A 72,089-nucleotide genomic window follows, 5' to 3' on the forward strand; every position below is an offset into this window, starting at 1 on the left:
TATTCCTTACTGTAAATTAATCAGAAGCACACAGCCCCTGTTAAGCAGGAAGCCAAGGAGGCAGAGGAGTAGTGTACTCCTGTTCAACAGGATGAGAAAATCCTTTAAAGGTGTGGTCCTCTACTATGACAACCTTTTCTTGATCAAAATGTCTGGCCCTGATAAAATAATAACGCTGTCGGCAGTCGCTCTCCCCGGGATCTCAAGCGGTGTTGTGGCACGTGACCCCGGTGCCCAATCAGTGCTGGCATCACTATCCCCATCTTTTGAACAAATCGATCATGAAGAAGTCCAGGCTGCAGGTGATCCCGGAATTCCTCTTCATGATCGATTTGTCGAAGGTGAGGACAGTGACGGAGATGCTGATTGGGCTCTGGGGTCATTTGTCACAATACCGCAGAAGAGCCCTGGGGAGAGTGACTGTCGACACCGTGGGAATGGCGCAAGCATGGGAGGTGAGTATAGGCTTTATTATTTTTTGGGGGCCAAGCAAGGGATGTGAGAAGTTGTCCAACTAGTGGACAACTTCTTTAAGTATAGCCACATAATTAGCCTAAACTATGTTCCTTTTATCATTACACAAATAATTTTAGTAATTTTTAAGTAAACCATGAATGCAAAATGACACAAATTGTATCCAGCACAATTTGCAGAGATAATCTTTCAGGTGAAAAAGTTGAATTGATGAATACATCTGATATGTGATAGTTCACCGTGCAATCCTGGCAGTGGTCAGACAGTTGTGGTAGACTTAACCTTAGAGGATAATACTTGCTTAAAACGTCTTTTCAGGTCTTGCATGTTTGGAGACCTTGGGCGCACAAGTTGGAGTCCTCTTCGTTTTTCTCCATTACAACTGAAAATCATCTTACCAACCTCTTGGCAAAGCTGGTAAAATGCTCCATATACCCCTTCATAATTTTCTCTGGCAGATACTTCAGCATATGTGCCAGTCAGTTCATTGGCTAGTTGGACCCCTTCATCAGATTCTACCTGCCGGGCCCTTAAGAGATCAGCTTTATTTCCTACTAAAAGCAGAGGAATTTTGGTGTTTGGGTGGATTTTCCGTAAATGCTGATATAAGGGTCTAATCACTCGGTAGCTATTGTAGTCTGTGATTGAAAACACAAAAACAAAGCCATCTGCCCAGTAAATGGATCGGTTGATCTGCTCCTGGCAACAAATACTGTCTGCATCTTCCTGTGAAAACAAAAGGGAAACACATTTAGCAAGCGAAGAAATGGGGCCCTATCCTCCATATACAATGTGTGGTTTGCTACTGGTCCCTGCACACTAGCTTTGCTGGCCCTGGGGCCTCTTTAGGTGACTGCCGTGCTTTTTCAATTTTCTCAACGTAAGTAATTTTTTCCATCCCATTTCCATATATAATGGGTTTTTTTGTCTTGAAGGACACAGTATTTTCCTGAAGCCACAGGGGTAATCTGCAGATAAATACTGTCTTGACCACTTCCAAACATGGCGATTTTCCGTTTTTGAACGTTTGTTTTTTCCTTCCCTTTTTCCAAAAGCCATAATTTTTTTTCTCTGCCCACATAGAGCACTTGTTTTTTTTCTGGGACCAGATGAAGTTTTTATTTACACCATTCATTTTATCATTCAATGTATTGTAAAACAGGAAAAAAAGGAAAAAATTGTGGTGAAATTGTGCAAAAAAAGCAATTTCTCAATAGTTTTTTGGGGCTTTGTTTTTACAGCCTTTTTTTAATTAATTTTAGATTTTGATACAGTAGATCGGACTTTTATAGTTTTATGGACGCAGTGATACCTAATGTTTTAGTATTATTTCTTTATTTTTAATAGGGGAAAAGAGAAGTGATTGAATTTTTTTACATGTATTTATTTTTTTTCTATATTTTTAAAACCTTTTTTCTTCTCTACCTTTAACCTCCCTTCGCAACCCAAGTGCCCTCCACTATCACATCATGGTGGGGGCAACTGCATGCACCACGGTTTGCTCAAATGCATGCGCCATGGTTCGCGCACATTAAATATCACTGTCAGAGTAGAAAAAATATATCTTTGTGCCGTGTTAGCCAGTAGAGTGAAAAATATTAAAATTTGAGAGTCCTCAGTGGTTGATACCTTTTATTGGCTAACTGGAAAGATGGTAACAAATATCAAGCTTTTGAGACTACTCAGGTCTCTGTTGAAGTCTCAAAAGCTTGCTATACCAAAATGTACAGTTTTTCTTTTCAAGTGTTAACAAAAATGTGAAATTTTTTTTTTGCTTTAGTCGCCATTTTCTGAAACCCAGAACATTTTCATTTTTCCAAAATTAGAGCTGCTTGTGATCTTATGTTTTGTGCCCTGAGGTAGTGTATTTATTGATACTATTTTGGGGTAGACACAGTGTTTTGACCGCCTGTTAATGCAATGTTGTGTGTTGATTTTGTTTTCGTTATGCCTATTACTGATCAGATTTATTTATTTTATAACTTTATAGATCTGACATTTCTAAATGCAGTGATACCAAATACGTGTATTGCTTTTTAAATTGTTTTATTTTCAACGTGTCAAAATGGGGGTAATTTGAACTTTTGTGTTTTTTTTAAATTTTTTCATATTTTTAAAAACTTGTTTACTTTTCACTGGATTTAATAGTCCACTAAGGGGCCTTGAAGCTTCAATCGTTTGATCACTTGCCATGAGTTGGCGTTCACAGGAGTATCATAATGACAGGCACGGGAATCATCCGCATATCCCTGACTGTCATAACAACCCACCCCCAATCAAGTCACAGGAGCGCCAATGTGACCATGGAAAGATGCACTCCTTGTCCGCATGTAATGTAATTCCACATGTAATGTAATTCAATCAGGAAAACCCACACATAAAACTCAGCGTACCTGCAAGAGTAAAAAAAGAAGAACAGTGGGCATGAAAGGTCTATAAATCCCATACACTTTGCTTGTATACCAGGACAGCAGTAAAGCACAGCCATAGGATCAGCTATCATTCTTCTGTCCAGCTGCATCTGCTCCTGTTTAAATAATGTGCAATTAATATAGATGAGGTTTTGAGTAATACATTGATGGATGAGCTTGCACCATGTCCCAAGTCTGTTTGACGGTTTCCTTTTATCAGGAGTGAGCCTCAGGAAGATGGGAAACTCCATGTTTGGATTGAAGATTACATTTTAAACCTCAGATCCAGTAGAAAAAGGCCTGAAGCCCTGTTTAAGCAACATAAATGAAGTAGTGATATATGAGCTTGGACGTTATGACTCAGTGTTTGTTAGCCAAGTCAAGTCTTGGAAGCAGATCATGTGAATTAAAATGGTTATATCATGTAATGCAGAGTCATCAGGGGGATTTGTAATTGTTCCTTTAGTGTTTATACACAGTCATACACTCGCAATCCTCCAACATTAGCCTGCATAACTACTGACCTAATATTTGCATCTGATATAGCTGGATACACATACGAGGATATCAACACAATAGAATTTAAGTACAAGGCCGGCTTCACACATTTGTGGAACACAGACTATGCAAAGATCAGAAAAGCCGGCCAAACTGCTGGGTTTCCCAACCTGAGCTAGCTGCTTCATACAGTACCAGTGACATGTTGGGACATATTGTAAATTCATACTGATGGCAGGAAAACCACAAACACATATGAAAACAAGGAGAAAAGACATAGGTGTGAGACCAGCCAAGGTGTGTTTAATCTTATATTCCTCATAGTTCCCTTCTTTAACAGTGATGAAAGTTTTACGCCCCCTATGCATTCTCTAAACCAGCACTGTCACATAGTCACCTAGAATGGCTTTCAGTCTTGAAGGAGTTTCCAGAAGTGCTAAACACTTTTTGGCTTCTTTGTCTTCACTTTGCGGTTCAATACACCTCAAAATCTCAATTATTTTGAGTGATTGTGGAGACCATGTTATCTGATGAAGAACTTTGTTCTTGTCACTCTTGGTCACTTTCCTTCTTGGTCACATGCCTTTATACAGCCTTGAGGTGATTTTGAGTCATTGTTGTGTTGCAACACAAACAATGGTTTGGTAACTGGATGGGTGGTGGACCCACTGTGCCGTGGCCCAAGGAAAGCCCAGAGAGAGCGCAACTAGGTGCCTCACCAAGTCCGACCTCGGATACACAGCGACTAACGATACCGCAATCCGAGGAGAGACAAAGGAGTGCTACAACACAACTGACCTCGAGTGGATGGCAGCTGACTCCCAAGGGACTGGAGGCAGAGATGGCAGACTGGGCAAGTACTGACAGGCATGGCTGGTACAGCAGCTGGCACGACAGACACACAGGCTGGTACTGGTAGGCAAGTGCAGGCAGCCATGACTGACAGACAGGCAGGTGGCTACGGCTGACAGACAGGCAGGCAAGCACGGCTGATAGGCAGGAGGGGCAGTAGTAGAGGAATGGTATACTGAATACGAGTACTGGGACTGGAGAACTAGCAAGCGTGTTAGATATACAGGTGCTCAGCCATCTCCATGCTGGAGGAGGTGCGTTAAATAGTAAGTGTCCTCCAGAACTTGGCTGTGGACACTTTAAGAGGATGCGCACAGCCTCAAAGAAAGGGAAAGCGCACATGCGCTGCAAGCACAACGCCCAGGGATCTTTGGGCAGAGCGCGCACTCCAGGCAGCTGCCAACTCAGAGGAAGGAGACAGTGCTGGATGGGGGCCATGGTGGTGAGAAAGCCGGTGTCTCTGCCTGGCGAGGGAAGTAGAAGGCAGAGACGCCAGCGCTACAGGTTCCACTAAGTGCAAACCAAATGGGATGGCATGACGTTGCAGAATGCTGTGGTAGCTAAGCTGTGTCTTTAAGTTGGAATAAATCACCAATAATGTCACCAGCAAAGCACCCCCATGCCATCACAACTTCCACCCCATGCTTCATAGTGGGCACCACACATGGAGAAACCATCCACTAACCTTTTCTGAGTTTCACAAAGACAATGCAGTTAGTACCACAAACTTTTACTAATTAGGCCACAGTACAGATTTTCACTGATCTAATGTCTAGTCCTTGTGACTCTTGAAACAAGAAAACCTCTTCTTCTTGTTTGTGGTCCTCAGAAGTGGCTTATTTGCAGCAATTTTGCTATAAAGGCCTCCTGCTTTCAGTCTCCTTTCAACAACCGATGTTGAGATGTGTCTCCTACTTGATATCTCTGCATCATTTATGATGGCTATTATGTGACATGCTGTAAATTTTCAATTTGTAAGGCTGGTAACTCTGATGACTGCAGCAGAGGAAACTGTTGTTCGTGCTTTCCTGGGTTGGCCTTCTCTTGAGAGCTTGTTTTATCATAGCGGTTTTTATGACTGCACTTGAGGATTACTTCAAGGCTCTTGCAACTTTCTGGATTTACTGAACTAAGTTTCTTAAAGTAATGATGGATTGTCATTTGTTTTGCTTAGTTGAGTGGTTCTTGCCAGATTCTGGCTTAGAACAGGTGTGTAAAATGGCTCAGCACCATATGAAGCTATGTTCCAAAACTGCCCCTGTGAAACACATCTGATGGTCTTGAACAGGTTCTGAAGGCCAGTGGTTCCACAAACCAATTCTTGATGAGGCATACCTGTTCATTGGGAGTCATTCTAGGTGATTACCTGATGAAGCTGCTTGAGAGAGTGCCAAGAGGATGTAAAGCTGTCATCAGAGTAAGGCGGGGGTACTTTGAGGAAACTAAGGTTTAACACATATTCTGCTTCTTTACTCCATGTCTCCATATGTGTGCGATTATGGTTTTATTGCCTTCAGTCTGAATGTATAATGTGCATATTCCAATAAGGACAAGGAAAATCACTGCATGAACAGGTGTGACCGAACTTTAAACCAGTACTGTATAGCTCTAGAAAGCAGCTGGCTTAAACCTCAAATCTCAGCAATTGGGTTAAGTTTTCTGATCTGAGAACAGTCTGTGTTTCATAGACGTGTGAAATCGGCCTAAACGTGCAATAAGAACATGGTGTCTTTAATAATTCAAGTCATCAGAATTTCAAATCTTATTTTGCAAGTTTAACATAAATGTATCCATTCACTGTGCTTCTTCAAGTAGATGAGGTTTGTGGTGTCTGGACTCATGGAGGCCTATGGGTCTCAGAGGAGTTGAAGGGACTCAAAGTTCTACCCAGTATCTCTGCCCTTTTGTTTTAGCGATTGGTAGGCAGTGGGAAAAAGTGTTATATTTTGATGGACATAAAAAAATAATTTTCAAAAACTGAAGCCACATCCCACTGTAAGTTTCTCTGTTAATCCATTTTATTTATTGTAACTGTATATACTGTATTGTTTTGTTGCTTTTGTAAATTCTTTTGTATATTTTTTTTATAAACACTGCCTATCGTTCTGGATTAAATAGAACATTTAATTCTGCTCCTTTTGTTCTGAAAAGGACACACTCCTGAAAGCCATACACTGCCAGAAACCAGGCGTCCGATCAGCCTGTAAAAAAAAAAATAATGGTGGCAGGGAGTTATCGTGGATTTAGAAGTGACCATAACGGGGTATATATATTCCATGCATTGGAATGGGAGGTGTATAAACCATGCACACACTGTTAGTTCTCCAATAACTGGCCTATTAGTGGTAACAGCCACATCCTGTTAATCTGTTGGCCAATCGTGTAATTGTCCTGAGGATAGGAGGTAGCAGAGAGCTGTTTGTGACAAAAAAGTAATAACGGGGTGGTTCAGCGCGATTCCTCTGGCTGTGATCCTTGACATACTACACTTAGGATATTGAGAAATTCAATAAAAAGATGCTTTGAAATGCATATGAAAATATGCTTATATTTTGTAAACCTATTTTGGTCTCTTTGATGCTAAAAAAACACACTAGGTGAAGGTGTTTAGTTTCTTTCAGAAGATACAAAACTGTGTGCATACGGGATCTAAGTTCCTTTGAATATAATTTGCAATCCATTTTCATTAACTTACACTTTTTGCACATTTGATGTGCTAATATGGAAAATCAATTTATTTTAACTACTTAAAAATGCCATTTCTTTTTCCGATCTGGAAATTTTAGTTCTTTCCATTGCTTGGAAAATACATGCCCATGTGACCACCCGCAATTAGAGGAATACAAGTTCCTTCAAAATAATGAGAAAAGCATATAAATCATAAAAAAAAACCATACTAAGAAGAATTATTTCACAACTTTTTTCCACCTTTTACTGTCAACCATAATTTGTACAAATTGATTGAGAAACAAACTGAAATCATTTCATGAAGAAAATAAGAATAACAGAACTAAAATAAAACGGTTGCATAACTCTAAATAACCTCTTATAATTGGGGATATGGTTGTGTTCAGAATTAGCCAATCACATTTAAACTTATGTTAAATAATAGTACCGAGCTGCCATAATTTACAGGGATTTTGCTTAACCCCATTTAAAGTTTCAATACGCTAGTAGGATTTTCTTAGTTGCTTTTTACAGCAAAAACCATGTGCACATGGACTTCAATGAGAGGTTTAACTTAGTCATAAAAGTGATATTATCTAGAACTGAGTGTCCCTCAAAACGAATGAAAAGAACAGAAGGAAATCGGTCCAAGAAGCTGCCAAGAGGAAACAGCAACATTAAAGGAGCTGCAGGAATTTACAACAAGTACTGTTTTTGTATGCAACATTTACCAATAATCTACCATTTTCATCATATGTCTGGCCAAGTGGGTTAGGGTGGCAAACTGGAAGGCTGTTATTAGAAAGAAAAATATTGAAGCATAGCTATGTTTGGCCAAAACCTTCATCTTGTCTGCCAAAAGCTAGGGTGAAAACGTGCTATAGTCTGATGAGAGGTTGAACCTTTTGGCCATTATTTCAAAAGGTATGTTTGATGCAAAGTTAATAATGCAGATCACCAAAAGAATGTCATACCCACAGAGAAGAATGGTGGAAGCAGCATTATGCTTTGGGGTTGCTTTTTAGTAGCTGAAACTGGGTCTTTAGTCAAGGTGGAGGGAATTATAAGCAGTTCCTAATTGTTAGGACTGGCGGAACGCACCAAGACAGATGGTATAGATGCGTTCGCAGTCCGGGGTCCACCGTGCAGGTGAAAACCTGCTGCTAGCAATTAGCAGACTATATGGCGGTACACTAGAGTATACACGCGTGGGTTAACCTCACCCAGCGTGAAAGAAGCAATCCTGTTAAGGCACAGGACCGCGGTACCGCACCTAAAGCGCGAGCAAGTAGTCAGCGAACTCAACCCCAACTGGGATTGAAGTCCGATTAGACCCTTGCTGGCGCAACACCGCAACTGGGTGTGAAATGAAACAGAAGAGCATGCAGTGCCGCACTGACGAACGCCACTAACCACCCAGGCTTGGGTAAGGAAAGCACAGAGGAAGTGCACGGCGCCGTACTGGCGGTCACAGCAACTGGACGCTATAATGTGTGACTAGTGCTGTAGGATAAGTCGGGCGCTAGGTAGCAGCCATACACCTTCCGCGAACAGTCATACTATAGGGTAGTGGTATCCAAGGACGACTTGCACTCACAACATACACACATTAGCAATTGTTTGACAATACTAGCGCATGGCCGTGCGGTCATGCGCAGTTTATATAGCAGCAGCACAGGAAGTGGCCACAGCACTTTTGCCCTTCTAGGACCTGCCAAGAGGACCAATGGAATGTGCTGCAGAACCTGAGCACATGACCCTCGATCTCCAACAGGAGACCTTACGCTGGGCATGCTCAGTACGTGCAGACAAGGACTTAGTCCCAGAGAAGTCCGCTCGCTGCTGACCAGCACAGACTTTAATAGCAGAGACTGGAGAAGCAGCAGTAACTCTCAGAACAGAGTGAGAATGAGCAAGACGCTGGGACCAACGTCCTTGCTGAGCAGACTCCACTGCGGCTGGACAAGAATGGGAGACCGCAGCAGAGGTGGCTCGAGATTCCCCCTGTGCAGAAGCGGGAACTCAAACCCTAACATTACCCCCCCTCCTAGGGCCCCCCCTCCTTGGGCCTCGCTACGTTCGAAGGCAGCAATGAGCTGCGGAGCCCGAATGTGCTCAACAGGCTCCCAGGACCTGTCCTCAGGGCCATAACGCTTCCAGTCCACCAAATAAAATTTTTTACCACGCACCACCTTGCACCCCAAAATAGCGTTCACCTCATAATCGTCCGAAGACGAACCCGATGTCCCAGCAGATGACTCGGAGAACCGGGACATATACACGGGTTTCAAGAGGGACACATGAAAGGTGTCGGTGATACCCAGGCGTGGCGGAAGGGCCAAACGATAGACCACAAGATTAACCTGCTCGAGGACCTTGAAAGGACCCAAGTAGCGAGGAGCAAATTTAGTGGACTCAACTCGCAGCCTGATGTTACGGGCGGAGAGCCACACCAAGTCGCCAGGAGCAAAGGTCGGAGCGGGGCGCCGATGAGCATCGGCGGAGGACCTCATTCTCTCCTTAGAGGCCCGAATGGCATCCTGAGTGCGGTCCCAAATATCCCGTGCCTCCACAGCCCAGTCTGCCACCCTGGAGTCGGCGGAAGACACGGGCATAGGCACAGGTACCCGTGGATGCTGACCATAGTTGAGGAGGAATGGGGTTTGTCCAGTGGAGTCGGCTACGGCGTTGTTCAGTGCAAACTCTGCCCATGATAGCAAGGATGCCCAGTCATCCTGCCTGGCTGAAACAAAATGTCGCAGGTATGTGACCAAGGTCTGGTTGGCCCTCTCTACCAACCCATTCGTCTCGGGATGATAAGCGGAAGAGATATTCAACTCAATACTGAGAAGACGACACAGCTCTCTCCAGAACCGAGACGCAAACTGGGGACCCCGTTCACTGACAATTTTGTCAGGCATACCATGTAGGCGGAAGATGTGCTTAATGAACAACGCAGCCAAGGCCCGTGCAGAAGGTAACCGTGGTAGCGGCACCAAATGCACCATTTTCGAGAAATGATCGGTGATGACCCAAATGATGGTACAGCCGCGAGACTTGGGCAAACCCACGACAAAGTCCATCCCGACCATCTCCCAGGGCCTATCTGCCACCGGCAAGGGATAGAGCAACCCAGCTGGCCTTTGACGCGGAGATTTATTTTTGGCGCAGGAGACACACGCCAGAATATAATCCCTGACATCCCGGACCATATGCGGCCACCAGTACGTCCTCGCCAGTGGCTCAGATGTCCTCTTTGTCCCAAAGTGTCCACCCACTATGGACGAATGAGCCCAAGAGAGAACCTCCGGTCGCAAATTAATGGGCACAAAAGTCTTGCCCGGAGGCACAGACTCAAGCGAAACCGGTGCTACGGTTCTCAGGCTCTCCGAGGGAACAATAAGCCGAGGCTCCTCTTCCTCCTCTTCAGTTGACATAAGGGAGCGAGAGAGAGCATCAGCACGAATATTCTTCTCCCCGGCGAGAAAATGAAGAGAAAAGTGGAACCGGGAAAAGAACAAGGACCATCTGGCTTGGCGAGAACTTAGCCGCTGGGCTGTCTGTAAGTAGACCAAATTTTTGTGGTCAGTGTAAACCTGGAAGGGAAACCGCGCACCTTCCAGAAGATGTCTCCACTCTGAAAAGGCCAACTTCATTGCTAGCAGCTCCCTATCCCCGATGGAGTAGTTTCTCTCTGCTGGCGAGAAAGTCTTAGAGAAGAAGAAGCATGGATGCTTCCGACCTTGAGCATCCTTCTGGTAGAGGACTGCTCCAGCACCAACGGACGAGGCATCCACCTCCATTAGGAATGGCTTATCCACATCGGGACGATGTAAGATGGGAGCGCTAGCAAAGTGGGACTTAATAGAAGTGAAGGCCTTGGAGACCTCTTCCGACCACAATTTAGGATTCGCTCCCTTCTTGGTGAGGGCTACCAAGGGAGCTACCAGAGTTGAGAAGTGGGGAATGAACTGGCGGTAATAGTTAATGAACCCCATAAAGCGCTGCACCACTTTAAGAGAATGGGGCTCTTGCCAGTCCATCACAGCCTGTAGTTTGGCAGGATCCATAGCCAATCCCTGGGCGGAGATGATATAGCCCAGGAACGGCAAAGACTCCTGCTCAAACATACACTTCTCCAACTTAGCGTAAAGAGAGTTTGCCCGTAGGAGGTCGAAGACTCTGCCAACATCTCTCCGGTGGGAGTCAATATCTGGAGAAAAGATGAGAATATCATCCAGATAGACTACAACTGAGGTGGAAAGCATATCCCGGAAGATGTCGTTGACAAAGTCTTGAAAAACGGCTGGGGCATTACAGAGCCCGAAGGGCATCACCAGATACTCATAGTGCCCATCTCTGGTGTTAAACGCCGTTTTCCATTCGTCCCCCTCACGGATGCGAATCAGGTTGTAAGCACCCTGCAGATCTAATTTAGTAAATACCCTTGCTCCCCGAAGCCTATCGAAGAGCTCAGATATCAAGGGCAAAGGATACTTGTTCTTAACGGTGATAGCGTTAAGACCCCTGTAGTCTATGCATGGACGTAGCTCCCCATTCTTCTTCTGCACGAAGAAGAACCCTGCCCCAGCAGGTGACACTGACTTCCTGATAAACCGTCTTGCCAGATTCTCTTGAATGTACTGAGACATGGCCTCCGTCTCCGGGAGAGATAATGGATAAACTCGACCCCGGGGAGGCTCCGCACCAGGCAAGAGATCGATAGGACAGTCATAGGGGCGATGGGGCGGAAGGGTCTCCGCCGCCTTCTTGGAGAACACGTCTGCGTAAGACCAATATTGCTTGGGGAGAGAGGATAGATCTGCGGGTACCTCAGTAATAGCAACCTGAACGCACTCTCGGTGACACCTACCCCCACATGATTCACCCCATCCCAGAATTCTGCCTGAGGACCACTCGATGTGAGGAGAGTGGTACCGTAGCCAAGGTATCCCCAACAGGACCTCATCAATACCCTCAGGAATGACGAGCAGAGAAATAATCTCCTGATGGGATGGCGACAGGGACAGAGTAACAGGGATGGTCTGATGTGTTATTTGTGCGGGGAGTGTCGACCCATTCACCACTCGTACCGTTACTGGTTGAGATAGCATAACCAGGGGTATTGCGTGACGTTGGGCGAAGGCAGAAGACATAAAATTGCCCTCCGCCCCAGAATCCACGCAGAGGTCTACCGAGTGGGAGGATGAGCCAAAGGTAATTGTCCCCTTAAAGGACAATTTGGAGGCAAACGTCGCAGTGTCTAGTGCACCTCCACCTACTACCACTAGACGCTGACGTTTCCTCGACCGCTGATGACATCTGGTGGCAAGATGTCCTGACTGTTGGCAAACATGGCAACCCTGGAGTGCACGAGCGGTCTGAGACTTAGATTCCACTCGTGACACCATCTTAGGTTCCTGGAACTCAGGAGCCTGGACTGGAGATTCCAAAGGTTTGGCGAAGGTGGGAGCCAGCCGAAATCTCTGCCTACACTGGGCTCGCTCTAACCTCCGCTCGTGAAAACGGAGGTCAATGCGAGTAGATACTGCTATTAACTCCTCCAGTGTGGCGGGAATCTCCCTAGTGGCCAGAGCATCCTTAACGTGGTCAGCCAGCCCCCTCCAAAATATAGGGATAAGGGCTTTATCCGACCACTCCAGCTCAGATGCCAGAGTGCGGAAATGGACGGCAAAAAGGCTGACCAAGGACGAGCCCTGAGTCAGTGCCAACAGTTGGAGCGCCGTGTCATGGGTGACACGAGGTCCTAGAAAGACCTGTTTCAGAGTGCTCAGGAATAACGGAGCACTCTGCACCACATGATCGCCACGCTCCCACAGCGACGTAGCCCACTGCAACGCCCTGTCCGACAATAAGGAAATTATAAAGCCCACCTTTGCCCGCTCTGTAGGGAAACGAGAGGCCAGAAGCTCGAGATGTATTGAGCACTGACTCACGAAACCCCTACAGGACTTACTGTCACCAGAAAATTTCTCTGGTAGCGGGAGGCGAGATAGCATCGGTACAGGAGCGGCAGTGGACAAGGTAGCTGCAGCCACACTTGCAGCCTGAACAGCGACAGCAGTAACATCCACAGCTGAGGTTGAACGCTCAAGAGCCGCCAACCTTCCCTCCAGCTGCTGGATGTACCGCTGTAAACGCTGGTCGTCCGCCATTTTACTAGCCAGACCCTGGCGCTAGTATTCTGTTAGGACTGGCGGAACGCACCAAGACAGATGGTATAGATGCGTTCGCAGTCCGGGGTCCACCGTGCAGGTGAAAACCTGCTGCTAGCAATTAGCAGACTATATGGCGGTACACTAGAGTATACACGCGTGGGTTAACCTCACCCAGCGTGAAAGAAGCAATCCTGTTAAGGCACAGGACCGCGGTACCGCACCTAAAGCGCGAGCAAGTAGTCAGTGAACTCAACCCCAACTGGGATTGAAGTCCGATTAGACCCTTGCTGGCGCAACACCGCAACTGGGTGTGAAATGAAACAGAAGAGCATGCAGTGCCGTACTGACGAACGCCACTAACCACCCAGGCTTGGGTAAGGAAAGCACAGAGGAAGTGCACGGCGCCGTACTGGCGGTCACAGCAACTGGACGCTATAATGTGTGACTAGTGCTGTAGGATAAGTCGGGCGCTAGGTAGCAGCCATACACCTTCCGCGAACAGTCATACTATAGGGTAGGGGTATCCAAGGACGACTTGCACTCACAACATACACACATTAGCAATTGTTTGACAATACTAGCACATGGCCGTGCGGTCATGCGCAGTTTATATAGCAGCAGCACAGGAAGTGGCCACAGCACTTTTGCCCTTCTAGGACCTGCCAGGAGGACCAATGGAATGTGCTGCAGAGCCTGAGCACATGACCCTCGATCTCCAACAGGAGACCTTACGCTGGGCATGCTCAGTACGTGCAGACAAGGACTTAGTCCCAGAGAAGTCCGCTCGCTGCTGACCAGAACAGACTTTAATAGCAGAGACTGGAGAAGCAGCAGTAACTCTCAGAACAGAGTGAGAATGAGCAAGACGCTGGGACCGACGTCCTTGCTGAGCAGACTCCACTGCGGCTGGATAAGAATGGGAGACCGCAGCAGAGGTGGCTCGAGATTCCCCCTGTGCAGAAGCGGGAACTCGACCCCTAACACTAATATCAGTGAATTTTGCATTAAAATCTTCAGGCCTCTGCTAAAAATTTGAAGATGAAGAGGAATTTTATCTTTCAGCATAGCAACAACCCTAAGAATACCTTCAATTCAACAAATAAGATGAAAGCTTTGGAATTGCCAAGCCAGAGCCCAGACCTGAATCCAACTAAAAATCTATGGGTTAACCTGAAGAGGGCGCTGTACACAGATGATGCCTTCACTATCTGACAGATTTGGAGCACTACTGCAAGTAAGAGTGGTGTAGCACACAAGGGGCGTTGTAGGGCAGTGTGGCAATGACATAGGTAGACACAGTCCATATAAGGAAAAAGTGGGGCTTTTAATTTCAGCCGAAATGTAGCAAACAGTAAAACAACCAAAAATGATCAAAGACTTGCCCGGCTAGGCGCTAACTAATACATCATACCTCTGACTCACGCTACCAGGGATGTGTGCAGGGCTTGGCTTTCCAGCAACTCAGCGTTTAGCACATTTAACCGCTATGTGTTACACCTGGGCCGGTCTCTGTACCTTTGTGGGGTCCCAGTCGGGACTCCCGCTCTGTGCCGGCTCCACGCTGTCAGGATGCAGCTTCTTCCTCTCCTTCCTCTCCTGCTTCCTGGCGTGCTGCCAGCAGGTTCTCAGGCAGAGTGCTTAGGCCATGCGCGCGCTCGCTCCCAGTCTCTTAAAGAGACAGAGCGCATTTTTTAAAATATGCTTCTGGCCAATCTTGCCTTGTGCAGGCGTGTACTATGGAGGGCAGAGAATGAACTTCAATCCAATATTGCAGCCAGCATGCAGCCAGCGGGTAAGGAAAGGGTGAATCAAACACCCGGAAACCCCGCCTCCATGGCTGAAAATTGTTCCCTCCAAATTCAGGTGACAGAGTCCCTTTAATGCTATTTCTAGCTCCTCCACCATAGGGAGGGTGCCGGAGCAACAAGTATCTATGGTTGCTTCTTCCGCTTCCTGTCAGCATGTGCTTATGTTTCTGAAAGTTCTCTGCCAGTGCTCTGCTAATACTCTGTTTCCACAGATCATCAGCTATCAGTTACCCGGCTATCTTGGACGACGTTTGCTCTGTCTTCGCCAGTTCCGTCTCGTCCCGCCAATCTGCCATCCTCATCTCCAGACAACGCCAGTACTGCTGGAACAAGCTTCTACCTGTACACCCAGTTCCACCTGGTTAGCTCCACGTCTGCCGCTAACCCTGCTTGATCGTTTGTCCCGCTGGGACAGCTACCACGAGTTCGGGGTCTAACTGGAGGTAGCACCCGTGTCCCCCAGGCATACCATTCTGACCCTGTTCGAGTGGACTTACCACGGGTGTCTGGGACTCACGTAGTCACGCCCCCTTCAGAGCCCCCGGACCGTGGCCCAGAGGTTCCACGTTAAACCTTAATAAAAACTAATGTGAACTTCAACTTCTGTGCCTCCATTTCCATTCGTTACACTATGCATATCCTTCTCAGAAACACCATATCAGTCAGGAGGCTGTCTCTCTCTGAAGCTTTCTTCAGCTTTTTCTGGGCCTGTAATGAGATGACCTCTCTCAGCTGAGCTGCCTAAGCCTCCAGTACTACCCGTACTGGAGCGGGAGTCGGAGTGATGAGTCCCACCACTGAATCCTCCTCATCACTCCAATAAAATCCGGCCCACAACTACCATAAATAAAACGGCTCAACACCTAAGCTGCTGCACCAACCAGTACAACCTGGTTTTAAAATTTTGCTTAGCTTAAATTTCTGGGGGAGAGATATACACTCTATCCTGTATCCTCCCTGTTGGTCGCCTACAGTGGTTAAAGATCGCTAATTCTACAAATGACATGCTGATAGACTCCTACCCAAAAAGACTGCACTCTGTCATAAATTCAGCAATGTATTCATTTAAATCTAGTAAATCTTAGTCTATAGTTAGGTGACATGAAAATTAACGTGTAACACTGCAACATGGCCTTGGATGATTATCAATTTGGTCAAGTAGCAACCTGCAACCAACTGAGGCCTTAGTGCAACTGTCACAAAACAATCCAACACAGACTGCAATGTAGGTTGTGTGAAACTGCGACTCTCATGTTATCTGTCGGTAATACAACTGTATTTACAGCTAAACTGTCTCATGACACATATGGCCATGTATCCCTAGCCTTACATTATTGGATTTTTGGCAGAAAGTCATATGTGAATTTGACAACATGCAACTCATGTGTTACCTTGTCTGCAATTCAGCTCTTTCTTGAGGTTTTTAACAGCCAAGTTACAGCACAGAAGCCTGACGTCAATTCTCAGACAAGCCATGCAACCAAAAAACATTTGCAACTTGTCTGAAACTTGCTATAATAGAGTTCAGATTTTGCTAAAAAAATATAAAACAAATCAGCCAAACAGCAGTTTGCATGGAAATTTATGGCAAGTCCAATACAACTGGAGGCCAGCAACAAATAATATAAAACAAATTGGAAACATTTACAACCCTGCATTACGGTCATCGAAGGTTAAAACTGGGGATACTGGAAGTGAACCTGAACCTGATTATCTGGGGTAGTGCATTGCAGAGAACTGGAATCTGTGGCAGGACTTGGAAATTGCTGTTCACAGACAATTTCCATCCGACCTCACTGAGTTAGAGCTAGCTTGCAAAGAAGAATGAATAAAAAATTTAGCCTCTAGATGTGCAAACCTGGTAGGCAGACCCAAAAAAGACTTGCAGCAGTAATTGCAGTGAAAGGTCATCCTACAATAGCATAGCGGGCGTGTTGCAATTTTCATATTGATATTTTTTAAATATTTTGAAAACAATGTATTATTTTTATTACCATTCACAAATACTTGCTATTTTGTGTTGATATATCAGATAAAATCCCAATAAAATACATTTAAGTTTGTGGGTGTAACGTGATAAATTGGAAAAGTTCAAGGGATATACTTTTTCAAAACAATGTACCTATTTACCACCTTAGATGTAAAGGCTCTTATATCTGCATGTAATTTTCTAAAAATGCTGATTATCATATTAGTTGGTACATCACATAGGGCTGACTGTTGCCATAATTAAACAGTTGAGTGTTGACAAGGCAAGAACAATGCGTGTACGAAACCTTACACTACATGAAGGATGAAGGCAAGATGCTTGAACATATGTTCAATAAAACAGGAATAGAACTGACCAGCACATCATCATAAAAAAGTCTTACAAAACAGAAAATTAAGATCTGCATCAGCATTGGTGTCATTGTAAGATTTGTCAGTGATTAGAGAATGATGCTATTACGACTTCTCCCCTAGTGACATCATCGTGTCGGTGTCCTATGAACTGACCTTGAGAATAGGAATCACGCTAGAAGACGATCATGGAAACTTGAGTATTATGATCTGACAGTCCAAGTCTTCTTGTCCTAATTTGTCCATTTCCTTCCCTGCTTTTAAACAGGAAACGATCTAGATAGCTACAGACTAGCAGCATCTGTTCTTGTCAGCCTGGGACGGTTCTTGGAGTCAATCGTGAGAACATAACGTTTTCATTCTCATACAGATGACGTAAGGAAAAACTCCCCAATTAAGGGTTATTGGCTGCAATGTCACAGACACTTCTGTATTGCCAGATATCATCTGTCAGTGCATAAACTTTTGTTCCCTCAGTCTTCATGACTCTTAGAATAACTAGAGATAAGCTGACATCTGCTTAATTTATCACAGTTACATATTTAACCCCACAAAGACACAGTGCAAGAAAGCACGGAATGACAGAATCGATGCATGGAGACGTGACAACAAATACACACATATTGTAAAGATTAGGGTAGTCTGTCAGCAGAATAAGTATATGAAGCCCTTGTGGCATCATAAATAACCCCTCAAATATAGAACAGCCACCATAATCGTCTCAGCTCCAGCCAAGAGTCTCCTGGCAAATGAGCTGTAACAAATCAGGAATGTTTACAGGGGTATAGAATTCATACATGGTGGACATCCTGGTGAATGCTCCTCCATTAAATACCTGGACAGACCAAGCATGCCAGAGTGAGAGCTGCTGCTGGTTAGTGACTTACATCTCTGGCTCATAGAGGAGGATAATTAGAGAGGTCCCTCCTCACTGATAGCCGCATACCCTAATAGGTCACTGTCATAGAAAATATTAAAATCGCTGAAGTCCCTAGTTAGGAGGGCATTCACCCCCTTCTCCTCCCCTCTCACACAGATTTCCATTAAGGAAACAATAGCTAACATTCTGAGTCTCTTAGACTGGTACAATGGACGTACATAAGGAGGAAATTGGGTATAGTTAGATAGTGATAATCCTAATTAAAATGAACCAGAAGAGATCCTGGCAGTACCAATGAGGTTGTATATTGTGGGTAGACAAAGGTATATAGATTGGAGAGGTAGTTAAAGCAGGAATGGTCTTTTCAGAAGGCTGAATAACAAAGGTACATGTGTTTACACATAGATAGAGAAGTGAAAGAGCCTCTTTTGTCCCCAAGAAATACCTTGTCCCCTCCAGGGGAAATGATATACATTGAACCCAGACTTATATCTCCAAAATAAAATTATTAATATTGGGGCTTCTATAGCTCTGATGGTGATGGGACATAGATTTTCAGCTACAGTTTTTTCATAACTGTAACCCCTGCCTATAAGCTACAAATCAATAGTGGTCAGATCACTGACAAAATTTATGTCATATTTGGTCTATAGGTAACGGTAAAATCCAGATAAAAAGTATGGGGGCGATCTAGAATTTCTGTGATCATCAGGAGTGAAGTTATCGCATAAGTTGGAATTTCATAAAATCATGAAGGGCTGAGGACATCCCACAACCTGGCCCAGGTCATCACGGGGAGTTTATGGGTGTAACTCAGGTGCTGATAAAAGGTCAAGGCAAATTATGATCTGTTTTCATGTTGAGAGATACATATCAGAGGATGCACGATTCCCGTTCGATGGATTTTTTTTAAATCAAAGCGCTCTTCTTTGCTAGGCCGAATCATATCTGTGATCAGTGTAGTAAGTTTCTTTTGTTTTATCCGCTTTATGTTATGCAACTGTATATGCTGTATTGTTTTGTCCCCTTTGTAAAATCTTTTGTATATTTTTATAAACACTGACTATCATTTTGGATTAAATACAGTGCCTTGCGAATGTATTCGTCCCCTAGAACTTTTCAACCTTTTCCCACATATCATGCTTCAAACATAAAGATAACAAATGTAAATTTTTGGTCAAATCAAGAATCAAAAAGTGGAACACAATTGTGACGTTGAACAAAAATTATTGGTTATTTTACATTTTTGTGGAAATTCAAAAACTGAAAAGTGGGGCGTGCAATATTATTCGGCCCTTTTAACTTAATACTTTGCTGCGCCACCTTTTGCTGCGATTACAGCTGTAAGTCGCTTGGGGTATGTCTCTATCAGCTTTTACATTGAGACTGAAATTCTTGCCCATTCTTCCTTGGCAAACAGCTCGAGCTCAGTGAGGTTTGATGGAGATTGCTTGTGAACAGCAATTTTCAGCTCTTTCCACAGATTCTTGATTGGATTGAGGTCTGGACTTTGACTTGGCCATTCTAACACCTGGATACGTTTATTTGTGAACCATTCCATTGTAGATTTTGCTTTATTTTTGGGATCATTGTCTTGTTGGAAGACAAATCTCCGTCCCAGTCTCAGGTCTTTTGCAGACTCCAATAGGTTTTCTTCAAGAGTGGTCCTGTATTTGGCTCCATCCATCTTCTCATCAATTTTAACCATCTTCCCTGTCCCTGAAGAAAAGCAGGCCCAAACCATGATGCTGCCACCACCGTTTGACAGTGGGGATGGTGTGTTCAGGGTGATGAGCTGTGTTGCCTATATGCCAAACATATCGTTTGGCATTGTTGCCAAAAAGTTCGATTTTGGTTTCATCTTACCAGAGCACCTTCTTCTTCCACATGTTTAGTGTGTCTCCCAGGTGCCTTGTTGCAAACTTTAAACAACACATTTTATGGATATCTTTGAGAAATGGCTTTCTTCTTGCCACGCTTCCATAAAGGCCAGATTTGTGCAGTGTCCGACTGATTGTTGTCCTATGGACAGACTGTCCCACCTCAGCTGTAGATCTCTGCAGTTCATCCAGAGTGATCATGGGCCTCTTGGCTGCATCTCTGATCAGTCTTCTGTTGTGAATTCTGCTATTGGGTTCCCTCCAGTGGTTGTGGGTGGGAATGCAGTTGTCTCTGAGTCACAGTCCTGGCCAGGTGTATCTGCTGATTGCAGTTCTGACTGGGATATTTAGGTGTGCAGGATTCATTAGTCATTGCCAGTTGTCAATGTTTCTTGTGAAGTGTTGGATCACTTTCTGGCTTCTCCTGCTTAGCTGCCAATTCAGCAAAGATAAGTGTCTGTTTCTTTTTCTGTGGCACACATGCAGTGTGCTTATATTCTGTGCTATTCATTTGTTTTTCTCTTGTCCAGCTTAGACTGTGTCAGTGTTTTCTGTTGTGAATTCCGCTCTTGGGCTCCCTCCGGTGGTTGTAAGTGGCACTTTTGTGAGTTCTGCTCTTGGGCTCCCTCTTGTGGTTTCTAGTGGTATGGCTGCTCCTTGGAGTTAGCTGTCATCAGCTGCCTCCACTTATCGTCTCTTCTGCTTGGCTATTTAAGTCTGGCTCTATCTTCAGCCAGTGCCACTTGTAAATGGTTCCTGGTTGGATTCACATCTCTTTGGAGTTCCCTGTTATCCTGACCAGTTCAGCTAAGCTAAGTTTTTGCTTGCCCTTTTCTGTCCATAGATTGTGGACTTATCCATTCTGTGCTTTCTATGTTTGTCCAGCTTATCAGTGTGAATTAATTCTGTCTTGCTGGAAGCTCTGGGAGGCAGATTTGCCCTCCACACCTTTAGTCAGGTGTGGAGATTTTTTGTAAACTCTGCGTGGATTTTTGTAGTGTTTTATACTGACCGCACAGTATTCCATCCTGTCCTATCTATTTAGTTAGACTGGCCTCCTGTGCTCATCCTGGTTTCATTCTGTGTATGTCTTTTCCCTCTCCACTCACAGTCATTATTTGTGGGGGGCTGATCTATCCTTTGGGGATTTTCTCTGAGGCAAGATAGCTTTCCTGCTTCTATCTTTAGGGGTAGTTAGCTCTTAGGCTGTGACAAGATGCCTAGGGAGAGTTAGGAGCATTCCACGGCTACTTCTAGTGTTGTGTTGAGCTTAGGGACTGCGGTCAGTACAGTTACCACTTCCTTCAGAGCTCGTTCCATGTTGCTCCTAGACCACCGTATCATAACAGTACAAGTGGCCAAAAATGAATTAAATGCATCTCAAAAGAAGGAAAAGAAAGTTCTGAACCATTTTTTTTTCTGTGCTCTAGTTTGTCTTTTTTTTTTCTTTTCCTCTTGATATCTGGGTGGTTCAGGATATATGCTTTGGCATGGATGTTCAGGGTTTGTTTTCTCGTGTGGATCAACTTGCTGCAAGAGTACAGAGTATCCAGGACTATGTTGTCCAGACTCGGGCTTTAGAGCCCAGAATTCCTACTCCTGATTTGTTTTTTGGGGACAGATCCAAGTTTTTGAACTTTAAAAATAACTGCAAATTGTTTTTTGCTTTGAAACTCCGTTCTTCTGGTGATCCCATTCAGCAAGTAAAAATCATCATACCCTTGCTGCGTGGTGACCCTCAAGACTGGGCTTTTTCTCTTGAAACAGGGGATCCGGCATTATTGAATGTAGATGCAATTTTTCAAGCGCTCGGATTATTGTATGACGAACCTAATTCTGTGGATCATGCGGAAAAAACCCTGTTGGCCTTGTGTCAAGGTCAGGAAGCGGCAGAGTTGTACTGCCAGAAATTTAGAAAATGGTCTGTGCTCACTAAATGGAATGAAGAGGCTCTGGCTGCTATTTTCAGAAAAGGTCTTTCTGAAACCCTTAAAGATGTTCTGGTGGGCTTTCCTACGCCTGCCGGTTTGAGCGAATCTATGTCTCTAGCCATTCAGATTGATCGGCGTCTGCGTGAGCGCAAAGCTGTGCACCATATGGCAGTATCCTCTGAGCATAGTCCTGAACCTATGCAATGTGATAGGATTTTGACTAGAATAGAACGGCAGGAATTCAGACGTCAGAATAGGCTGTGTTTTTACTGTGGTGATTCGGCTCATGTTATCTCTGATTGCCCTAAGCGTACTAAGAGAGTCGCTAGGTCTGTTACCATTAGTACTATACAGCCTAAATTTCTCTTATCTGTGACCCTGATATGCTCATTGTCGTCCTTTTCTGTCATGGCATTTGTGGATTCAGGCGCTGCCCAGAACTTAATGGACTTAGAATTCGCCAGGCACTGTGGTTTTTCCTTGCAGCCTTTGCAGAGCCCTATTCCTTTGAGGGGCATTGATGCTACACCCTTGGCCAAGGATAAACCTCAGTACTGGACACAGATGACTATGTACATGGCTCCTGGACATCAGGAAGATTGCCGTTTTCTGGTGTTGCATAACCTGCATGATGTTGTTGTACTGGGATTTCCATGGTTACAGGAACATAATCCGGTGCTGGATTGGAAAACTATGTCGGTGACTAGTTGGGGTTGTCGAGGAGTACATAGTGACGTTCCTTTGATGTCAATTTCCTCTTCCCCCTCTTCTGAGGTCCCTGAGTTTTTGTCGGATTTCCAGGATGTATTTGATGAGCCCAAGTCCAGTTCCCTTCCTCCACACAGGGACTGTGATTGTGCTATTAACTTGATTCCTGGTTGTAAGTTCCCTAAGGGCCGACTTTTCAATCTGTCTGTGCCAGAGCATGCCGCCATGCGGAGCTATGTTAAGGAATCTTTGGAGAAAGGGCATATTCGGCCCTCTTTGTCACCATTGGGAGTGGGTTTCTTTTTTGTTGCTAAGAAGGATGGCTCCTTGAGACCCTGTATTGATTATCGTCTTCTTAATAAGATCACGGTCAAATTCCAATACCCCTTGCCTTTGCTTACTGATTTGTTTGCTCAGATTAAGGGGGCTAGTTGGTTTACTAAGATTGACCTCCGAGGGGCATATAATCTTGTTTGTATTAAACAGGGTGACGAATGGAAAACTGCATTTAATACGCCCAAAGGCCATTTTGAATACCTTGTGATGCCATTTGGGCTCTCTAATGCTCCATCTGTGTTCCAGTCTTTTATGCATGATATTTTCCGCAATTATCTTGATAAATTCATGGTCGTATATTTGGATGATATTTTGATTTTTTCCGATGATTGGGAGTCTCATGTGAAGCAGGTCAGGATGGTGTTCCAGATCCTTCGTGATAATGCTTTATTTGTGAAGGGGTCTAAGTGCCTATTCGGAGTTCAGAAGGTCTCTTTTTTGGGTTTTATTTTTTCTCCCTCGTCTATAGAAATGGATTCTGTTAAGGTCCAAGCTATTCATGACTGGATCCAACCCACATCTGTGAAGGGTCTTCAAAAATTTTTGGGTTTTGCTAATTTCTATCGCCGTTTCATTGCCAACTTTTCCAGTGTGGTTAAGCCCCTTACTGATTTGACGAAGAAAGGCGCTGATGTGACGAATTGGTCCTCTGAGGCTGTTGAGGCCTTTCAGGAGCTTAAACGCCGATTTACTTCTGCCCCTGTGTTGCGTCAACCGGATGTTTCTCTTCCTTTTCAGGTTGAGGTCGACGCTTCTGAGATTGGGGCAGGGGCCGTTTTGTCTCAGAGGGAGTCTGATGGTTCTTTGATGAAACCGTGTGCTTTTTTTTCCAGAAAGTTTTCGCCTGCGGAACGCAATTATGATGTCGGCAATCGGGAGTTGTTGGCTATGAAGTGGGCGTTTGAGGAGTGGCGACATTGGCTTGAGGGAGCTAAACACCGTGTTGTGGTCCTGACCGATCATAAGAATCTGATTTACCTCGAGTCGGCCAAGCGGCTGAATCCTAGACAGGCTCGATGGTCCCTGTTTTTCTCCCGTTTTGATTTTGTGGTCTCGTATCTTCCGGGATCTAAGAATGTTAAGGCAGATGCCCTCTCTAGGAGTTTTTCACCTGATTCTCCTGGAGTCCTTGAGCCGGTTGGCATTCTTAAGGAGGGGGTGATTCTTTCTGCTATCTCCCCTGATTTACAGCGGGTGCTTCAGGAATTTCAGGCTGATAGGCCTGACCGCTGTCCAGTGGGGAAGCTGTTTGTTCCTGATAGATGGACAAGTAAGATCATTTCTGAGGTTCATTGTTCAGTGTTGGCTGGGCATCCTGGGATTTTTGGTACCAGAGATTTGGTTGCTAGGTCCTTTTGGTGGCCTTCCTTGTCGCGCGATGTGCGTGCTTTTGTGCAGTCCTGTGGGACTTGAGCCCGGGCCAAGCCTTGCTGTTCCCGCACTAGTGGGTTGCTTTTGCCTTTGCCGGTCCCTGAGAGGCCCTGGATGCATATTTCCATGGATTTTATTTCGGATCTTCCTGTTTCCCAGAAGATGTCTGTTATCTGGCTTGTTTGTGACCGGTTCTCTAAAATGGTCCATCTGGTACCTTTGCCTAAGTTGCCTTCCTCCTCAGATCTGGTTCCATTATTTTTTCAGCATGTGGTTCGTTTGCATGGCATTCCGGAGAATATTGTGTCTGACAGAGGTTCTCAGTATGTCTCTAGATTTTAGCGGGCCTTTTGTGCTAGGATGGGCATTGATTTGTCTTTTTCTTCGGCGTTTCATCCTCAGACTAATGGCCAAACTGAGCGAACTAATCAGACCTTGGAGACCTATTTGAGATGCTTTGTGTCTGCTGATCAGGATGATTGGGTGTCTTTCTTGCCGTTGGCCGAGTTTGCCCTTAATAATCGGGCTAGTTCGGCTACTTTGGTTTCACCTTTCTTTTGTAATTTTGGTTTTCATCCTCGTTTTTCTTCTGGGCAGGTTGAGCCTTCTGATTGTCCTGGTGTTGATTCTGTGGTGGACAAGCTGCAGCAGATTTGGACTCATGTGGTGGACAATTTGACGTTGTCTCAGGAAAGGGCTCAACGTTTTGCCAACCGCCGTCGGTGTGTTGGTCCCCGGCTTCGTGTGGGGGATTTGGTTTGGTTGTCTTCTCGTCATGTTCCTATGAAGGTTTCTTCTCCTAAGTTTAAGCCTCGGTTTATTGGTCCTTATAAAATTTCTGACATTATTAATCCGGTGTCTTTTCGTTTGGCTCTTCCTGCCTCTTTTGCCATTCATAATGTTTTCCATAGATCTTTGTTGCGGAGATATGTGGTGCCCGTTGATCCCTCGGTTGACCCTCCTGCCCTGGTGTTGGTTGAGGGAGAGTTGGAATATGAGGTTGAGAAGATTTTGGATTCTCGTTTTTCGAGGCGGAGGCTTCAGTATCTTGTCAAGTGGAAGGGTTATGGCCAGGAGGATAATTCTTGGGTTGTTGCCTCCGATGTCCATGCCACCGATTTGGTTCGTGCTTTTCACTTGGCTCTCCTGATCGGCCTGGGGGCTCTGGTGAGGGTTCGGTGACCCCCTCCTCAAGGGGGGGGGGGTACTGTTGTGAATTCCGCTCTTGGGCTCCCTCCGGTGGTTGTAAGTGGCACTTTTGTGAGTTCTGCTCTTGGGCTCCCTCTTGTGGTTTCTAGTGGTATGGCTGCTCCTTGGAGTTAGCTGTCATCAGCTGCCTCCACTTATCGTCTCTTCTGCTCGGCTATTTAAGTCTGGCTCTATCTTCAGCCAGTGCCACTTGTAAATGGTTCCTGGTTGGATTCACATCTCTTTGGAGTACCCTGTTATCCTGACCAGTTCAGCTGTCCATAGATTGTGGACTTATCCATTCTGTGCTTTCTGTGTTTGTCCAGCTTATCAGTGTGAATTAATTCTGTCTTGCTGGAAGCTCTGGGAGGCAGATTTGCCCTCCACACCTTTAGTCAGGTGTGGAGATTTTTTGTAAACTCTGCGTGGATTTTTGTAGTGTTTTATACTGACCGCACAGTATTCCATCCTGTCCTATCTATTTAGTTAGACTGGCCTCCTGTGCTCATCCTGGTTTCATTCTGTGTATGTCTTTTCCCTCTCCACTCACAGTCATTATTTGTGGGGTGCTGATCTATCCTTTGGGGATTTTCTCTGAGGCAAGATAGCTTTCCTGCTTCTATCTTTAGGGGTAGTTAGCTCTTAGGCTGTGACGAGATGCCTAGGGAGAGTTAGGAGCATTCCACGGCTACGTCTAGTGTTGTGTTGAGCTTAGGGACTGCGGTCAGTACAGTTACCACTTCCTTCAGAGCTCGTTCCATGTTGCTCCTAGACCACCGTACCATAACAGTTTTCTCAGTCTTGTTGGATTCTCTGGAGTTGCAGATATACGCTCCACATCTTTAGTGAGATGATGGAGTTTTTGTATTTTCTGCTGTGGATATTTTTGGAAGGATTTGTAATACTGACCGCTTAGTTTCCTGTCCTATCCTTTCCTATTTAGCTAGTGTGTGCCTCATTTGCTAAATCCTGTTTCCTGCCTGCATGTGTCTTTTCCTCTACTACTCACAGTCAATATTTGTGGGGGGCTGCCTATCCTTTGGGGTTCTGCTCTGAGGCAAGGTAGAAATTCCTATTTCTATCTATAGGGGTATTTAGTCCTCCGGCTGTGTTGAGGTGTCTAGGTTTTGTTAAGCACACCCCACGGCTACTTCTAGTTGCGGTGTTAAGATCAGGGTTTGCGGTCAGTATAGTTACCACCTACTCCAGTGAAAATTTTCATGCTGCTCCAAGGTCACCTGATCATAACAGTCTTCTCCTTGTTTGAAATGGAAGTTTAGAGGGACAGCCGGGTCTTGGTAGATTTGCAGTGGTATGATACTCCTTCCATTTCAATATGATCGCTTGCACAATGCTCCTTGGGATGTTTAAAGTTTTGGAAATCATTTTGTATCCAAATCCGGCTTTAAACGTCTCCACAACAGTATCACGGACCTGCCTGTTGTGTTCCTTGGTCTTCATGATGCTCTCTGTGCTTCAAACAGAACCCTGAGACTATCACTGAGCAGGTGAATTTATACGGAGACTTGATTACACACAGGTGGATTATATTTATCATCATTAGGCATTTAGGACAACATTGGATCATTCAGAGATCCACAATGAACTTCTGGAGTGAGTTTGCTGCACTGAAAGTAAAGGGGCAGAATAATATTGCACGCCCCATTCTTCAGTTTTTGAATTTCCACAAAAATGTAAAATAAGCAATACATTTCGTTCAACTTCACAATTTTGTTCCACTTGTTGTTGATTCTTCACCAAAAATTTACATTTGGTATCTTTATGTTTGAAGCATGATATGTGGGAAAAGGTTGAAAAGTTCCAGGGGGCCGAATACTTTCGCAAGGCACTGTATAAAATTTGATAAATCTGTTCCTTTTATTCTGTAACCTGCACCCTGAATCCATACTCTACCAGATGCATAACAAGGCCTCCAGCCTATATAAAACATGACTGGTGGTGGCAGCAATTAGTCTTGGGTTATTGTGGAATTCGCAGTGACTATATCGGGGGTATAAACATATATTCCATGAGTTGGAATCGGAGGTGTACATACCAAACGCTCAGTTAGTTTCCCGTTAATCGGCCTATTAGTGGAAACTGCATGCAGCCTCCTTTGTTGATCGTTGGTCAATTGTGTAATTGCCTGAACGATGGGGGGAAGAAAAAGCTGCTCGCGCCAAAGATAACAGCACGTGGATCTGCATGACCTCCCAGGCGCAATTTGACAGTCACAAAGATAGGATTTACTATGATCTTTATACTTCTTTATCCCTTTCCCAAACACGCAGTTTTTAATTTTTGCATTTTAACCTTTTCCTCACGTCCTTTCAAGAGCCACATTTTTATACTTTTCCATCAGCATAGCCTTTCCCGGGCTTGTCCTTTTTCAAGATGAGTTGTGGTTGTTTTAAATGACACCATCCATTTTGCCACAAAATGTACTGATAAACAGTAAAAAAAATTCCAATTGCAATGAAATTGTGAAAAAAAAGCAATTTCACCATTATTTTTAGGTTTTGTTTTTACGGAGTACAATGTGTGGTACAAATGACCTGCAAACATGATTCTCTAGGTCAGAACAATTACGGCAATGCCACACTTGTATATTTTTTTCACCCTTTAAAAAAAAAAAAAAACTAGACAAGTTTGTAAAACAATTTTTTTTCTGTCACCATTTCCTAAGACCTGTAACTTTCTCTAAAATTTCTATTGATGGAGCTGTGTGAGGGCTGATATTTTTTACTGATACCATTGAACGGACACCCGATGAAAGATGTGTATGTATGTCACATGTTGGGAAGGTGTGAAATTTTCATTTTCCATTTTAAGCAAATAAAGTTTACTCACAGTATGCAGGGTTTCCAACTGCTCAGAAATTCCTAGACAGTTCAGGACACTTTTTTCCCATCCGTAGAAAAAATTTGATGAGTTTCGTGATTTTTTTATAAGCTGGAGAAACTTCTACAGATTATTGTGACTGTAATTGTCATAATTTAACAATTCGCAGTGAATGCAACTTCACATCAAAGTTATGGGCTGTAGACACGTAGCACTTATAATGATTTACAAATGTGTCCTTAAAATATCTTGAAGGTTGGTGATTGTTTTGATAACCTGTTCAGAAAAAGTAAAAACTCAAGTAGGGAACCCTGTCTGTATGAAATTATAATGTAAATCTGATACAAATTTGTTATGATGTTTTTTTTTATCAATTCTTCATGGCTATATTACCATGTATTCTTCCGTATTGCCACACAAGCTCTAGCAAAATATAGGCTTACTATATAGTCAATTCAAAATTAACAACAGAGGCCAAAATTCTGGGGTTAAATCTGCAGAATAAACTGGGAAATCCCCTTTGTCTTGGCCATGGTATCTAGATAGATGATAGCAAGGGCAGTTCTCTGGGTGAAGGAAAGCCTATATAAACAGAAATTATTTAGGATTCTAAAATAAATTACCTAATATTTTTGCAAAAAGACATAAAAAAAACAGCTGTTAGGATGTGTAAATCCTAAGGAAATGTCAGTCATTTTGAAGGTAATACTCAATAGAAGGTTCTGATGAACTGCGAGGTCTCACTACTGTATATCATTAACATTACTCTTTTTAGAATATATGACCTAATAAAGTACAAAAGAATGTCTGCAGCCCATAGGAGTTATAATCTGCCCAATTTTCACCCCTTCACCTACTTTCATCTTTAGTATTCATCTGCTATAGAGTGAGTTATATTTCTCACAGCAAGAGCTTGGTGTATGGAGTCAGAGGCTGGGCGAGGTCACGGAATGCAAAACTGTAGAAAGACAGAATGCAGCCTTTATTTTTTTTTAGAACAGACCAGATACTTTCTAGCACCACGATAATTGCCATAACTTCAATAGCAATGTTGTAACCCACACACTTATAGCAAGAATTACTGTTATCTACTTAAAGGCTTCTCCGGTGAAAGCAAGTTGGATAGGTGATGATATTGATTGGTGGGGGTCCATCTGCTGGGACTTGCACCGATCTATTGAAAAGGGGCACTTTTGTCCCTGATGGCGCTTTTATTTCCGTTACAAAATAGAGCGACAGGTCAGATGATCATCTGCCACTCGATTTATTTCTCATGTGGCTTCTGATCACTTTTTCTGGCAACTACATAGAGAATGACTGAAGCAGCGGTCAGCCATGAGCACTGCCATTTTACTCAATTATAAAAATGCCCGGTTCTGCTAATTGATGGCAGTCCCAGCGGTCAGACACCCATTGATCAATGAGTATTCCGCAATCTTATGAATAGGAAATTTGAATTGAATTTCGTAGCCAAATAGAAGTGAATATGGCGAATTCGAATTTCGGCATGTTCTGCTCATCTCTAGATAGAGTAAATGTACATTTTTTGTACAATAGTGGAGGTTTTTATTTTATAAAAATCTAATATATATATATATGTATATATGTTTTTTGTTTAAATTAGTTAACAAGAATCTTCTTCACCTTCAAGCATACCACTCTGAGTAATAAAGGGGAGGAGTTGGGGCATTTGTATTGAAAGGCAATTTGAAGACAAGTAATTGATAAAAATGTTCCTATGTGTCCAATCATCCCCTTTTGGCTATTACGTGGAGTGGTTAGCATGAGCTGCATGAACATGAGGTGAAGGAAGAGTAGTAAAAGTGAATGACTGCATGTGAGTAATCTAGTTGCTTACTAGTTGAGGCAGCTGTTGGAGCAGGCAACTGGGCGATCTAAGCCTTCTTCACCTCCTAGCTCCCTTCGACCTAGACATTGTAATGATTGTCATGTCACCTTTGGTATCAGATATATCACTGGATCTCTTTTATGTGAACAAGTGTTTCCCAAAACATACATGACTAAGTAATCGCCAAACATTAAAATAGACATTTCACTGGATTTATTAATTTAAACTTAGTACCTCATCCAACTGGTGCTGCTTCACTAATTTTGGAACAGTTTTTTTTTCTTCTGTGCTCCTCCATTCCAAAGTTATCCCCCCGGTAATAATGGTGCAAAAGTTCCCTTTTAACAATTGGGTGTATACCAGAAAATTCCTCTGTGGGCACGGTCATGTTGTGATTGGCTTACATCAGAGGAAATAACGTAAATGCGCTCATGGAAGAAGTTTAGTTGTATAGACCGAAATGATTAAAGAGAAAATTTGCTTATTTATTACCAGAGTGCATCATTTTGGAACAGAGGGGCACAGAAGAAAAAAAAGATCTGTTCCATAACCAGTCGAGCAGCACCAATTGGGGGTGATACTCTGATTAAATGGGAAAAAATCCAGAGAAAGGTCCTCTTTAAACGCAATGTTAATGTTGTAAGGGTGGTGTGTGAGCCTCTTCTGCAAAAGAGTGATAAGCAGTAGCGTACTGCTAATAGTGGCAGACCACACAGCTATCGGGTCCGTGTGTCAGGGAGGGGGGGCCCGAAGTCACACTTTCAACTGTATCTGCATCCTGAATGCAGATAATCTTGATACAGCTGAGGAAAGCCATCATACTTTGTCGGGAACTGTGGGAGTATCATACTGTGTAGAGGGCTGTGGGAGTCAATATACTGTGAGGAGAGATAGTGAGGGCCATTATAATAAATGAGGGAACTTTGGGGACCATCAAACTGTGTGTGGGGCTGAGGGGGCCCATCGTACTGTGTGGAGGACTGTGGATGCGATTATAATGTGTGAAAGGCTCAGGAGGTCATCATACTGTTTGGACAGCATTGGTGACCATCATACTGTGTAGAGTTCTGTGGGTGCTATGGGTATGGGTAGGATATGTGGGGCCATCATACTATGTCAGGGGGTGTGAAAGAATCATATTGTGTAGAGGGCAGAGGGGGCCATTATATGGAGAAACAAAGGAAAAAGGAGCTAATTGATAGAGAAATTGAAGAAACTGTCAAGTTTGGTGAAGGAAGCCTGATGATATGGGGTTGTTTCACAGCCAAAGGGTTTGGATACTTGACCAGGATCCATGGTGGTCTCAATGCTGAGCTATATGTAAAGTATCCTACAAGTAACGGATAGAGAAATTGAAGAAACTGTCAAGTTTGGTGAAGGAAGCCTGATGATATGGGGTTGTTTCACAGCCAAAGGGTTTGGATACTTGACCAGGATCCATGGTGGTCTCAATGCTGAGCTATATGTAAAGTATCCTACAAGTAACTTCATACACTCAAGAAATATGGCTATGAAAAGGACGATATAGTGTTCCAGCAGGACAACGACCCGAATAAAACCTCGAGATTGGTGGCGAAGAAATGGTTCAATAACAATGAAGTAGAGGTGCTGGATTGGCCCCTACAGTCTTCCAACCTCAACCCAAAAGAACAATTGTGGGTAGAGTCAAAGAAAAAGCTGTATGCATACCAAAGTGAGGCGACCAGTATGCACCAACTTTGGGAACATGTAGAAGTGACCTGGGATTAGATTTAGGTCAAGACATGCTTGAATTTGATCGAGAGCATGCCCAGAAGGGTTCAGGCAGTGTTGAAAGCCAAAACGTGGATTTACAAAATACTAACAAATAATAAAAGGAGCAAAACAGTAACAATGCAATGACATAACAAAAGTATGCGTATCTAATCATATGCTAAATAGTTAAGAGTCATATTTATGTATGAGATAGCCATGATGATTGTCTATAAAATGAAGGTAGTCTTACATTCAAAGCAGTAGTGGATGGTAAGATATGGAGCCTGAAAGTCAAAAGTTCAAAACATTGTTACCCTTTTGCTCGTAAGAGTAAATCTCATGGCAGTGAATGGGTTGAGAAGGGAATAGCAAGAAGAATGTAATCATAATTACGTATATGCAGGAGTGCGCACAGTGTTAAGGCACAGGGGTGTTGATCATCAATAGGGTCAATCGTGGCCCTAAAATGTACTGGCTCTGCTGAAATGGCAGGGTGCAGCCCATTGCCTAGCCAGGTGCTTTATGCTAGACAGCCAGGGATCTCAACATATAGTCAGTTCAATAGGTTGAAAAAAGACATTTATACGAGTACATTCTCTATTGCTAGATTATTTATAACCCACAATGACATTTCTTATAAGAAGAGCATTTAGTCCTTTTTTCAATACTGTTAAAGTATCTCCCATTACTACTTCTTGTGGTCAAGTATTCTATAGTCTGATTGCTCCAACTGTAAAGAACCCTTTCCTATTTAGCTGCCGGAATCGCCTTTCCTCCACACATGATGAATGTGCCCTAGTCCTTTGTAAGGTCTTTGGAAGGAATAAATCATGTCTTTGGAAGGAATATACGTACACATACACTGCAAATGAGATCTCTCTGAGGCATCTTATTTTTTGCTAAACAACCCCAACCATTCCAACCTCTCATTATAGCAGAGGTCTTCCATCCCATATAACAATCTAGTTGCCACCTTTAAACTGACACTGAATCCCAGAGCCCCAGCACTTCATGTTAACAGTTCTGTGATTGTTTTAGTCCTTTGATTTAAATAAATCTGTGATCATTTTGACACCCAAAATAAATTGTTATGAGCATTTATCATTTATTTCATGTGACTGTTTATTGTTGGTTTGTTTTAACAAGTCACTAGTTCGACCACACTTAGAATACTGTGCACAGTTCTGGTCTCCGGTGTTTAAGAAAGACATAGCTGAACTGGAGCGGGTGCAGAGAAGAGCGACCAAGGTTATTAGAGGACTGGGGGGTCTGCAATACCAAGATAGGTTATTACACTTGGGGCTATTTAGTTTGGAAAAACGAAGACTAAGGGGTGATCTTATTTTAATGTATAAATATATGAGGGGACAGTACAAAGACCTTTCTGATGATCTTTTTAATCATAGACCTGAGACAGGGACAAGGGGGCATCTTCTGCGGTTGGAGGAAAAAAGGTTTAAGCATAATAACCGACGCGGATTCTTTACTGTAAGAGCAGTGAGACTATGGAACTCTCTGCCGTATGATGTTGTAATGAGTGATTCATTACTTAAATTTAAGAGGGGACTGGATACCTTTCTGGAAAAGTATAATGTTACATGGTATATACACTAGATTCCTTGATAGGGCGTTGATCCAGGGAACTAGTCTGATTGCCGCATGTGGAGTCGGGAAGGAATTTTTTTCCCCAATGTGGAGCTTACTCTTTGCCACATGGGTTTTTTTTGCCTTCCTCTGGATCAACATGTTAGGGCATGTTAGGTTAGGCTATGGGTTGAACTAGATGGACATATAGTCTTCCTTCAACCTTAATAACTATGTAACTATGTAATGTGGAGAGAGGACCCATACTCTACCCAAAACTCATGACAGCACTACACCCAATGAATAAGTGAGTTTACAAAGATAGGTATGGCTTATGAAGCTTAAAATGCTAAACCTAGATTAACAACAATGAATAGAAACTGTGCAGTAAATAAATAAATAAATACCAGTAGTACATGTAAAAAACAAAGAGTACTTAGTTGACACTATTTTGATCAAAACAGCATAAAAGCCATCCCTCTGCAACAAGGTGTACTCAATCAGGATGGACCCTAACACTACTCAAATCCCTGTGTGCCAGAAGAGCTCAAAATAGAGGGGGGCGGCAGAGCAGGACCTAACTGTGTTAGGCTTGGGGTAAATTGTGCTGTAGTTTTGAAAATACACAGCAGGCATTGGCATGTGCGTTCAGTGAGGGCCATATAAATCTATATACAGTTTGCTCTATCTAGTGATGGCAGTCTGCTAATATTCTAGAGTTCCAACAGAGCGCCTGCTATATAACCCGGATAAGTGCAACATAGGACCGCTTTGATCTCACTGGCATCCAAATAGATTACTTCATTTTGTTAGAAAAAAAAGCACTATCATTATAGCTCACAATTATGATTTGAAAAGCTTTGAATTCTAAGGCATTTTCTAGAATCTAAAGTTATTTTCTTTAATATAAAGTAATTATCTATTCATCATTCCCCTCTTTGTACGGATCTGCTTAATTATATGCTTAGATTCAAACCACTGATTTTGCCTGGTTGAAACCCATTTCAACGATATGGAATGAGCAGCCGTGTGGTTATCACACGGTATATCATGCAGGACAGATTAAAGAGATTTTCCTACAGTCAAAAGAAACATTCTATTAGAAATGAGATAAGAAAAGCAATGGCTTTGTGTAAAAATGGTATAAATTCATTTGCCATTATCTTGTGTCTGTTGTGATCTACTAGCCAAAAAAACAGCCATACACATGGGATAGCTCATTTGGCTAATAGCCATCTTGCTTAAGTTGTATTTACACTGCCTGATCATCACAAACTGCATTTACATTGCCCAATTATAGGAAAAAAAGTTTTGCTAGGAACACAAGTTTCCTGATAGTATGCAGTGTAGACAGGGTGCCAATCACCTAATAAATGCAGATTTCAGTGAATACTGGGGTTTACATTGATCCAATATTTATGGGAAATATATTTCCAGAATTGTAGCAAAAAGATGCAAATAACGAATTCACTCACATCATTATAAGGCCAGCCGAACACCTCCAACTTAATATCGTCAAATGGATAATACTATCCATGCCATGTTTTGTTTCTATTGAAGGGTAGAATTGTGATAGCAGACATGACAACAATATTTCCCACCTGGGACCTCCATGGGTGAAGATATCCTGAATGTTGAGGATCTCATAAATTTCTAAAACACCTAGCACATCCCACGTCCAGGCCATCATATAAGCTCAGAAATAATAAAATAATAAAAATCAAAGTTTGGGTTTTGATCATTTGTCAGTCCTGGAATATATAGCTTATTGTGGTTCTGTCCATTTTTCTAAAAAGGAGTAACTCCCTTCGCTAAGCTCGGAGCCATTTCCATGACACAGGTTTAGTACTTTTTCTTTTGTTATCCCTTTTATTGTATGTGATTGTTTATACTGTACTGTATTGCTCCCATTTTGTAACAGCTTTCTATATTTTGTATAAACACCGCCTACCTTTCCAGATTAAATATATAAAATTGAATAGCTCCATTCTTCTTGCTCAGTAAGCCACACCCCTGAAGCCATGCGTTACCTGTAACGGGCATCCAATTGGCCTGTACAAAAGATTGGTGGTGGTAGCTAGTAGTTCCTTTTGTTGTTGTGGAGTTGGCAAGGATCGTATGCATTGCAATCGGAGATGTATATACCATATGTTCACTGAGTTTCCCAATAACAGGCCTAGAAGTAGAAACAGCTGAGGCCTCGTCCATCACTCGTCAGTCAATTGAGTTATTGTCCTGATGATTGGAAGCAATGGAGTTGTGTCCCCCTGACAAAGTGGAGGCGGTGGTGGATCTGTGTGATTTCTCTGGTGTTCTCCCTTACAAATTTGTGGCAGCAAAGGATCTACGCGATTCCCTCTGCTGTTATATATGACGGTGCATAACCAGAGTTTCTATCAACGCACATTCACAATAATCATGAAGTCTAAACAGGCTGCTAATTACCAGAGAGGCATGAAAGTATTAATTAATCCTACCGATAATGGTATTTCCAGGAGTCCATCAAGACAGCATCACAGAACGTAGTCCTTCTTATCATCAATAGGGACAGGAACGCAGAGGAGGTTAAACAGCCCCTCCTAACAACTATTCACCAGTGATTTTCCAAGTACCACACCAGGATGGATGCAACAAAAATATATTGAATTTCCATCTACGTACATTTACTTTACATAGCGGCAGGAAATCCAAGAAAGGGAATATAAGTGGTGCTGTCACGATGGACTCGTGGAATTACCATTACCGGTAGGACTAATTACTACTTTCCAGGATGTCCCTCCTGACAGCAACACCATGAGAAATATCGAATAACTAATTCAGGGTGCAATAATTGCATAGAGGACATTCATCCCAAAGGCAGCCTTGTTGGTTTGACAGAACATCCAACTTATAATGTTTGAAGAAGGTATTAAGATTTGACCACATCACCACTCTGCAGATTTGATCTACTGAGGCCCCGCTCCTTCTGCCCATGAGGTAGTCATTGCTCTTGTTAAATGGGCTCTGCCTCTGATGTTTTCATGTGGAGTTTGTCCCTTCACCATATAGGCTGTACTGACTGCGAATTTGATCCATCTAACTAACGTAGCTTTTGACACTTTCCTTTTCCTGCAAATTGGACAAAGATTTGAAAAGATTCTCCAATCTTTTATAATACTCATGTACTAGACTGCTCTTCTTACATCGAAGGAATGGAATGAAAGTTCCTGCTGGTCACTATGATTTTGACAAAAGAAAGGCAAGACAATATTCTAATTCCTATGAAAGTCTGTGACAACTTTGGGTAGAAATACTGGAAACCAGTCAAAGAATGATCTTTTATGGACAAGGCCAGAATTTCCCCTATACGTCTTGCTGTTGTGATAGCTACTAGAAAGGCTGTCTTCAGGGATATACACCTTAGATCTGCGTAATCCAGTGGCTCATATGGGTTTTTGCAGAGGGCATTCAAAACCAGACTGAGATACCACAGCAGGATGGAGCAACTGATTGTGGGCTTAAGTCTGTGGATAGCTTTCACAAATCTTGCACTCCAGGTATAATTAGCCAAAGGATAGTCAAATAATGCCTCTAAGGCTGATATCGTGACCTTTAGAATACTGGGTCTTAACTCTCTGTCAAATTCTGACTGAAGGAAGTTTAGGATCCTCTGAATATCTGGACCAGAGGTAACAGACACGGAATCCACGTATTGCGAACAGAATGTTTTCCAGATCTTCGTGTACAGTGGGGAAAATAATTATTTGATACTATGCCAATTTTGCAAGTTTTCCAACCCACAAAGAATGTAGAGGTCTGTAATTTTTATCGTAGGTACACTTCAACTGTGAGAGACAGAATCTTAAAAAAAAAATCCAGAAAACTACATTAGTAACATAGTTAGTAAGGCCGAAAAAAGACATTTGTCCATCCAGTTCAGCCTATATTCCATCATAATAAATCCCCAGATCTACGTCCTTCTACAGAACCTAATTGTATGATACAATATTGTTCTGCTCCAGGAAGACATCCAGGCCTCTCTTGAACCCCTCGACTGAGTTCGCCATCACCACTTCCTCAGGCAAGCAATTCCAGATTCTCACTGCCCTAACAGTAAAGAATCCTCTTCTATGTTGGTGGAAAAACCTTCTCTCCTCCAGACGCAAAGAATGCCCCCTTGTGCCCATCACCTTCCTTGGTATAAACAGATCCTCAGCGAGATATTTGTATTGTCCCCTTATATACTTATACATGGTTATTAGATCGCCCCTCAGTCGTCTTTTTTCTAGACTAAATAATCCTAATTTTGCTAATCTATCTGGGTATTGTAGTTCTCCCATCCCCTTTATTAATTTTGTTGCCCTCCTTTGTACTCTCTCTAGTTCCATTATATCCTTCATGAGCACCGGTGCCCAAAACTGGACACAGTACTCCATGTGCGGTCTAACTAGGGATTTGTACAGAGGCAGTATAATGCTCTCATCATGTGTATCCAGACCTCTTTTAATGCACCCCATGATCCTGTTTGCCTTGGCAGCTGCTGCCTGGCACTGGCTGCTCCAGGTAAGTTTATCATTAACTAGGATCCCCAAGTCCTTCTCCCTGTCAGATTTACCCAGTGGTGAATTACGGTACACTACTACTTCCCCCTTCCCTGGGTGGGGGAAGGGTACAGACTGAGGGTGAATTCAGGAGCTAAGGCAAGGTACGTAGTCCTGGCGTCTTCACCATCAAGGGCGAGCTAAGGCGCCCCTAGCGTTAGGGACTAGGAACGAGCCCCTGGTCCTGAGACACCCGACAACAGAGTCGTGACAGAGGTGCTGGAGAAATGTTTGTTCGTCGGATGAAATGCTCTTTTGGTTTGCACAAAAGAGCATCGTTCTTTGCCGAACATTATCCTATATAAACAAGAACTGTGCAGCCAACAGCAATTTCTGACTATGTACAGTACACTATTCTAGGTCATTCCGTGTGCTTCTGAAGCACAGTCTGCCTCTATATAAACAAGCCATTAAATGACCACTGTCTCCGCAGCTTCTTTACTTGCATCTGCATATTTCCCATATGGGATGGGGGCAGTGTTCTGGAATCACTGCGTTGAGAAACACGTGATGGTGTCTCCGCGGTGTTGGATGTTTTGGTCTCCCCGAGGCCAATCATCTGTGCCTTTATATTAAATGACCACTGACCTGCAAATATATTCTCCTATTAGACCAAGCCAGAGATTCTGTAAAATAGAGTCTGTGTGTAATAGAATGCCTGTGAGCATTTTGCTGAGAGTCTTAAAACACTGCAATAGAGATGGATTTCAGTATATTACATGAGTGTTTGAACTTATTTTTAAGTTCAAATCCCCCAATAAAATAAGATAAAAGTAAAAAAAAAATGATAAAAAAATGTTAAAAGGGTTTTACCAAGATTGAAAGATATTCCCTATCCATAGTGATCCTGATAATGGGAATGTAGTGGAGGTTGAGAATGAATGGTTATTGCCATAATCATACTGACTCATAGAATAATGTTGAAGTAATTGTTAAGGTTAAATGGTTGCTGTGGAGTACAGTGGAAAGTATGAACCATGCCAACCCGCACCCCGACTTTATATGCTGTCATCATCGCTGGTCCATCTTATGCCAGTGGAGGTGCGGAGAGGCATGGTTCAGACTCCCCACTGTGCGCTGCACATGACTGCAGTGGACATTTGAGGCAGATTTTGTTGTAAAACTCATATTCATTTCCTTAAGTTGAAGATGCCAGCAGCTACATTAAAAGCCCATTGTTTTTGTGCTAAGTAGAATATTTCTAGATCATCAAACTTGGCTGCTGATGAGTGTAGATAGAAGTCTGCGGATGAATCCAGCAAGCGTCTATTTTTGTTCAAGTGGCAAATGTTGGATTGAAGCCATTTGTCATGTATCAACACTTACACCATGTAATCGTCTACAGCAGAGGTTCTTAGAATTTTGATGGCTGAAACTCAACTTACATTTGAAAATGTAAAAAAGGTTTATTCTTTACAAACAATTTGTACATTTACAGAAAAATAAGCTAGATCCAGATGGTTCCATTTTAATCTATTTGTTATAACGACTCTTTACGCATCGCAGCATCCATTGTAAACAAGACATCACTGACTCATGTTTGGCTAATTACCATTAAGCTATGCCCCCCTTCATTTTCTGGGAATTTGCATGCTAATTTTACTTGGATCTCCTCCCAAGAAAAGTTTAATATGGCATTAACCTCACTGCTGACAAAAGCATCTACAATGTCCTGTTATCTGATGGGACTGTGCGTATATCTCCATGTGCTGGTAAAGGGGCTTAGAAAGCAATACTTTTGACTATCTGTAAAACATCTCCTAAAAACTTCATGTACTACGCCTCCCCTCATCTATAGTTGCAGCGAACATTCTTTACATTGTGCTCAAGTGGATTAAGGATACACAAATTGAGGTCTACGACTATACGACAACGCTGTTTGTAGGAATGATCATTCTCGATTACTGCTCAGTGTACACAAGCCCAGCGAGCGAAGGATCAGTGATGATTCAATTGACTATCACCTCTTTTCTATCAAAATAAGCATCAACATTATTTAGCAGCACATCCATCCGTGCAACAAAGGAATGTGCTGACTACGATACTCTAAGGGGCTTCACTTTCATATCAGTACTTACAATCCCCTTCTGATATATGAAAATGTTAGTAAAGGGCCACCAATTGGCTCTGTACTGTATAATTTGGATCGAAAATGTTTCTGTAATGATTTTGCCCAAATTAGGCTAATGTCCTGATCGGTCATTATCACGTCTATGTCAGAGCTCTGTATGTACATACCAAGATACCACGCATCATTGGTTCAGTGGTATGAAAAGTGATAATTATATGAGTTTTGTTATTTCAAATTTAGAGAGAAGGGGATCTTTTCAAATTTGAATTTGCTGAATTTTGTAAAAAAAAATTGATTTGTGGTGAATAAAGTTGTGCAAATTTTAAAACTGGAAAGCTTGTAATTACTTGCAAAATGCACATGGGGGAGAGTCAGAGAGAGAGAACCATAAGAGCTTACACTTTACAGGCGAGAAAGAGAGGACCCCGCTTACTATAAGAGCTTACATTCTACAGGAGAGAAAGGACCTCATTGACCAGAAGAGCTTACACTCTACAGGAGAGAGACAGAGAGGGGGAACCACGGTAATCATAAGAACTTACCCACTGACCATAAGAGCTGATACGCTACTGATGAGAGAAGATACCTTTCTACAGGAGAAAGGACTCCTCAAACTAGAAGTGATTACAATTTACAGTTGAGAGAGAGAGAGGACCCCACTGATCATAAAAGCTTACACTCTACAGGAGAGAGAGAGTATCCTGCTGACCATAAGACCTGATATGCTACTGATTAGAGAGGTAACCTACGACCATAAGAGTTTACACTCTACAGGAGAGAGAGTATCCTGCTGACCATAAGACCTGATATGCTACTGATTAGAGAGGTAACCTATGACCATAAGAGTTTACACTCTACAGGAGAGAGAGTATCCTGCTGACCATAAGACCTGATATGCTACTGATTAGAGAGGTAACCTATGACCATAAGAGTTTACACTCTACAGGAGAGAGAGTATCCTGCTGACCATAAGACCTGATATGCTACTGATTAGAGAGGTAACCTATGACCATAAGAGCTTACACTCTACAGGAGAGAGAGAGTATCCTGCTGACCATAAGACCTGATATGCTACCGATTAGAGAGGTAACCTATGACCATAAGAGTTTACACTCTACAGGAGAGAGAGTATCCTGCTGACCATAAGACCTGATATGCTACTGATTAGAGAGGTAACCTATGACCATAAGAGCTTACACTCTACAGGAGAGAGAGAGTATCCTGCTGACCATAAGACCTGATATGCTACTGATTAGAGAGGTAACCTATGACCATAAGAGTTTACACTCTACAGGAGAGAGAGTATCCTGCTGACCATAAGACCTGATATGCTACTGATTAGAGAGGTAACCTATGACCATAAGAGCTTACACTCTACAGGAGAGAGAGAGTATCCTGCTGACCATAAGACCTGATATGCTACCGATTAGAGAGGTAACCTATGACCATAAGAGTTTACAGATGCAAAAATATCTGCGGGTTTTCTGCGGTTTTGGGTGTAGAAACCGCTGCAGCCGGAAGTGCAGGGAAGCGGGCGGAAGTGCGTGGGCGGAAGTGCGTGGGCGGAGTGTGGCTGTCACCATGGAGATGTGTATGTATATGTGTGTGTGCGTCTGTCTGTGTGTGTGTGCGTCTGTCTGTGTGTGTGTCGATAGTGTCACCCAATTGTGCTAAGTCGCCGTATGGGACTACTACTCCCATCCGGTATTAGGATGGGAGAGTTGTCCCTGTGTCCGGCGACTTAGCACAATAGTAAGTAACACAAAACACCTACACATACAATTCACGTGAATTGATACACATTCATACATGACACACAGTACATATAACATAGAGTATATACTCACCAACAGCACATACTGGTACGCGAAGCCCTCGGTCCCCTAGGGAAAAATCCCCAAAAAATAAACCAAATCCATACTCCCTGTCCGCAGAATCCAATACACTGCCAGTAGCTTTGCTCCTCCGGATGTGTCTGTTCTCCATGGCAGATCGTCGTGGGACCCTCGTTATGGGATTTCTGCGGACAGGGCCAGGGAGTATGAATTTGGTTTGTTTTTTTCTTTCTTTTGCAGGTCGAGGGTCTTCAGGATGGATTGAGTGTATAATAAAGGCTTTGTCAAAAAGTGTGTGTCATTATTTAATTAAAATATTTTTTCCTAGTGTCTGTGTTTTTTTTAACCCTTTAATAGGATTAATAATGGATAGGCATCTTATTGACGCCTCTCCATTATTAACCGGGCTTAATGCCACCTTACAATAGCAAGGTGGCATTAACCCCTCATTACCATCCATGTGCAGAGAAAACTGCATTAAAAACCGCATTAAAAACCGCACTAAAAACGCACCAAAAACGCACCAAAAACCGCACCTGCATTTTCTGCCAAGAGCTGCGGTTTTTAGTGCAGAAAAATCCGCAGGGAAATCTGCAATGTGTGAACATGGCCTAAGAGTTTACACTCTACAGGAGAGAGAGTATCCTGCTGATCATAAGAGCTGATATGCTACTGATTAGAGAGGTAACTTATGACCATAAGAGTTTACACTTTACAGGAGAGAGAGGACCCCACTGACCATAAGACCTTACACTCTACAAAATAGAGACTTACCCGGTGACTCTGGAGATGGAAAAATACAAGCTGGTCTGCTGTAAACTGCTGATTGTCCAGGTACTGACCACTACTCTCCAAGGAAAGGTAACCCACTAGATGTGGCTGCAGGGCATTCAGGGTAGGCCCGCGTGGAAATGCATGAAGACGTTAGCTCGCTGTCAAATACTTCAGCAATATCGCAAAAGGTGCAGGGCAAGTTTTTTTTATCTGTAAATCGTAAATTGAATCTCCAAATGTTCAAATATGCATGAAAAAACGTGAATTTCAGGAAATTAGTCTCAGACTTGATCTTTTCTGAATTGATCCACTCATCGCTATTCAAATTAGATCACTGCATATCAGGAAGGCATAGTGATGCAGACACCTGCATACCTACTCTGGGCAAGCCGTGCACACAGACAAACAGCAGATTTCTTGACTACGAGGGACTCTATATCACTATACCATAGTGAGCATGACGTCGAGGAGAGTCTATACGGTTTCTCAAGGACATTATTAGAATACAGTAGTAAAGCTGTGAAAGATAAAGTTGGTTTTTTTGAGGCCTGGTGACCTGACAGCTTCCTTTTAAAGGATTTTCTCCAATCCATAGGTTGAGGGGTGTACTACATGGTGCACAACATGAAGGTTTTAGGAGGTGCTTCACAAGTGGTGGAAAGTGTTGCTTTATAAGTATTGTTCAGCATTTTCCAAGGGACCCAGGTTGGGAAACACTGCAGATATACTGGAGCAGTGGTGCGTTGTACAGTGTGCAGTCACATCCAATGGTTATAGAGCTATAGTCATATTAGTTTCACACTAGATAAGGCCTCTTTCACATTTCAGTCTTTTTGTTTCCGTCAAAATTCGTCATTTTGTGAAAAAAACATATCCAGAAAATGTTGCTGCTGGATCCGTTTTATTCTCATAGACTTGCATTAGTGACGGATTGTGATAGCCTTCCGTTTCATCTGTTGTTTGACGGATCCGTCATAAATTCTGCGTCCGTCGCCCGGAGACAACGGACATAGTAACGTTTTTTGTGTACGTTGAAAAAAAACGGATAGCGACGGATCCTGCGCCATCCGTCGTTGGCTATAATGGAACCCTATGGACACAGGATCCGTCGCTGTCCGTCGAAAGACGGAATCCAGTGACGGATTTCGTTTTTTGAAACTGAGCATGCCTGGAAGAATTTCTTATTTTCTGTAATGTAACCCATTTTTCCATTGAGGGAAAAAAATCTCTCTCTCTTTCTCATTTTGTTCCTTTACATCAGGCAACAACTGCTTCGACGGATCCGTCAAAAAAACGGATCCAATGCATCAGTTTTTTACAATCGGCACAGGATCAGTCTTTTCAACACTTTGACGGATTGTGACTGATTGTAAAAAAAATGATGTGTGAAAGAGGCCTAAGGCTACTTTCACACTAGCGTTAACTGCAATCCGTCACAATGCGTCGTTTTGCAGAAAAAACGCATCCTGCAAAAGTGTTTGCAGGATGCGTTTTTTCTCCATTGACTAACATTACGCGACGCATTGCGACGGATTGCCACACGTCGCAACCGTCGCGCGACGGTTGCGCCGTTTTTCGGCCAACCGTCGGCCGCAAAAAACGTTCCATGTAACATTTTTTGCAGCCGACGGACCGTCTTTTCCGACCGCGCATGCGCGGCCGGAACTCCTCCCCCACCTCCCCGCACCTCACAATGGGGCAGCGGATGCGCTGAAAAGCAGCATCCGCTGCACCCGTTGTGCGGCGGAGGCAACGCTAGCGTCGGTAACCTCGGCCCGACGCACTGCGACGGGCCGGGCCCGACGCTAGTGTGAAAGAAGCCTAAGCGAATCCTAACCTAAAAAAGAAATCCCAACCCCCATATTTTGAACTAAATAAGTTTGGTCTCGAGGAGGGGAAAGTATGGAAGATTTGTTGTGTAGAGCTATATGTTATCTTAGATGTGCTCACTGTTTTGTCAAGCATATTTTAATCAGGCTGAAATCAATTTTGGTTTGGACTCTAAATATAAGATTGGTGTTACTCTATCCTGGGGCAAACCTTACATAATCCTGCTTGTAAAGTACCGTATTATGTTAATACTTTATGACACCAAGAACGGCAAATTCATTATTGGTTTGTGCTCAAGGGGACTTAAAAAAAGGCATAAAATAGGTGATTCAATAATAACAAAAAAAACTGTGACTCACATGAATAGCTAAGTACGTCCTCTGCTACACCAGACAGTATTTGTTAAAAGTCCTGCAGTGAGGAGGCGCTCACAGCCTGCAAATGACCACTGCAGCCAATCACAAGTGGACAATGACGCTGCTGATGTCAGTAGTTGACTGCAAACGTTCAGATTTATCAGAAGAGTATTGGTTATTCTGGTATTTTTAGCACTTCCGATGATTTGTGAGCCATTTTATAAAAATCACAGACACCATTTTATCCTTTTCTACCTATAACACGTTTGAATCTATATCTGTAAGTGTTGGGTATAACACTATTGTTTGAAACACTCGTTGCGATTAGATGGATTCAACACATTTTTTTACTTATAACAGAATGATTCATTTATATGTAAGTATGGCAGCTAACTATCAATATTTTATGAGCTGAGAATATAGAAATATATATATATGAAAACTGATTGCAAAATATTTCAAATGCAATGGCAGCATTTGATTTTATGACATAAATAGTTTTAAGGAAATATTGTGCTGGTCAGTGCCAATTGTGATGAGCAGATTATCAACTAGGTATACTGTAGATATTAGTGCAAAAAAATGTATGAATCTTCATTCCCATGACCGTTTTGTTGTACGTGTGGTGTCAATGATTCTCAGCGGGAAACGTTGAGCTTATGCTTATGTCCTAGAAGTGGAAAACCCCTTTAAGTTGTATTAGCTGTACACCTCTCACTGCCGTAGGTGTACAGGTTTGGTGGTAAAGCCATGTTTGCACAGTCCTCCATTTTTATAGTACCTCGCAATCAAGCGTTTCCTTCGGCATATCATTATGGCATGGGGGCATCAGAATAAATACCTAATACTTCTTAAAAACAAGGAGATCAAATATTAACCATTAAAAGCTAAGGACAGAACAGGGCTTTAGTGTACTCTGAAATCATTTTAAATACCTAGCAGTTAATAAATTACAATCTGTTAATCAATAAATACCAAAACACAGGCAAAATCATGTTTCCTGGGACTCAGCTATACATTTACTTACAGTATATATATATGTGTGCTTTGTAAAAATTGAAAAATAAAGTTAAATATTATTTAGCACTATGTAAATATCACATCTTTAGCAAAGTCTGCAGACTAATAGTATCCTACAGCTTACCTCCATTGATACATAGGGTGTGTCCTGTACTTGTAGGGAAATTTGTTCTCCATCAATCGTCACTTTCCTTGAGTATAACGCACCTGCGTAGCAAAAAAATTGTATTAATGTGCTGCTGAACTTAAAATGTATCTGCTAAATTGAAATACTTTAAAACTGCAAAAAGAACAAACCCTTTGGCTGTACACAAATTGTGCTCTAAAACTGATTTTTTTTTAGATATCTGTTGTAGATTTTACAGCACATAAAAATCTCTGGAAAATCCTCAGAATATGATCTTGGTCATCTTCGCTAATGGAAGACATGAAAAGTAAGATCACCATACACATTAGACTAATGTAAGCCAAAACCAACGATATTGGCAAAATAGTCCAACGGTCGAAAGTGAATTTGAATCCCCGACTGTCCCCTAAAAGAGTCGCCTGGCAGTGGCTTTCCCATAAAGGACACAGGAGCGCGCCGCACATCAAGCACTCTGGTATACGGCATAGTTGGGAGAGAAAACTGACAGCCAAACGATTAGGTATCGAAAGTGTGTGGGGATTTTATTGAGTTTATTGAAATTTGGCAGGTTATTTTTCAGTGTCCACAGTTTAAGGAATACCCTAAAACACATCTTTTTAGGCAGGTCTATAACATCACTTATCTAACTCTTCTGTTTCCTTTTTCTACATTTTTATTTATCAGCAATGGGTCCCTTTTTTAATAGTTTAGTCCCACCCTCCATGCACATTGCAGCAGTTCATATCTGTGCATATACAGATATTGGTTGGTCAGCAGTACATGCAGCTTTCTATTTAAGACCCTATTTATTGTAAAAGATTGCCTGACCATTGTTCAAAATAAGGAACTTTTTAGCTTTTATGTCACAACTCTTACTTCTATTGTTGAAGTATGTGTTACTCTGTAATGCCCTCGGAGTTATAAAATGATGCAGAATATGTGGGCAATAAATAGTGACTATAATTAATAATTAACTATTATCAAATACCTATGCCCTTTTTATATTCTCAGACAGTAAATAATTAGTAGGTAATCTATATCTATATATATAATTGTCTAAGGGTTTTTCCGTCTGTCTGTCTGTCTGTCTGTCTTTCTGTCTGTCTGTCCTGGAAATCCCGGCTCTTTGATTGGTCGAGGCCGCCAGGCCTCGACCAATCAGAGACCGGCACAGCATCGACGTAGAAATCCCGCATCTCTGATTGGTCGAGGCCGCCAGGCCTCGACCAATCAGCAACGGGCACAGCGACGATGATGTCATAAAGGACGTAGAAATCCCACGTCTGATTGGTCGAGGCCGCCAGGCCTCGACCAATCAGCAATGGGCACAGCGACGATGATGTCATAAAGGACGTAGACATCTCACGTTTCTGATTCAGCGACGGGCACAGTATCGACGTAGATGTCATAATGGTTGCCATGGCGACAATGATGTCATAAAGGTTGCCTCGACCAATCAGCGACGGGCACAGTGTGCCGCGAATTCTGGAATCATCATTGTCCATATACTACGGGGACATGCATATTCTAGAATACCCGATGCGTTAGAATCGGGCCACAATCTAGTATACTATAATGCCGTAAATTAGGATGATGATGGTGATGATGTCATTACTTTCTGGTATCTTCTTTACCCAGTTGTGGACTCAATTCTGTGTATCCTAGAGTTAATATTATTAAGTAATGTCAAAGCAGACTGGAAAGGTTATTATCTGAAAGGTCGCACACTGGAGAAGAAATGTAAGGAAGCTGAGATTTATAAGAGGGTAATGGACCATGGTTTGAACGAATGACCTCCGTGGAGAAGCTTACACAGGATGATTAACAAGCTCGGCCTGAAAATCAAAAAACACCCAAACACTAAACTACACTGCAAAGAAATATAGGAATCCTGGAAGTTCTGCTCTAGAATCAATTGGAATAAAAACTGAAGCATGGCATTCTGATGAGAAAACATGGATCGTGTTGGTAAAGGAGAAGGTCCTAGGTAATATAAATCTATCTTCTGCTAGTGTCCAAAAGTGACAGCAGGAATGCACAGACTACTAAACAAGCCGTGTCCCTTTACGAAGCACATGCTGAGCAATTGATCCCTCTTTCCACCCTCTGTTCAAACTTACCAGTGTTTGCTTCGTAGTCTCCAATAAATCTCTTTGTGAGAAATCTTACTACGAGGGCTAGGACAAAGAGAGAAAAATCCCTTAGTTAGTGCACATTGTAGCGTTACATATTTATTGAGTCTTAAATGACTGCTCCTCTGCATTTTTCATTTGGTGAATTGTGGCTCCACATGAATATTCGCAAACTTGCATTCTTTATAATTACTCAAAGGGTCGTCTGGTCAAGGTGAAGATAGGCCGGCTTTTTAGGCCATTCTAAGCTATTTGCTCTTTAATTGGTGGGTCGACTGAAGTCTCTTAATTAGTAAAGCTGAAATGAGCTGACTTAGACACTCGTTTTGTAAAGATCGTTGTCCTACTGTAAATATAGGAACTTTTACAGATGTCATATTGGAAGATGCAAATTTGTGATCACCAATAACAATCATAGACGTATTGCATCCTTGCTAAATCACCAACTAAAATCTATGCGGCTTTCTTCATTGATTTGTACGCTTACTATGAGATACGATACATCTAACCACGTAAGAACCTCCACTCGTAGTGTAATTTGAAGTTTGTAGGCCTAGGCACAAAGTCTGTGCCAAGGCCTCATCTTTATGTACAGTATAAATTACTAATATCCTTTTATATGGAAGAAAATGGTTGGGACATTTCAGAGGTAATTCACGGTTTATCTATAGCCACTGAAGCCTTCAAAAAGCGCAAAATGATGTCACAGAACAGAGATAATAAATACACTGCTATCATAATACAGAGATAATACAATCACATCACATTACAGAGATAATACATACAATGATGTCACAGTACAGAAATAATACATACAATGATGTCACTGTATATATATATATGTACGCTGCTGTCACAGTACTTAGATAATAATTATAGTGATGTCATAATTCATAATACAGATATAACAAATACAGTCACATTACACAGATGTAGATTGTGAGCCCTCGCCGGCAGGGTCCTCTCTCCTCCTGTACTAGTCGTAACTGGTATTGTTTAAGATTATTGTACTTGTTTTTATTATGTATACCCCTCCTTACATGTAAAGCGCCATGGAATAAATGGCGCTATAATAATAGTGATAATACTGTGATGAGAATACCAGCCTGTAGCTGTCTGCTTTAGCACGGCTGGTTGTCAAAAATGACCCCATGCCTTTTTTTTTTTAAATTATTTAAATAATTTAAAAAAACAGCATGGGGACACCTCTGTTCTTGATAACCAGCCTTGCTAACGCTGACAGCTGAGGGTTGCAGACCCCAGCTGTGAGTTTTGCCGGGTTGGTTATCAAAAATACAGGGTGACCCGCGCCGTATTTATTTATTTAGAGCGCAGGCCGCGGCTGATGAATACTCCCATCAGCCGCCGCTTTCTCTCTCTGTTATTAGCAGCAGCAGGTGTAGGCTGATGGGAGCAGTTGTCCTGTCAGCAGCCACCTGCTGTCGCTGTTATGAGTTGAATATAACTCTCATCATTATCCCCTGCTTGAGCTGATCATTGGCAGAGCAGGGGGAATGATGCGAGAGGTCTTCAGCACCTGGCACCGGGGAACAGCGCTAACTGTACCACTACTTCTCAGGCATTGGTGCATGTGGCACTGATGCGGCACACGGTTGCCACAATGATATCTCCATTACCGTTATATCCGGTAACAGAAATATCAGGACATGTGAAACCGGCTTCAGGCATAGTTTACTTAAAAGCTTGTAAATTGTCATCATATTTTCAATTAGCCTCAAAAAGGCATCAACCACTTCAGGACTCTTCAATTTGTATTTTTTCTCTCACAGTGCAGAAATAATAAATACAGTGATGTCACAGTACAGTGATAATATTGCTGTGATATCATAGTATAGGAATATTTAATACAGTATAGTCATATGTCACAGTAAAGGGAAAAGTAATACTGTGATGTCATAGTAGAAGTGTAAAATAGAGTAATGTCACACCAATGGGATAACAAACAGTTAATCTTAATTGCATGTTACAGTGCAAACATAATTGACAGTGATATCTATTTCCAAAAGTAATAGTCACAGTGAAACATTAATGCACACTGAAATAAATTGCAGATAGTGATGTTACAGTATTTGAACTATGGCGATGTCACCGCACATGGAAAGTGATGTAAAAGTATGGGAACTATGGCGATGTCACCGCACATGGAAAGTGATGTTATAGTATGGGAACTATGGCGATGTCACCGCACATGGAAAGTGATGTCATAGTATGAGAACTATGGCGATATCACCGCACATGGAAAGTGATGTCACAGTATGAGAAGAACTATGGTGATGTCACCGCACATGGAAAGTGATGTCACAGTATGAGAAGAACTATGGTGATGTCACCGCACATGGAAAGTGATGTGACAGTATGGGAACTATGGCGATGTCACCGCACATGGAAAGTGATGTCATATGGTGGGAACTATGGCGATGTCACCGCACATGGAAAATGATGTCACAGTATGGGAACTATGGCGATGTCACCGCACATGGAAAGTGATGTCATATGGTGGGAACTATGGCAATGTCACCGCACATGGAAAGTGATGTCATAGTATGAGAACTATGGCGATATCACCGCACATGGAAAGTGATGTCACAGTATGAGAAGAACTATGGTGATGTCACCGCACATGGAAAGTGATGTCACAGTATGAGAAGAACTATGGTGATGTCACCGCACATGGAAAGTGATGTGACAGTATGGGAACTATGGCGATGTCACCGCACATGGAAAGTGATGTCATATGGTGGGAACTATGGCGATGTCACCGCACATGGAAAATGATGTCACAGTATGGGAACTATGGCGATGTCACCGCACATGGAAAGTGATGTCATATGGTGGGAACTATGGCAATGTCACCGCACATGGAAAGTGATGTCATGGTGTGGGAACAATAGCGATGTCACCGCACATGGAAAGTGATGTCACAGTATGAGAAGAACTATGGGGATGTCACCACACATGGAAAGTGATGTCATAGGGTGGGAACTATAGCAATGTCACTGCACATGGAAAGTGATGTCATGGTGTGGGAACAATAGCGATGTCACCGCACTTGGAAAGTGATGTCATGGTGTGGGAACAATAGCGATGTCACTGCACATGGAAAGTTATGTCATAGTGTGGGAACAATAGCGATGTCACCGCACTTGGAAAGTGATGTCACAGTGTAGGAAAAATGGCGATGTCACAGCACTTGGAAAGTGATGTCACAGTACAGGAAAAATGGCAATGTTACCGTACTTGGAAAGTGATGTCACAGTGGGGACTATGGCGATGTCACCGAACATGGAAACAGTTTACGTGCTAATCCTTGTGTCTTAATTAAGGAGAAGCATTGGAGTTGCATATGATGCAAGTTTGTGGTGCCCTAAAAGAATTCATGCGAAAGTCTTGCTACTCCCGAACTGAATGTAAACTAAGGCAGTAATATCATTTTTCCAATTTTGCGTGAACCCTTACCAGGTTACACAATATTTCACAATATATTTGCAATTCTACCCAAAATCAGCTTTATAGTTAAATGCAACTGCCTGAATGGACTGGTTGGTACATAGTGTCCTATGAAGATGCAGATGACCAAGAGAACATATAGAAGACAACCACTGGGTATAATAAATGGCCTTACGTAACAGGCACTGATCGATGATGTGACATCAGTAAGGTGCTCATTTCAAGGTCCTTTTTTCTGTCCGGGTAATAATGTGCTGTAGACAATTATTTTTTAGTCTGCATAAAAGATGTGATCAGCCAATGAATGGTCGTTTTCTAGTTCAATGGCTGATCACTGACAAGGACCAAATGAATGAACGATCATAAACACCTATTTTGGCGTACGCTCATTAGGCCAATTATCAACCCATGGAAAAGGGCATTTATTGTATGAAGCATTGAGGCACAATCATTGCTGAGTTTTGACAGCAAACTGATGCATTTGAGCCAGTTTCATCTCTAATACCTGATGATCATCTCTACTACTATACTACTAGACACATAAATCCTAAAGAAATGTCATTCCGAGCACCAATTCATAAGGTATGCACCCCACAGGAAATGCAAATATGAATATCGAGAACTGTAGAAGATCATTATCTTGTGAAGAAATCCCCATTACTAGGCATTTATAAGTCTTACCTGTTTTTCCAACACCGCTGCCACCAAGAACCACAATCTTGATGTTCCTGTTAGCATCACAATCCAAGAGGGGGTATTCAGGGATAGGAACTAGTAGATAGTTGTGGGAGAACTGGGACATAGTCTATGGGGCTAGTGCCAAAAAATGTCCGATGGGAATGATAGCTTGTTATTATTAGGTTCCACAGCTTCTTGAATCTAATATCATTGTTTGAAAGTAGGTCAGGCTGCTGAGACCTCCAAAGGCAAGACGGGACGGTGCCCACTCCGAGGGACTCCTTCAAAGGCAGAGGAGAACTTTTCTCTCCCAGCTTGAGTGAAAACTGATTCCTACATCCAGCATCCAATCAGAAGTTGTTCATTGACATTCCGTGGGGAGGGGATATGGGAAATAGTGATTTTAACTGTATCTCCTCCTCAGATACTCATTCTGTAGATAACCTTCCATATCTTCCTACGTTTCCTGTGCAGACTGTAAATAAGGCCAGAAAGCATGAAGCAGAACTCTACAACTTTTTATTTAGAAATCAATATTTTATTTTTGGCATTTACTGTTGATGCAAACCATATTTGTAGGTAGCTGAAATAACTTCATCCTAGTTTCGCTGAAATAAAAAAGTCTCTACAATATGTTTAAAGAGTTAAATCATACAAATTACAAATATATTTGAAGATACTAAATTATCTTCAGTTTTACATGGGATACGAAAGTTACATACTAGAAAGTCAGTTTCATAGAGGTACAGAATTCCAAAGATTTGCTCGTCTGCGTAGAAATGGTTAATCAAAACTGTTGCTTCTTCAATTTGAGAAAGAGTTCAGGCTTCATTGATTTAATCCTTATTCTTGTGAGACACCCTGCTAGAGGGAGACAGAGAACAATAAGTCCTGGAGTCTGTGAGTCAGTTGTAAAACATGCAGTCCTTCATAGATCCATACAAAATGTAGCGTCTTGTCCACATCCCAATAGTGGCAAACTTTGTCAATCGGCCGTCATAAAAGCCTGTGCGCGTTAGAGGCGTGAATTAGGAAGGCAGATCTGAATGCAAAATGGTCCTTCTGTTTATAAACAAAGTAATAATTCTGATGAATATCTAGCTGATGTTCTTGGTATGTATTTTTGTTTTACATAATGTTACTTCATTTAATATATTTACATTTTTAATTTAACTACAGGTCTCTGCAAAAAGGCACATACAAATTATACCGGTATGCTCAAAAGTTGACATATCCTGGCAGAATTTTTGCTTTCTTGGCCTTTTTTCAGAGGCTGTGAATGATAACACAAAATGTTATACCATAGGGCAGTGCAGATCTTCATTTTTTTTATCATGCCTATTCTGTATGGAAAAAACATCAAGACACAAAAGAGCACAGTGAAGTCAAAAATACTCTGTTGTAAAAAAATCACAGTAATAAGCAAGTGCTAGTCAACAGATGGAAAAAACGGTATTTAGTTGATACTTTTTTTTGCAAAAAAATGTATACTAAGCTGCTCCACCAATCGTCAAGGTATACCCATATAGAGCAGTCCTAACTAATGTATATAATCCCTATCTGATGTATTTAAAAACCTGATCATCTGTATAGTACCTGTATAAGCAGGGTTCAGAGAGGGAATAGCCATGAGGACATGCTGGATGGAACAGCTTTGATGCAAATGACCCATAAGGAGTGGTGGACTCCCTAGTCTTGTAGAAACAAGAGAACAATTATAGAACCAGAAACACATGGGCTACTTGCACATTGAACAGGTCTGTAGGAACCTGTTCACACACCACCAAGAAACTTGAAGACACAAAAGAGCACAGTGAGGTCAAAAATACTCTGTTGTAAAAAAAATCACAGTAATAAGCAAGTGCTAGTCAACAGACTAGTCAAAAAACGTATCAACTAAATACCCTTTTTCCATCTGTTGACTAGCACTTGCTTATTACTGTGATTTTTTTTACAACAGAGTATTTTTGACCTCACTGTGCTCTTTTGTGTCTTCAAGTTTCTTGGTGGTGTGTGAACAGGTTCCTACAGACTTGTCAAATGTGCAAGTAGCCCATGTGTTTCTGGTTCTATAATTGTTCTCTTGTTTCTACAAGACTAGGGAGTCAACCACTCCTTATGGGTCATTTGCATCAAAGCTGTTCCATCCAGCATGTCCACATGGATATTCCCTCTCTGAACCCTGCTTATACAGGTACTATACAGATGATCAGGTTTTTAAATACATCAGATAGGGATTATATACATTAGTTAGGACTGCTCTATATGGGTATACCTTGATGATTGGTGGAGCAGCTTAGTATACATTTTTTTTTTTGCAAAAAAAATGTGTCAACTAAATACCCTGTTTTTTCCATCTGTTGACTAGCACTTGCTTATTACTGTGATCTTTTTAACAACAGAGTATTTTTTACCTCACTGTGCTCTTTTGTGTCTTCAAGTTTCTTGGTGGTGTGTGAACAGGTTCCTACAGACTTGTTCAATGTGCAAGTAGCCCATGTGTTTCTGGATGGAAAAAACATCGCAGCATGCTGTGAGTGGCTTTGCTAATCAGATGACTCGGATGACACGCACCCATACAAGTTTATGGGTGCGTGTAAAACATTAGACTGCACTCGGATGTCATCTGAGTGCAATCCGGTTTCCGCAGACTCAGACAATGGAGAAATTAAATTCTCCATCTTCTCCACACCTGTGATACGATTTTCACATGCGAGAGAATCAGACCACGCTAAGCTGACACTCTGATTGAACTCATAGCAGAGTATCATTAGCATAATTGATTTCATTCTCTCGCAGAGAGACTAAGGGCTCTTTTCCATTTGCGAGAAACATGTCCGTGTCTCACATGTGAAAACCAAGCTCTGGCGCCGGCACTCCAGAGCGGAGCGTGCGGCCGCATAGCAACACATGGAGCTGCACGCTCCGCTCCCAAGTGGCGGCGCCAGAGCTTGGTTTTCACATGCGAGACACGGACGTGTTTCTCGCAAATGGAAAAGAGCCCTAATTGTGTGACCCTGGCCTCAGTGATAATACCACGTCAGCCACATAAGCTATATTATGAGAAAAGTCAAACTTTGCACCCTTGATCTTCTATAAAGTGTTGAACTTTGGGACCATGACTGTAGAGCTCAACAAAGGTTAAAATGTCTCCATCATAATATTTCAAATAAATATGCATTGATTTTTCAGTTTCCGTCCCCAGGATCAGCGTTCTTTACTGTAACCTAACACATGTCATATTAATCTGCACATTAGAGCACTAAAAACGCATTGTTGCTTTAAGACATTGAGTTCCTCCCGAATATTTACAGGGGCTCCAGTGGCTTGACATCCTATATGTTCTTGGCAACCTGGAAAGTTATTGCAAAATCATGTGAGCTTTCGAAAAAAATGTGTTTGGAGTGGTAAGAGCACAAGTAAGTAATCCACCGGGGAGAAGAGGAAGAGTAGATAATTGTACTGAGCCATATGGGCCACAGGAAGATGATATAGTGGAGTTTTGCTGCAATTTACTTTAACATATAGTGTAAAGTATGTATCAGTAGAAAGCTGCAATAGAACAATCACACAGCAAAGATATAGAAAAATAATAATACTAAAAGCGTCATCATGCATGACCTTACAGTGTCTGTAAATTAGTGCATTGGGTCTCTAAGTAAACTTACACAAATTGGGCAGAATTTAAAAGTCTGTCACATGATGGAATAGCGACAAAACGGGGGAGAGGTAACTACGGTACATAAAAAAAGTCCAAAAGATTCACATAGTTATTCACAAAGTGTCAACATTGAGCAGAACGGTGGCTCAGTGGTTAGCACTGTTGCTTTGTTTTTATATTCTCCCAATTGGCACGGGTTTCCTCCAGTTCCCTCCCACACGCCAATGATGTACTGATAGGGAATTTAGTCCAATGGGGACAGCAATGTCTGTAAAGCGCTGTGGTATTTCCTGATGAAGGGGGCATGAGACCCCTGAAACGCGTTGAATAAAACCACTGTGAATCAACTTTACTCTCCTGAAATTCATCTTAGCGGCAGCGCAGAATTTTAACTACAAATCTCCTTTTGAAGACACTGTAAAGCGCTGTGGAATATGATGGCGCTACAGAGTTATATAAGCATAATAATAAATAATTATGAACAACTGTAAACAGCAGGTAAAACAGCAGGTATTCCACTATTTGGACAAGCCCTTCTTAAATACTATATTTGTATCTGAAAAATAAAAATAACACTTTATATCTTCCATATCTGCACCAAGACTTGAGTGGCATTAATATGCCAAGTGAGCCCTGCAGCCAATCAGTGAGCGCTATAGAGCTCCTGCTTTCTTGCTTCCTTCAGATGAACCTTGCATGCCCAGGGGAGGTGTGCGCACTAAAGCCCATTAGTGGCCGGCCGCTCACTGTCTGCAGGGTTCACGTGGCATAACAATGTCATGCAAGCCTTGGGAGACCTGGCACCAATATCACTGAAATGGTGCTGGTACGGGAGGTGAATATAAGATGTTTTTATTTGTCAAGAGGAAATACAGTATTTAAGAAGTGATTACCCAAGTACTGGAAAACCCATTTAAATCCATAGCGTAATATCACTTACATGTATGTGAGTGCGGGGGTGATCGTATGCGGATCAGGAGCTAAGCCTTCTCCACTTGCGGGAGATACTGGCTATCTACTATATAATTGTCTAAGGGTCATTTCCGTCTTTCTGTCTGTCCTTCTGTCTGTCACGGATATTCATTGGTCGTGGCCTCTGTCTGTCATGGAATCCAAGTCGCTGATTGGTCTCGCCAGCTGCCTGTCATGTCTTTTGCGACCAATCAGCGACGGCCACAGTCCGATTAGTCCCTCCCTACTCCCCTGCAGTCAGTGCCCGGCGCCCACTCCATACTCCCCGCAGTCACCGCTCAGACAGGGTTAATGCCAGCGGTAACAGACCGCGCTATGCCGCGGGTAACTCACTCCGTTATCGCCGCTATTAACCCTGTGTGACCAAGTTTTTACTATTGATGCTGCCTTTGCAGCGTCAATAGTAAAAACATCTAATGTTAAAATTAATTAAAAAAATAAAAAATCATTATATACTCACCTTTCGCCGCCTTTCCCGCTCCTGGCTACGCTTCGGTGACCGCTCCATGCAAGCGGCAGGTTCCGGTGGCAAGGGTGGTATGGGAGAAGGACCTGCCATGACGTCACAGTTATGTGACCGCGACGTCATCACAGGCCCTGCGCGAGGACCTGCCATGACGTCAAGGTCATGTGACCGCGACGTCATCACAGGTCCTGCGCGAGAACGACCTGCCATGATGTCACAGTCATGTGACCGCGACGTCATCACAGGTCCTGCGCACCTGTGCTAGAAGGACCTGCCATGACGTCACGGTTATGTGACCAAACTACAAGGGGCCCTCGGAAGGTGAGTATATGCTTATTTTTTAACCTGTGACATACGTGGCTGGGCAATATACTACGTAGCTGGGCAATATACTACGTGGCTCTGTGCTGTATACTACGTCGCTGTGCAATATACTACGTGGCTCTGTGCTGTATACTACGTAACTGGGCAATATACTACGTAACTGGGCAATATACTACGTGGCTGGGCAATGTACTACGTAACTGGGCAATATACTACGTGACTGGGCAATATACTACGTGGCTAGGCAATATACTACGTGACTGGGCAAAATACTACGTGACTGGGCAATATACTTCGTGGCTGGGCAATATACTACGTGGCTGGGCAATATACTACGTGGATGGGCAATATACTACGTGGGCTGGGCAATATACTACGTGGCTGAGCAATATACTATGTGGGCTGTGCAATATACTACGTGGATATGCATATTCTAGAACACCCGATGCGTTAGAATCGGGCCACCATCTAGCATTAAATAGTGGGCATTTGTCTCTAACACCTGCGGCTGGAGAAGAGCTTTGGCTGTGGCTGTTAAACATTTAAACGATGTAGTCAATCTCTGGCAGAGGCATTTAAATGGAAAGTATGCTATTGCTCACGATTACCGGCTCCCTTTGGCACCATTACAGGGCGCTCAAAGATTATGATACCTGTTAGGGTCCTGTTGAAGGTACTGTGCCACCATCTTTGTACTCCGCTGAAGCTCAGTGTTACGCTGGGTGAGGGAGAAGTGCACAACAATGGGAAAATGATGGGGTAAACCCAAACACTATGGAAGAGGGAAGTGGAGACCCTTAGGCAGATCTAAAAATCACCCTGTCTGCCTTAAACGTCCCTATATAGGCTCTGCACCTATCACTGAGCAGGTACCTAATCCATGCACAATAAGCCCTGGATACGGAGGAACAGGGTCAGTCCCCACTATAACTAAAGACTGAGAGGGTGGACAAACGAGGGGATACACTTAGCTTGAGAAGACCACCGAGATGTTACACCAGCAATCCTCCAAGAGTCCTCTGAGAAGACACTAACGAAATTGAGCTAACATCATCACCATGCATCAGTGTGATGCAGCAGCAAAAAAGGCAAATGCAATTCTGGGATGTATTAACAGAAACATACAGTCTAGATCACGTGAAGTCATTATTGCCCTCTCCTCCTCTTTGGTCAGACCTCATCTGGAACACTGTGTCCAGTTTTGGGCACCAGATTTTAAGAAAGACATCAACAAACTGGAGCAAGTTCAGAGAAGAGCGACCAGAATGTTGACCGGTCTGCAAACCATGTCCTACGAGGAACAGTTACAGGATTTGGGAATGTTTAGCTTGCAAAAAAGAAGACTGAGACGAGACTTAATAGCTGTCTACATATATCTGAAGGGCTGTCACATTGTAGAAGGATCATCTTTATTTTCATTTGCACAAGGGAAAACTAACAAAAAAATGTGAAACAGCTGAAATTATGTCTTATATTCTAGGTTCTTCAAAGTAGCCACCTTTTGCTTTGATGACTGCTTTGCACACTCTTGGCATTCTCTTGATGAGCTTCAAGAGGTAGTCACCGGGAATGGTCTTCCAACAATCTTGAGTTTCCAGAGATGCTTAGCACTTGTTGGCCCTTTTGCCTTCACTCTGCGGTCCAGCTCACCCCAAACCATCTCAATTATATTCAGGTCTGGTGACTGTGGAGGTCAGGTCATCTGGCGTAGCACCCCATCACTCTCCTTCTTGGTCAAATAGCCCTTACACAGCCTGGAGGTGTGTTTGGGGTCATTGTCCTGTTGAAAAATAAATGATGGTCCAACTAAATGCAAAACGGAAGGAATAGCATGTCGCTGCATGATGCTGTGGTAGCCATGCTGGTTCAGTATGCCTTCAATTTTGAATAAATCCCCAACGGTGTCACTAGCAAAGCACCCCCACACCATCACACTTCCTCCTCCATGCTTCATGGTGGTGGGAACCAGGCATGTAGAGTCCATCCGTTCACATTTTCTGCGTCACACAAAGACACGGTGGTTGGAACCAAAGATCTCAAATTTGGACTCATCAGACCAAAGCACAGATTTCCACTGGTCTAATGTCCATTCCTTGCGTTCTTTAGCCCAAACAAGTCTCTTCTGCTTGTTGCCTGGCCTTAGCAGTGGTTTCCTAGCAGCTATTTTACCATGAAGGCCTGCTGCACAAAGTCTCCTCTTGACAGTTGTTGTAGAGATGTGTTTGCTGCTAGAACTCTGTGTGGCATTGACCTGGTCTCTAATCTGAGCTGCTGTTAACCTGCGATTTCTGAGGCTGATGATTCGGATAAACTTATTCTCAGAAGCAGAGGTGACTCTTGGTCTTCCTTTCCTGGGGCAGTCCTCATGTGAGCCAGTTTCTTTGTAGCGCTTGATGGTTTTTGCCACTGCATTTGGGGACACTTTCAAAGTTTTCCCAATTTTTCGGACTGACTGACCTTCATTTCTTAAAGTAATCATGGCCACTCGTTTTTCTTTACTTAGCTGCTTTTTTCTTGCCTTAACCCCTTCATGACCCAGCCTATTTTGACCTTAAAGACCTTGCCGTTTTTTGCAATTCTGACCAGTGTCCCTTCATGAGGTAATAACTCAGGAACGCTTCAATGGATCCTAGCGGTTCTGAGATTGTTTTTTCGTGACATATTGGGCTTCATGTTAGTGGTAAATTTAGGTCAATAAATTCTGTGTTTATTTGTGATAAAAACGGAAATTTGGCGAAAATTTTGAAAATTTCGCAATTTTCACATTTTGAATTTTTATTCTGTTAAACCAGAGAGTTATGTGACACAAAATAGTTAATAAATAACATTTCCCACACGTCTACTTTACATCAGCACAATTTTGGAAACAAAATTTTTTTTTGCTAGGAAGTTATAAGGGTTAAAATTTGACCAGCGATTTCTCATTTTTACAACGAAATTTACAAAACCATTTTTTTTAGGGACCACCTCACATTTGAAGTCAGTTTGAGGGGTCTATATGGCTGAAAATACCCAAAAGTGACACCATTCTAAAAACTGCACCCCTCAAGGTGCACAAAACCACATTCAAGAAGTTTATTAACCCTTCAGGTGCTTCACAGCAGCAGAAGCAACATGGAAGGAAAAAATGAACATTTAACTTTTTAGTCACAAAAATGATTTTTCAGCAACAATTTTTTTATTTTCCCAATGGTAAAAGGAGAAACTGAACCACGTACGTTGTTGTCCAATTTGTCCTGAGTACGCTGATACCTCATATGTGGGGGTAAACCACTGTTTGGGCGCACGGCAGGGCTTGGAAGGGAAGGAGCGCCATTTGACTTTTTGAATGAAAAATTGGCTGCACTCTTTAGCGGACACCATGTCACATTTGGAGAGCCCCCGTGTGCCTAAAAATTGGAGCTCCCCCACAAGTGACCCCATTTTGGAAACTAGATGCCCCAAGGAACTTATCTAGATGCATAGTGAGCCCTTTAAACCCCCAGGTGCTTCACAAATTGATCCGTAAAAATGAAAAAGTACTTTTTTTTCACAAAAAAATTCTTTTAGCCTCAATTTTTTCATTTTCACATGGACAACAGGATAAAATGGATCCTAAAATTTGTTTGGCAATTTCTCCTGAGTACACCGATACTTCACATGTGGGGGTAAACCACTGTTTGGGCACATGGTAAGGCTCGGAAGGGAAGGAGCGCCATTTGACTTTTTGAATGAAAAATTATCTCCATCGATAGCGGACACCATGTCGCGTTTGGAGAGACCCTGTGTGCTTAAACATTGGAGCTCCCCCACAAGTGACCCCATTTTGGAAACTGGACCCCCCAAGGAACTTATCTAGATGCCTAGTGAGCACTTTAAACCCTCAGGTGCTTCACAAATTGATCCGTAAAAATGAAAAAGTACTTTTTTTTCACAAAAAATTTATTTTCGCCTCAATTTTTTCATTTTCACATGGGCAATAGGATAAAATGGATCCTAAAATTTGTTGAGCAATTTCTCCCGAGTACGCCGATACCTCATATGTGGGGGTAAACCACCGTTTGGGCACACGGCAGGGCTCGGAAGGGAAGGCGCGCCTTTTAACTTTTGAATGGAAAATTAGCTCCAATTGTTAGCGGACACCATGTCGCATTTGGAGAGCCCCTGTGTGCCTATGCAATGGAGCTCCCCCACAAGTGACCCCATTTTGGAAACTAGACCCCCCAAGGAACTTATCTAGATGCATACTGAGCACTTTAAACCCCCAGGTGCTTCACAGAAGTTTATAATGCAGAGCCATGAAAATAAAAAATAATTTTTCTTTTCTCAAAAATGATTTTTTAGCCTGGAATTTCCTATTTTGCCAATGGTAATAGGAGAAATTGGACCACAAATGTTGTTGTCCAGTTTGTCCTGAGTATGCAGATACCCCATATGTGGGGGTAAACCACTGTTTGGGCGCACGGCAGGGCTCAGAAGGGAAGGCACGCCATTTGGCTTTTTAAATGGAAAATTATCTCCAATCATTAGCGGACACCATGTCGCGTTTGGAGAGCCCCTGTGTGCCTAAACATTGGAGATCCCCCACAAATTACCCCATTTTGGAAACTAGACCCCCAAAGGAACTAATCTAGATGTGTAGTGAGCACTTTGAACCCTCAAGTGCTTCACAGAAGTTTATAATGCAGAGCCATGAAAATAAAAAAAAAAAATTATTTTCTCAAAAATGAATTTTAGCCCGCAATTTTTTATTTTCCCAAGGGTAACAGGAGAAATTTGACCCCAAAAGTTGTTGTCCAGTTTCTCCTGAGTACGCTGATACCCCATATGTGGGGGTAAACCACTGTTTAGGCACATGCTGGGGCTCGGAAGTGAAGTAGTGACGTTTTGAAATGCAGACTTTGATGGAATGCTCTGCGGGCGTCACGTTGCGTTTGCAGAGCCCCTGATGTGGCTAAACAGTAGAAACCCCCCACAAGTGACCCCATTTTGGAAACTAGACCCCGAAAGGAACTTATCTAGATGTGAGGTGAGCACTTTGAACCCCCAAGTGCTTCACAGAAGTTCATAACACAGAGCAGTGAAAATAATAAATACGTTTTCTTTCCTCAAAAATAATTTTTTAGCCCAGAATTTTTTATTTTCCCAAGGGTTACAGGAGAAATTGGACCACAAAAGTTGTTGTCCAGTTTCTCCTGAGTACGTTGATGCCCCATGTGTGGGGGTAAACCACTGTTTGGGCACACGTGGGGGCTCAGAAGGGAAGTAGTGACTTTTGAAATGCAGACTTTGATGGAATGGTCTGCGGGCGTCACGTTGCGTTTGCAGAGCCCCTGGTGTGCCTAAACAGTAGAAACCCCCCACAAGTGACCCCATTTTGGAAACTAGACCCCCCAAGGAACTTATCTAGATATGTGGTGAGCACTTTGAACCCCCAAGTGCTTCACAGACGTTTACAACGCAGAGCCGTGAAAATAAAAAATCATTTTTCTTTCCTCAAAAATGATGTTTTAGCAAGCAATTTTTTATTTTCTCAAGGGTAACAGGAGAAATTGGACCCCAGTAATTGTTGCGCAGTTTGTCCTGAGTATGCTGGTACCCCATATGTGGGGGTAAACCACTGTTTGGGCACACGTCGGGGTTCGGAAGTGAGGGAGCACCATTTGAATTTTTGAATACAAGATTGGCTGGAATCAATGGTGGCGCCATGTTGCGTTTGGAGACCCCCTGAAGTGCCTAAACAGTGGAAACCCCTCAATTCTACCTCCAACACACCCCTAACCCTTATCCCAACTGTAGCCGTAACCCTAATCACAACCCTAACCCCAACACACCCCTAACCACAACCCTAACCCCAACACACCCCTAACCCTAACCACAACCCTAATTCCAACCCTAACCCTAAGGCTATGTGCCAACGTTGCGGATTCGTATGAGATTTTTCAGCATCATTTTTGAAAAATCCGCGGGTAAAAGGCACTGCGTTTTACCTGTGGATTTACCGTGGATTTCCAGTGTTTTTTGTGCGGATTTCACCTGTGGATTCCTATTGAGGAACAGGTGTAAAACGCTGCGGAATCCGCACAAAGAATTGGCATGCTGCGGAAAATACAACGCAGCGTTCCCGCGCGGTATTTTCTGCACCATGGGCACAGCGGATTTGGTTTTCCATATGTTTACATGGTACTGTAAACCCGATGGAACACTGCTGCGAATCCGCAGCGGCCAATCCGCACCGTGTGCACATAGCCTAATTCTAAAGGTATGTGCACACGCTGCGGAAAACGCTGCGGATCCGCAGCAGTTTCCCATGAGTGTACAGTTCAATGTGAACCTATGGGAACCAAAAATCGCTGTACACATGCTGCGGAAAAACTGCACGGAAACGCAGCGGTTTACATTCCGCAGCATGTCACTTCTTTCTGCGGATTCCGCAGCGGTTTTAGAACTGCTCCAATAGAAAATCGCAGTTGTAAAACCGCAGTGAAATGCGCAGAAAAACCGCGGTAAATCCACGATAAATCGGCAGCGGTTTAGCACTGTGGATTTTTCAAATCCGCTGCGGAAAAATCCGCATAGGACCAGAATACGTGTGCACATACCGAAACCCTAACCCTAGCCCTAACCCTACCCCTAACCCTACCCCTACCCCTAACCCTAGCCCTAACCCTACCCCTACCCCTAACCCTACCCCTAACCCTACCCCTAAACCTAACCCTACCCCTAACCCTAACCCTACCCCTAACCCTAACCCTAGTTCTTACCCCAACCTTAGTGAAAAAAAAAAAAATTCTTTATTTTTTTTATTGTCCCTATCTATGGGGGTGACAAAGGGGGGGGTCATTTACTATTTTTTTTATTTTGATCACTGAGATAGGATATATCTCAGTGATCAAAATTCACTCTGGAACGAATCTGCCGGCCGGCAGATTCGGCGGGCGCACTGCACATGCGCCCGCCATTTTGGAAGATGGCGGCGCCCAGGAAAGAAGACGGACGGACCTCGGGCGGCCAGGTAAGTATAAGGGGGGGGAGATCAGGGCACGGGGGGGGCGTCGGAGCACGGGGGGGTGGATCGGATCATGGGGGGGGGTGGATCGGAACACGGGAGGGAGGATTGGAGCACGGGGAAGGATTGGAGCACGGGGTGAGGGATCGCTGTGCGGGGGGGGTGGATCGGAGCACGGGGGGGGGGGTCGCTGTGTGCGGGGGGGGGATCGGAGTGCGGGGGGGTTTGATTGCAGCACAGGGGGTGTGATTGGTGCACGGGGAAGCGGACAGGAGGACGGGGGAGCGGAGCACAGGACGGAGGGGAGCGGACCACAGATCGGGGGGCTGGGGGAGCGATCGGAGGGGTGGGGTGGGTGCACATAAGTGTTTCCAGCCATGGCCGATGATATTGCAGCATCGGCCATGGCTGGATTGTAATAGTTCACCAGTTTTTTAGGTGAAATATTACAAATCGCTCTGATTGGCAGTTTCACTTTCAACAGCCAATCAGAGCGATCGTAGCCACGAGGGGGTGAAGCCACCCCCCCTGGGCTAAACTACCACTCCCCCTGTCCCTGCAGATCGGGTGAAATGGGAGTTAACCCTTTCACCCGGCCTGCAGGGACGCGATCTTTCCATGACGCATATGCTGCGTCATGGGTCGGAATGGCACCGACTTTCATGACGCAGCGTATGCGTCAAAGGTCGGGAAGGGGTTAAAGGGAAGGTGCCATCAAAAAAAAATTTTTTTCAGAAATTGTAAAAATGTAAAGAATTAATGATTACATTTTCTTAAAAAATATTATCATTTGTTTATAATTTAGTAAAATATGAAAAATAATTTGAAAAGTTTTGGAATTTCCACTTTTCAACAATAGGGGGAGCAGCTGCTGAAATTTCAGAAAAACCTAGTGTAGAAATAGCTCACATTACAGCACTGCAGTAATTATGGGCGGAGTCTGCTGACATGTAATGTCTCCTCTCCTCTCCTTCTGGGTGTTTGCTAAGGGATTAGAGAGGATGATATTCAGGAACCCAGTGAGCAGCCATTTTGTTTGTGACTGCAGAGTATGGCTGCCGTCACACTATCAGTATTTGGTCAGTATTTTACCTCAGTATTTGTAAGCCAAAACCAGGAGTGGAACAATTAGAGGAAAAGTATAATAGAAACATGTCACCACTTCTGCATTTATCACCCACTCCTGGTTTTGGCTACAAATACTGAGGTAAAATACTGACCAAATACTGATAGTGGACGGCAGCCTTAGGCTACTTTCACACTAGCGTTGTTGGCTGTACGTTGCAATGCGTCATTCAGGAGAAAAAACGCATCCTGCAAAGTTGTCTGCAGGATGCGTTTTTTCCCCATAGACTAACATTACCGACGCATTGCGACGTATTGCCACACGTCACAACTGTCGTGCGACGGTTGCGTCATGTTTTGGTGGTCCGCCGCCACAAAAAAAGTTACATGTAACGTTTGTGCGTCGAGTCCACCATTTTCGACCGCGTATGCACGGCCGAAACTCCGCCCCCTCATGCCCAGACCTAACAATGGGGCAGCGGAAGCGTCGTAAGACTGCTTCTGCTGCCCACATCGGACATTTCTTTCACAGCATACGTCGGTACGAAGCACTGCGAAAGGCTCGTACTGACGCTAGTGTGAAAGCAGCCTTATACTGACAAGTAGACAGTCACCGAGGATGGCAGGCAGCAAGGATTCTGGGAGATATGTGGTGGAGGGAGCAGGGTGACAGCAGCACAGAGTATTTCAGGAGAGCAGTGTGTTGGTCTATGGGGGCCCCCTGTTTGGTGCGCGGAGCAGCCAGGGATTGTACATAGAGCGCTGTCTTTTATACACATGGATGGACCGTCTGCTCCACAGAAATCCAGGAAACATTTCTGCGGATTGATGGCCTGGTCTGATCCAGACTTTGCATGCAGACCCCATTCTCCTCCTCAGATCCTGTCTTCTCCATCCTGTCCTGGCGATGTGTGAAAGGGAGGCGACAGGCGAAGTACGGGGTGACGCTGGGAAGGAAATGTAGCCATATAGTAACAATAAAAATGAGACCCCTCTCTTCAGCTGCCTCACCAGCCCTGACTGCACCTAACTGGAGGTCACGCTGTCCCCTCTATTACCCCAGACCCGCGTGCAGGTGTTCAGCCAGAACCACCATAGAATGGGTCCGCTTTCTGAAGATAATACTGCCATAGTGTTCTCACATAATACCGCCATATAGATCACACACAATACTATCAAATAGATCACACAATACTGTCATACTGTTCTCACATAATACCACCATATAGATCACACATAATACCGCCAGTGTTCTCACATACCGCCATATAGATCACACATAATACTGCCATAGTGTTCTCACATAATACCGCCATATAGATCACACACAATACTATCAAATAGATCACACAATACTGTCATACAGTTCTCACATAATACCACCATATAGATCACACATAATACCGCCAGTGTTCTCACATACCGCCATATAGATCACACATAATACTGCCATAGTGTTCTCACATAATACCGCCATATAGATCACACACAATACTATCAAATAGATCACACAATACTGTCATACAGTTCTCACATAATACCGCCATATAGATCACACATACCGCCAGTGTTCTCACATACCACCATATAGATCACACAATACTGCCAGTGTTCTCACATACCACCATATAGATCACACATAATACTGCCATAGTGTTCTCACATAATACCGCCATATAGATCACACATAATGCTGCCAGTGTTCTCACATAATACCGCCATATAGATCACACACAATACCACCATATAATTCTCACAATACTGATCAAGCATAATACCACCATACAGATCACATAATACCGTCATATAGATCTCACATAATGCCATAATACAGCATGACGCTCGCAGCTCCAGTTATCGTACACATTGAGTTGCGTGTGCAATGGGGAAAGATATGCAGGGGGGAGAGGAGTGCATAGAAGTGGATTAGATACACGGTTCACCAGACAGTATCACACAGGAGAGGATTAGATACACGGCTCAGCAGTCAGTATTTCACAGGATTAGGCTATGTGCACACGTCAGGATTTTTACCTGACATAATCCTGAGAATTCTGCCAGAAATCCGCGTGCTTTTTTTGCGCGGATTTCTTGCGGAATTTGCACGTTTTTTGCGCGGATTTTTTGCGTTTTTTTTGCTTTTTTTTTTTATTTTCCGGAATGTCCTTTTTGATAGGAAATCCGCAAAAAGATAGAGCATGTCCGGATTTTTTGCGGTATGCGTTTTTTTTGCGGAAAAAAACGCTAACATCTGCACAAAAAATGCGGAATGCATTCTAAATGATAGGATGTATAATGTTAGCGTTTTTTTAGTGGATTTATAGCGTTTTTATGGCGAAATTCCGCAAAAAAAAAACGCTAAAAATCCGGACGTGTGCACATAGCCTTAGATACACAGGTCAGCACAGGATAGGATTAGATACACGGTTCACCAGACAGTATCACACAGGATAGGATTAGATACACGGCTCAGCAGACAGTATCACACAGGATAGGATTAGATACATGGCTCAGCAGACAGTATCACACAGGAGAGGATTAGATACACGGCTCAACAGTCAGTATTCCACAGGATTAGATACACAGGTCAGCACAGGATAGGATTAGATACACGGTTCACCAGACAGTATCACACAGGAGAGGATTAGATACATGGCTCAGCAGACAGTATCACACAGGAGAAGATTAGATACACGGCTCAACAGTCAGTATTCCACAGGATTAGATACACAGGTCAGCACAGGAGAGGATTAGATACACGGTTCACCAGATAGTATCACACAGGAGAGGATTAGATACACGGCTCAGCACACAGTATAGGATTAGATACACGGCTCAGCAGACCGTATCACACAGGAGAGGATTAGATACACGGCTCAGCAGACAGTATAGGATTAGATACACGGCTCAGCAGACAGTATCACACAGGAGAGGATTAGATACACGGCTCAGCAGACAGTATAGGATTAGATACACGGCTCAGCAGACAGTATCACACAGGAGAGGATTAGATACACGGCTCAGCAGACAGTATTACACAGGAGAGGATTAGATACACGGCTCAGCAGACAGTATCACACAGGAGAGGATTAGATACACGGCTCAGCAGTCACTATCACACAGGAGAGGATTAGATACACGGCTCAGCACAGGAGAGGATTAGATACATGGCTCAGCACAGTATAGTGATAGATGCACGGCTCAGCAGACAGTATCACACAGAGAGGATTAGATACACGGCTCAGCACAGGAGAGGATTAGATACATGGCTCAGCACAGTATAGTGATAGATGCAGGGTCTGATGTCCTGTGAGGAGCTGCAGTGAGGTCCGAGCAGCACAGAGATTCTCCCCCTCCCCCTCTGTTACCTCTCTGCAGCTCCAGATAAGAGGACATCAGACCACAGCACTTCACCCTCTCTAGCGATTCTAGAGATTACAGGCAGCAGAGGACAGGGAACACAGGTACGCTCCACTGTGGGCTAAAGCAAGATGGCGCCGATCTCCTGCCTCTGCTGTGATGTGGAGACCGCCCAGGGGGCGTGGCCACATCAGAGCAGAGAAGCTTATAATGATAGCTATGGGGTCGGACGCCGACTGCTGAGTCCTATGTCCAGGGCAGCCGTATGTGAAGACTGTAAGTGTCGTGCAGCTACACTTACAGTCCTGCAAATGAAAATGGCGGCGCCCAGTGGCAGAAAAAAAATGAATAAAAAAAAACAATAAATACTATGCACTTGAAAATAACTTATGAAAATAAGGAATTAAAGAGGTTTGTTTTTTTTTTTTACAATATTAAAACGCGGCACCTTCCCTTTAATACAAATTCTAACAGTCTAATCAGTAGGACTATCAGCTGTGTATCCACCAGACTTCTGCTCAACACAACTGATGGTCCCAACCCCATTTATAAGGCAAGAAATCCCACTTATAAGGCCGGCTTCACACTCAGCGTATGAAAATACGGTCCGTATATTACGGCCGTAATACGCTGAAATGTCCCGAAAATAGTGGTCCGTAGCTCCTCCGTAGGCAGGGTGTGTCAGCGTTTTTTGCGCATGGCATCCTCCGTATGTAATCCGTATGGCATCCGTACTGCGTGGTTTTCTCGCAGGCTTGCAAAACCAACATACCGCTATAGAAGTGATCCATGTGTCCCAAAAAGAAAAAAATATATATATATACTGTCTATATATATATATATATATATATATATATATATATATATATATATATATATGTCAGTAGACACATATATGTATATATATTAATATTTTTTCCAGCGCTATACAGCTTGAAAGCCGGTAATTCAATTACCGCCTTTTTCCTTCTCCTTCCTAAAACCCGACATGATTTGAGACATGGTTTAGATACAGTAAACCATGTCTTCTCTCCATTTTTTTTGCAGATTCCACACTACTAATGTCAGTAGAGTGTATCTGCAAAATTTGGCCGTTCTAGCTCTTAAAATAAAGGGTTAAATGGCGGAAAAAATTCCCAGGCTTTCTAGGTAATTTCCCACGATCTATGAACATCCAGCAGAGGGCGCCTCACCGCAAATGAAGCTAAATATAGCTCATTGATCTATATTTAGACTCATTCCCCGGGGTTTTGCAGCGAGGAGTAGCATTGCATTAGCAAAGCTCCTTGCTGCAAAATGTTTTAACCCCTTCAGAAGGATTTACATCGTTGGACGTTACAGATCTGCGGAGGGTAAGTATATTGTTGGTTTATTATGTTATTTCTTTCACAGAACGAGGGTCTTCAGTGACTGGATTGGGCGTAGAATAAAATACTCAAACAACCATTGTTTTTATTTCATTAAAATAATTTTAAATAATGTGTTTGTGTTTTATTTAACCCTTTACTACAATTGGATTAATAATGGATAGGTGTCATAATTGACGCCTCTCCATTATTAATTAGGCTTAATGTCACCTTACAATAGCAAGGTGGCATTAACCCTTCATTACCCCATATCCCACCGCTACACGGGAATGGGAAGAGAGTGGCCAAGTGCCAGAATAGGCGCATCTTCCAGATGTGCCTTTTCTGGGGTGGCTGGGGGCAGATATTTTTAGCCGGGGGGGGGGCAATAACCATGGACCCTCTCCAGGCTATTAATATCTGCCCTCAGTCACTGGCTTTACTACTCTGGCGGAGAAAATTGCGCGGGAGCCCACGCCAATTTTTTCCGCCATTTAACCCTTTATTTTAAGAGCTAGAACGGCCAAATTTTGCAGATACACACTACTGACATTAGTAGTGTGGAATCTGCAAAAAAAATGGAGAGAAGACATGGTTTACTGTATGTAAACCATGTCTCAAATCATGTCGGGTTTTAGGAAGGAGAAGGAAAAAGCCGGTAATTGAATTACCGGCTTTCAAGCTGTATAGCACTGGAAAAAATATTAATATATATACATATATGTGTCTCACTGACATATATATATATACCTATTCTATGTGTACACATTTATTCTACCTATTCTACTGTAAGCTGTCAGTGTGATTTTACTGTACACCGCACTGAATTGCCGGCTTTTCTCTCTAACAGCGCTGCGTATTTCTCGCAAGTCACACTGCTTGTCCGTGTGTAATCCGTATTTTTCACGCTTCCATAGACTTTCATTGGCGTATTTCTTGCGCAGTACGGTGACAAACGCAGCATGCTGCGATTTTGTACGGCCGTAGAAAGCCGTATAATACTGATCAGTAAAATACGGCAGATAGGAGCAGAGGCATAGAGAATAATTGTGCCGTATTTTTTGCGAGTTTTACGGACGTAGTTTCTGCGCTCTTACGTCCGTAAAACTCGCAAGTGTGAAGCCGGCCTTAAACCTGACAGGGCACACCTGTGAAGTGAAAACCATTCCCGGAGACTACCTCTTGAAGCTCATCAAGAGAATGCCAAAAGTGTGCAAAGCAGTCATCAAAGCAAAAGGTGGCTACTTTGAAGAACCTAGAATATAAGACATATTTCAGTTGTTTCACACTTTTTTGTTAAGTATATAATTCTACATGTGTTAATTCATAGTTTTGATGCCTTCAGTGTGAATGTACAATTTTCATAGTCATGAAAATACAGAAAAATCTTTAAATGAGAAGGTGTGTCCAAACTTTTGGTCTGTACTGTATATTGGCCAATCTATGCATGGAGTACCTTGCTCTTTTCATAGCAGTTTTTGCAGATATTTCATGTGTACATTATA

The 72,089-nt window shown here is 43.0% G+C and overlaps 1 protein-coding gene across 1 annotated transcript; it reads right to left on the bottom strand.

The window, feature by feature from the left end:
* Positions 1–704: 704 nt before the first annotated feature.
* LOC138667233 (ras-like protein family member 11A-like) lies at positions 705–52,603 on the bottom strand. The gene is made up of 4 exons (XM_069755499.1): positions 52,406–52,603; positions 48,245–48,301; positions 46,122–46,204; positions 705–1,200 (listed from the first exon to the last, which is right to left on the bottom strand). Exons 1-4 carry the CDS (start codon positions 52,524–52,526, stop codon positions 733–735), a joined length of 729 nt encoding a protein of 242 aa, XP_069611600.1. The 5' UTR covers positions 52,527–52,603; the 3' UTR covers positions 705–732.
* Between the last annotated feature and the right edge of the window lie 19,486 nt (positions 52,604–72,089).

The sequence above is a fragment of the Ranitomeya imitator genome, chromosome 2 (assembly GCF_032444005.1).
Source record: "Ranitomeya imitator isolate aRanImi1 chromosome 2, aRanImi1.pri, whole genome shotgun sequence".
NCBI classification, from domain to species: domain Eukaryota; kingdom Metazoa; phylum Chordata; class Amphibia; order Anura; family Dendrobatidae; genus Ranitomeya; species Ranitomeya imitator.

Excerpts from the sequence above, each read along its gene's own strand:
- LOC138667233 (XM_069755499.1), bottom strand. The coding sequence starts at position 52,526 with ATGTCCCAGTTCTCCCACAACTATCTACTAGTTCCTATCCCTGAATAC. Across the intron at positions 48,302-52,405 it reads CAGCGGTGTTGGAAAAACAG|CCCTCGTAGTAAGATTTCTC; the intron begins GTAAGACTTATA and ends TCTTTGTCCTAG. Across the intron at positions 1,201-46,121 it reads CACCCTATGTATCAATGGAG|GAAGATGCAGACAGTATTTG; the intron begins GTAAGCTGTAGG and ends TTGTTTTCACAG.